The following is a 64,997-nucleotide window of genomic DNA, read 5'->3' as shown; positions in this document are numbered from 1 at the left end:
TCGTGATTTCTCACTCTTCGGGATAGTATTAAATGAATACAAAAAGTATTACTAGATCAGGAATATCTCCATTAATATATATATATTCTTGCGCTCAATATCCTATAATCCATTATCAGATCCATTTATTCATCATTAATATGTATGTACAAAGTGTATATACAATGTGCCCTCCCGCTATCACCATATTAAAGGTGACTCCTGCACTGGGGACACAGGACGTACGGTATATATATACATATATTATGACAATATTAAGGATTCTCTGGATTTTTATTTTGAAATTTTTATTAAGCTTTCAACTCGGTGCTTAGAGCCTTCGTCAGAATGTAAGAATATATTATTTATAAAGATTTTGTAGGCATTTGGAGCGTCTGATTGGTTGGTTAGTAGTTGAGTTGATATTATTGCATAGTATAAGATGCGTTGTCATGGTTTCGGGTGTATGGATTGCGTTAATGAAATTCGAGTGTTTTATTTTAGTCGTTGTGTTATTAGTTTGTTGTTTTGGTTTTGTCTTTAGTTGTGAATAGATGATGGGGATGTCAATAGGTCTGTTTATTGTGTTGTTGTCTTTGCATTACCATGCCTCTTTGAATTCTCGTGCGTGTTTTGTCTGTGAAGAAGTTGTGTTTTTGTCCAGTCAAATGTGTGGTTGGTATCGCAGGTATGTTCTGCTGGTAGTGATTTTGGGTCGCGTCGTTTGATGGCATTCTTGTGTTCAGTGAGTCTTGTTTCAATTTTCTTGGATGTTTGTCCTGTGTACTGTTTGGGGCAATCTTTACATGGTATCATGTAGATCGCGTTGGTTGTATCAAATGTCATTGTTCGGTCTTTATGTTTAGTGAAGTATGATTTGAGTTTGTTTGTTGGTTTATGTGCGATGTTTATTTTGAATGATCGGAGTAGTCTTGATGTCATTTCTGATGTTCCGTTTATATATGGTAATGTCACTATTTTACTGGTTCGTCTTTATCTTCGTTAGGTTTTTCAGTTTGTGGTTTGTTGTGTTTTTGTTTACTACTTTGTTGATAAAGTTTCGTGGTAATGTTGTTTATGAATGTAGAGTATAAGTAGTTGCGTTCATTCTTCTTGGCTTCTTCTGTATTGCAGTGTGTTTTAATCCTGTTAAAGAGAGTTCGTATGCAACTAATTTGTGTTGTGTTTGGGTGATTGCTATTAAAGTTGAGTATTTGGTTTGTGCGTGTATTTTGCGGAATACTTGTGTTTTAATGTGCCGTCATGTGATCTGGTAGTAGAATATCTAGGAAGGTAAAATGAATATCTTCTGATCTTTGTCCATGGTGAAGGTTTGTTCTGTGTAGTGTTGTTTATTGTGTGTAGAATGTGTTCTGTGTTGTCTTTTCGACGATAGCAAAGATGTCGTCAACAAATCTTCACATAGTCTGATGTGTGTGTTGCTGGTGACTGACTGCTTTCAAGGTGTTGCATAACAGCTTCTGCAAGGAAGGTGGATAAGGAGAACCCATTGGTGTTCCTGAGTTGTCGGTAATATGAATTTGGAAGGAGAATTCAGTGGAGAGGCATAGGTCGAGCAGGTCAATGATATCGTCTTGGTCTAGTTCGGTTGTGATTTTCCACGAGTTGTTGTTAGTAAGTAGTTCGTTTGTGACTTGTTTGGCTATGTTTAGCGGTATGGATATGAAAAGTGACACTACATCGTAAGATATCATGATTTCGTTTTGTTTTAGTCTTACATTATTAATATTGGTGAGGAAAGTTGTGGCATTTTTGATAGTATGATGTGATAATGTAAAACAACGACAACGACATTTGACACACAGCCGGTGAATGGGAGACAGACTTACACTATTTTCTTTGGGACACTAAGGACAGGTGGTTTCTGTTCAATTTTTATTGTCGAAACGACCATTCACCGGCTGTCACTCGTTTACAAAATCCGTACACAATCAATCATCTCTATGCTTTCCCTCATCTCAATGTCAGATTCGTCTTCCGTACCCACACGAATCTCTTCATTTTTTCCGTTAAGGACAAAATTCCCATGTCTCTAAAGGATCTGGTGTTGTATATTTATACGTGTCGTGCTGTTCCACGTCGTATGTGGGTCAAACCACACGCCACTTACCAGAATCTCGGAACATGAGGATCTCCATTAGACTGGAAAACGTTATACGAACTTTATTAAGTATTGTACCTCATAGTAACTCCTCCAACCACCTGCTTCGCCGAACGATTTTAAAATCATCTCATCCTGCTCCCACACATTTGACCTCATGATCCACGAAAGCCTCCTCATCTCAAACTAAAACCTTCATTAACACCCAAAGGCAGCTACATCTCTTAAAGGACATTGGCAACGAAAATTTTATGGCATATTTTTTGAACCTTTGATGTCTAACAACTAAAATAGAAAAATTTTCTCAAAAATATTTTTTTGCTGAGAAATTTGCAGCAAAAGTTTTATAAATTGCGCCATCTTGGATAAAATTTTGATAAAATTATTCCGAGCGGTAGTGACGTCATTGGCTGGTGAGCAGTCAAAACAACAATACAATATACTTTGTGATTGATTGCGTTGAAACACATTTAAGGACATTGGCAACGAAAATTTTTTCATACGTTTATCATAGATAGCTATGGAATACTTAATTTCGTGTCTCTTTTGAGTTTTGCTGTTGAGAAAATTTGACATAAAGTTGAATCCTTATCCGCCATTTTGAAAAAGCCTTATGCTAAATTATGCCGGAATACATTACTGACGTCATTGGCTGGTATCCACTGAATGACACAATATAAAATAATAGTATTATAATAATATATAGCACAATTTTAAAACAAAACAACAGTCGGCGGTTGTTAAGATTAACAAAAGTTGTGTAGTGTATCACGCTTATATACTTTTCCAATATTTAGTCGGTATAAGACGTAGAAACGTTTATTTTAGCAGATCTTACAACTAGGCTTTCGCGACATACGAAGTGTAAGCCCAAACAACAATAAGCGTGTTTTGTACACTGAACATTTCGTGCAATAGAAATATTTCATTTTCCCATAATACAAACCTGTGACCAACAAATGAGTTATACGTTTAATTTATTATTTGTATACATAAGAGTCTTTGAAAGATTATGTAGTTTTATATAGGTGATAAGCTCTAAGCCGCTATGTTTTGTTCTTGACTGTAGAGTTTCGTTTATCCGTAATGTTTTACGTGCGTGTTTGCGTGCACAATGTACAAGTACACTTTTCGATTAACTTTATAACTTATGAATGAATACAAGTCTTGGGTGGATCACTCATGCATTTTGCTTTTGCGCAGTTCGTGACAATCCTTTGACAATGATATGGCATCGCAATTGCAGATCATAACAAAGAACATCAAAGAGCGTCTGTCTAAGACTAAATTTACGGTCTTTCGTGATAACATGCGTATTTAAAATGTGTATAAAGTCCGTCTGGTGACGCGAAGCGTTTTCGTATGCTACCATAAACACAAGCAGGAAATGGTCTTCGATGTTTCTTCCCCAAAATTTGAAAAATCCACCTAGAACATCTTTCATAGGCAACTAATCGATACAGCTTGTGTATTCCCTCTAGATCCTCATCAGACAGGGGCCAGTTTTCTTCAAGATGCCGACACACGTCTATCTGAGACGTCACACTTTCTGAGAGCATATTGTCCCTAAATTCCTGGTGTGTTGTCAAGCAATTTAGTCCTTGAGTTTCTGTTTGGCCTAGCAAAGCCTAATACTCATCGTATTCAAGCGCTTTTTCGTGGCAACAAAAACACTCGATTGCCTTTTTTGACAAAGTACAATGTCCACACTTACACCAACTAAGAGTTTGAAGGCGCTAAGCATTTGCTTTCTCAAATTCAGCATGTATTTCATCCTCCGACGAGGACAAGTCGTTCTGCTCACTCTCCTGTTCGGAACTGCTTTCTTCACTAGTTTCGGCCTTCACTTCAGGTTCATATTGATAGGGCAGAACCTAACTCGGTTGATTTTCAAAAAAAAAACCCGTAAAATACGCTTTAAATGTGTTGTAACGCAGTCAATCACAAAGTGTATTGTATTGTTGTTTTGACTGCTCACCAGCCAATGACGTCACTACCGCTCGAGATAATTTTATCAAAATTTTATCCAAGATGGCGCATTTTATAAAACTTTTGCTGCAAGTTTCTCAGCAACAAAATATTTTTGAGAAAAATTTTTTCTATTTTAGTTGTTAGACATCACAAAGGTTCAAAAATATGCCATAAAAATTTTCGTTGCCAATGTCCTTTAAAGCGTATTTTACGGGTTTTTTTTGCTGTAATGGATGACATACACGAAAATCAACCGGGTGAAGTTCTGCCCTATCAATATGAACCTGAAGTGAAGGCCGAAACTAGTGAAGAAAGCGGTTCCGAACAGGAGAGTGAGCAGAGCGACTTGTCCTCGTCGGAGGATGAAATACATGCTGAATTTGAGAAAGCAAATGCTTAGCGCCTACGAACTCTTAGTTGGTGTACACCCGTTTCGCTCATTCTAAATGGGTATTACTCAGAGTTCTAAATTTTAGAATGCGGAAGATAGCCAATTTAGATTGCTTTCTGTGCTATCTAATAATGGATGCGGTGTGATGTTGTTGTACACTATTCTACACATAAGGATAATAATATCTGTGATCGTCGCCATTTTTGTTTCCAAACATACACTAATAATCTATACCAAAGATTATTTAAAAATACAATGAACAACAGACCTGAAAAGTATAACAAACTTTCAAGAGAGCAAATTAATGCTCCTAATTACTATTTTGAGAATGGCATAAAATCTACTCTGTGCTTTGAGCTGATAAAAACAGCCGCCGAAGAAACGTCGTTGTCTGTGGACAAGGTCAAGGTGAGAACGATCTCTTCTTTAGTCGTCCACCGTCTTTTAAATTTTTTTCTGTATACAGTAAACCAACTACAAAACCAGCGCCATCAAATCAAAGCCATACGTATCTCAATAACATCCCTAAATTTGTATTTCTACTCCACAGTAATTTGTATGAAGTTCTACTTTAAACTTTCCTTTTTCAAAAAGCACACTCTTATAATGTATTGTGATATACAATGGACATTCTTTATGTACAGAGTTATAGGCTGTGAAACACAGTAAGTGGTGAAGCTTTATTGTAACACTTGATGTTATAATGTCAGTAAAAATTTCACAAAATTTGTTTGATACTGCATGTTTTGAAATTATTCAAAAGCTTCTTCACTACTGACATTATGCTTTTTTCAGAAATGGATTGGCAACAAAGTTGCTTCTGTCAAAAGAAAATGTCAATCTAATAATTGAGTCACCCTACCCTCATGTAATCCACCAAAGTCCCAAACCACCACCCAGATTACGGGGTCAAGCGGATATAATCTATTTTGCTCCGAATTTTTTAAATCAGGTGAATGAAATATTAAATCACTTTAGTATAATCAATTAGGGTTTAAGGAATGTTACCCATCAAGAATTCACTATGATGAAAGCCTTGACAAATTTATCCATTATTGCAGATGAAGTAAAGGGTTGTCTCACCTGAGTGAAAAAATAAATTGGCTTCTGTCAAATGGATTGGTTTAGGAGAATCGAGCAAAATAAATACATACAGAAAGCTAATTACATGAAAAACAACCCAGTGACATTAGATGATGCTCAAAGAACAAAATTGGTTGATCAGCATATGAAACTTTTAGCTGAGGAGGTAACAGTCGTTTTAATAATTTAATTTTGCAATGAATAGCAGAGGTAGCATTAAGTAATTAGAATAAATTAGAATAGGCTATTGATTGGGGAGACTTTAGTCTCTGGAAATGTACATAATTCATGGTATTCTGATAAAGGAAGTTTATATTGCCTTAACATTGGATGCATTTCTAATAGTGTTATGTTGAGTAAAACTCTTTGTTTTGAGCATGTATTTTTTGTGCAAACATGGTTGCAGTGATTACCAGATAGAAAGTTATTTCTTATTGCAAACTTGTTTTCTTTTGGCATGAAATTTGACTTGAACGTCATCTGGCATGAAAATCTTTTTTGTATTCTGGTTGTGTGGAATGTATCAGTTGAACTGTTTCATAAGACTATGAAAGAATTAATAAAGAAATGATTTAATAATAATAAACTATATTTAATGGTAGTATGAAGATTAAAGTTTGTGTGAAATTGAAAATTTATACAGTTACTCAATGCTGTGAAAAGTGATTGTAAAATTCTTTTGATTCCAAGAAGATTAATCACTGAAGAGATGATTGTTGTTGCTATTGTTTCTGATATTTTATGACAATATTTATACTTCACTGTCTTAATCACAGATGTAATGCAGACATATATGTCATATAATTTGGGATATGTAGAATAGTGTTTTGACAACAAAAGATTCTGTTTAATTCTCCATCAATAATGATGATCATTACAATAGCATTGATGGTATAGCATTACATTTGTAGAAATAATAATTATCATAGCAATACCAACAACAACAGAAACTATGTATAGTAAATAAAAAATAGTGGCAATAATAATAAAAACAAATGTCATCTCATGCCATTTGTTAAAGTCCATATTGTTGCAAACTATACATAGCTTTTTGCAGTACTTATGCCTAATGTAACCATTATCAGTTATTTTACTTTCCTTTTAGTTCAGTTACTTGGAGTATCTTGGTTGCCAGGCCAGCTGCTTACTGGTGAATGGAAAAAAGAACTTTATGTCCTTGGTTCATCAGGAGGAAAAAGATTTGTTCACAATGAACCAGCAGTTTTGTGCAAGTTTCAAGCAATGTTTGGTAAAGAGTAAAAATTTTGCAAAGATCACAAATTTAATAGGCATAAAGTTTAACTTCTATTGATATGTCAGCACCAGTTTCATGGATACCAGTTACTGGATGGTAGTCAAGTACATACATATGACTAAGTTTCAGAGCTTTACTATAATGTCATGTTACGTATGGTTGCAAAATGTTCATCCCATCTCAAAATAGCATATTTCTAACGGTAAATATTAAAGTATTTTTGGCATCCGATTAAGTGGTGTATGTATATAATATCATGAAACCATTTGCTACACTGTGCTTCACGCCTTTTGGCAATCACCAGGTGAATGACAGTTTAGTTGATGCTTTATTTTACTTTTATGAATTTATATTTTGCTCAATCTATAAAGATATTGAGCACACTTTTATAACGAAAATTCACAAACTATAATTTTATATTGACAAGCCTGCTTCGTTATTTCTCGCTAAAAAGAGTGAAAAATCACGAAGCAAGCTTTTTGGGATAAAATTGTAGTTTGTATAGCTAAAAAAAAATTTGTATGCTATATTTGGTAGATGTAGACCGAGAAAAACAGAAATGGACTCATGAGGATGTAAGAATGCTCTATAACAAGAAGTATAGTAAGTTAATTTTTTATTTATTCTTGTACGCAGGTCTTCACCATTGAGAGTGACGTGATCATACAGGTGTAATTTTAACCACCACAGGCCTGGATAAAGTATTTCACTCTATGGCTGCAAGTTTAAAAAAAATCTTTTTTGAATAAACTTTTCATTAAATACTTTTTAAAACAGTATAATGTTGTTAATAACAGTTATGTACAAAGGTTGCCTGTATATTCCTGAATGGTAGTGTTTACCTTACAGTGATAGTTTAATTTTACCTTTTGATACACCTGCATAAAGAAATCTTCTCTGTTTTTTAATAAAAGTATATGGAAGATACAAAATTTTTCCTGTGAGTAATTTTGTAAAATTACCCTTTTACAGTCATGTTGTTAAGTCATTATGTTTGTTAGTTCTTGTCAGTGAGCATTTTTCTTAAAGGTGAAGCAAAAAGTGTGACTGGTTCTCGCGTTCCATATCTTTCTGTTCGTTTTCATGTAGAAGGACTACCAGATAACATTCGCCTAAAGAAGCCACGACAATATGGCACAATGGAAATACAGAAAATCATGGACTGCCAGGACAGTATTTCCTTCATTCTTGAAATGTCAGAAGATGCACCTTTGCAAGATTTTGGTGAAGACTGCAAGGAATTGCTTAGTAATGTATTAGGAAAATGTGACTTTAAAGTATCAAAAGAAGATGTGGAGGTATTGGATGTTAATGAGACACATAGCATTTCTGAAATCAAAGAAATAATATCAACACACTGGAAAGTGTTATGTCCAGAAGCTTTGACAGAGTTAAAAAAATTGAATGCATACGTGTCTCAGGCAAATCATTTCGTTTTGCCTGTGTACTGTGCTGATGAGGAAAGTCAGTTCTGGCTTTTTTCATTTACGGGATCTCTACAAGCTCTGCACCAGATAAGCGCAAGAGGTAAATTGACAGGATGTTGGCTAAATCATGAGTCAGGCAATGCTTTCCATCTTATTAAAAAAAAACAATCTTTGGAAAAATATTATTAAGGACAATGGCAATGTAATTTTTGAGACTCATAGGTTTACTGATTATACCCAAACCTTCATATTGAACAAGGCCTTTGAAAGGAAAGTTACTCAAATTTTATCAAAACAGGGATACATATAGTTTTCAATTTCACACCAATGAAATTGTTTACAATGGTAACAGGTAGCACTGCAATATGTGCATTGAAATCAACTCAGTTTTCAGTTTTAGTTGGATTGTAAATAAGCCAGTTTTAGTTGGACTGAACATGTTTTTTTAAAAGGTAATATTCTACTATTCACATATAAGCCATGCAGAATGTCTAATTCTATAATTAAAATTTCGAAGATTAAAGCCCAAAGGTAAAAACTACATTATATAGAAAAATTATTTTTTTTTGAGGTTCTACCTTTCACCTACACAAAGACATGCACAATTCAATGGATGGGCAAATAAGATATCATATTTGTAGAAATAACTGTAATAATTGAGATACTTATGCATCAGTAAAAAATATTTATGTTTGTGCAATATGTTTTAAACGTCTTGCTATTGACAATGCATTGCAACCAGAAGAAATAGCTTTGGACAATTGAGTTAATTTGTCTTGCTGGCGTAATGCACATGTTTCTTTTATTGCAGGGAGAGTAGTTACTTTATGTAGCAAGATGCCAAAGTCTAAGCAGTCTTGTTGACTTAAGTTGTTGTCAATGTCAATACTTCCACATAAAGCTTTGACTTCATTAAGATTCAGAAATACTGAATGTTTTAAGCAGTGCGGTGTTTTTAAATTAAATGAGATATGATCTTCGCACGTAGCTGGACAATTTAAGCAATCGTCTCAGGACCTGAAAAAATCAGGTGACTCAACGGGATTCGAACCCATGACCTCTGCGGTGCCGGTGCAGTGCTCTGTTTTTTTAAATTAAAACACCGCACTGCTTAAAACATTCATATGACATTCATTTCACGAGAAAACATGATGACCTGCTCACCCTGTGACTTCATAGCTCAGTGGTCAGAACACTGCACCGCAGAGGTCATGGGTTCGAATCCCGTTGATCACCTGATTTTTTCAGGTCCTGAGACGATTGCTTAAATTGTCCAGCTAAGTGCGAAGATCATATCTCATTTAATTTAAAAACACCGCACTGCTTAAAACATTCATATGACATTCATTTCACGAGAAAACATAGCCCAACAATATTGACCTGCTCACCACTGTGTGACTTCATAGCTCAGTGGTCAGAGCACTGCACCGGCACCGCAGAGGTCATGGGTTCGAATCCCGTTGAGTCACCTGATTTTTTCAGGTCCTGAGACGATTGCTTAAATTGTCCAGCTAAGTGCGAAGATCATATCTCATTTAATTCAGAATTACTGGCACCCAAACTTTTTTCTTTTCTTTTTGTTTCACAACAATAATGTTTTGAACTCCAAGACCTCCATGAGCAAATCCACAAGAATGCAACAACTCTATGCCTTCCCATATCTTAATTAATAAAGATATTCACTCGGCAAAAGTGATTCCATGAGTATAGCACAATCCTTCCAAGGACATGTAGACTCCAGTTCCTACATGACCATAAAATTTTGTTATTAAAATGAATGGCTTTTCATCCCGACAAATACCAATTAAGATTGGAAAACATGGATGAGATGGTAAGCTAAGAATAGTTCTTGCTTCATCAATGACATCAAACTCAGATTTCCTCACTGCAACTGCCATTCCTCTAAACCAACATAACTCCATGCTATCAAAATTCCCATTTGGGAATGAATATGTAGGCTTCTTTGATGAGGAACGTAGCAATTCCGACCGATTGATACTCATGCAATCAGGTAATCCACATAGCATTTTATTCTCAGTTGAGCAATCTATGAAATGAGACAAGAAAATAAAGTTTGCTCCATGTCCAAGGTAGTTCTTCTCAAGATGGAAAATCATTCCCCACCACCAAAAAAAGGTTCTCAATATTATATACAATTAACACCAAAATTAAGCCCTTCCTCAAATTATTCTTATCGTGTGCCTCTGAAATTTATGTTAATTAGGGACTGCGCTAGCTATTTTAAACCATACCATTTTCCGTATGACATTGGTTAACATTTTCAATGGCGTCGATGTGGCTAATGCCAGAATAAAAGTAGACATGATTGCTATGAATTCGCTTCACCGTAGGAAAACACTTTCGTACAATGAACCCACACTCTCGAACAGATATACTCTTATATTTATTTCTCAACACTTTTAGAACATCTGAGCATTTTACGCGACATAAGGAATCTTGATGAAACAGAGTTGACAACCTATAATAAAGTCATATATAACGATTAAGGACACAAGCGACTGCGTTCACGGATCACCGGTTGACAAAAAACACCACAAGTGGAGACATTCTCACCAATTTGCACGAGCTTCTCGAAAGTGAGACGGTTTATGTTTTCTTCTTGATGCATCTTTTTTCGGCATTGCTTCAACTCAAATGACATAAATGGGCTTTAATATGGACGGGCAGTACAGTTTATAAGAGTATGCAACATATGTGAGTAATGTCCATTGTCCATATATAAAATAAAAACAATAGTACCCGCTCGGTGATTGGTCTATAGCCGTGTGTGCATTAACCTGTGCAAACCGACTTCAACTCAACCAATCAAATCAATCTATTAACCAAAAAATTTGCATATCGATGTAAATTTATCTGTTTCGAATTATTGTTTCGTATCATTGTATACAAGAGGTAAAACTGTTTTCGTGTTTGCACCATTGCACTGGCTTATGCAAACCTTGAAGCCGTTTGTGGGAACTCGAGCAGATGCAATCGTGCAACCAAGACCTTCGGTCTCCTGCTTGCACTGATCTGCTCTCAAGTTTTCCCAAAGGTCTCATTGGTTTGCATAAGGCAAATTGTATTTCTCAGATGATATATGGGCATATGTGACGAAAAGATCTAATAAATGCCTATATTAAATTAACACCTTATACATATTAAACGCCCCTCCTTGCAACGCTACTTACTAATAAAGTCCCGTCCTCGATAGACACCCACCACCTTCACAACATTACCTTTATGATATATTAATTATAGTGGGTTCACAATTTGGCTTATAAGAAGTTTAGTTTGTCTTAGTTTTGTTTTATTTGTTCACACAAACAACTAATATACACGTCTCTCTTTTCATTTCGCTGCACCACAACATCTAGAATTGATTAAACGCCCTGGCCGTTGATAAATTCATTTACGGTACCAACGAACACTCAAAATAAAGCAACATATATATCATAAATGAATTCCACTTTTAACATTTCGAAATTCGAATTCCGCTGCGTCGACATTTTCACTTTACGGTGCTTTTTGTGAAATAAACAGCACCGCATAATCCAATATCATCGAGCATATGTGATTGATACACAAAAGTATGCAGTAGCCAGTAGCAATGTTTTGTTACAGCAAATAGTTGACAGTTGTGGCTTTAAACTTTTTTAACAAATTATGTTTCAAATAAAATATTGATTTTTTTAGTTAGTACAACGACCCTTATAGCATGGACCTTATTAGTAGCAGAGTATATAGCATCTTATAATAAAAACAACCCCAAAAATTCCGATCACGTTCTTTTCTTAACATCAGAATGTTACTTTAGAATGTGATTGTAGGGAGGGTTGGTATTGCGTAGGGAGTATTTGAAGCTCACGGCAAGAATGCGTGATAGTAATACGTGCAATGATTACCGTAGGCGTGCAACGTGACAAGAGTGTTCGATCTGTAAAATGGCCTACGTGTTCTGTGAAATGGCAACAGTGCTCAGTAACGCAGATTAATAATTTTGAGTTTTATATTATTTCAATCCAAACACGTATTCGGATTCATTTCTCATTTACCTTTTACAGCGGCAGTGCCATCAAGGGTGCCGAACCAGACCGCACTCTCTCGTCAGCATCGTTTCGTTAGCTTGAACATCGGTAAAGTTAGTCATCTGTTTGGAGTTAATCTCGAGCAAAATATGAAACATGGGAAGGCTTGTAACGTTAAAAGACAAATTGGATGATTTAGACGGACAAATCATGAAATTCGGTGTTTTCAAAAACTCGCCCCAGACCCCGTTGATCAACTGACAAAGCTTTGGATACGTCTCGGCTATTTTATATATGATATGAATGCTCACAATTTTAGATGAATTGGGTTGGGCAGACAGAGCTAATTGGTTGGGATATATGTCGCATATAAACTATTACTTGTAAGACATTGATAAATAATAAAGAACATAGTTCTCTCACAATTCAACGACAGGTCAAAACTTCCGGTGTTGTACAGAAGAAGAGAAAATGACTGTGCACTAACATGACGTCACAAAACCACAAATGTTTGCGTGATATCAGTTATACTAGATACGTGAACAACTAAATTACATAATAAGTACATAAAAAGTAGCTATTAGTTTACGAATAGTAGCTATGTCGTCTATTCTATGTCACTGTCCACTTCTGAGAGCTCTTCGATGTTTTCATCTTCAGTATCGGATTCCTCATACGTTGAGCTTTCAGATTCATTGGGAATGTTGACATCATTGGTTAAGTTGACAATCTCAGCCTGGAGAAGAAAAGTTTCTCCAAGTGGAAGCTCAAAACTTTTCTTCAAGCTGAACAACTCATTCCGCAATTTGGTTTTAAATCTTATCAGTTCATGCTTTGAACCAAGCATGAATTCATCGCTGCTCAAATCACCAAGATCAGCAAGTGCTTCATCAATTTTTGAGCTAAGATTGGTGTAATACAATAGAAGCCTTTCTCTTTCCAAGTTTAAAAGTTTCTCTTTCTCGTCACATCGTTTTAGGATTAAGTACATTTCAATAGCCTTCCTCTTTGTGTATACTGGGACCGAGGCTTCCCCTAGAATGTCATCCTCACCATACTCAATTCGCTCATAAAGGTCTGATGTAGGATCTTTCGCTTTGTCAAATGTCAGACGATCGGGTAAACTGTTTATAAAATCACGAAGAGAATCAATGGCAGCATTGTGTTTCTCAATTGTTAATTTCATCTTGTTCGTGATCTTGGTGATTTGCCTGGACAAGCGAGTGGCAATTTTCTGACCATCTAAACAAGTAAAAGGAATACAAGATTAACATTTACAAGAACAACAAAAGACAGATATGGTAACATAGTTTAGGTTACAAGTATTCGAAATTTACAGTGCATTACAGTACCTGCATACTTCTTTTTCAATGTTATTAAGAAATGCCTTTCTATGGAAAGTCCATGTAAAGCTCCGATAGTATCTTTTCGTTTTCTTTGTATGACTTGCAATGCAACGACGTCAAAATTAGGATGACCAGGTTTTCATCTTTCTTTTACAGAATGCTTTTGTTCAATATCTTTTAAAATCTTTCGAAACCTGTTTACATAAATTTTGCGCGTATGTAAAAAAAAACTTTAAAGCAAAATATTGCTTTCACACATTTATACATACTGGTATAGTTTTTTCGACATCTGATGAATTGAGTAATCTTCAGATGTTATCTCCTGGTTTTCATCAAAACATCCGAATAATGTAGCACTAAGAATTTAATAATTCACCAATTAGGCTCAAAAGAAATATTAAAACGTCTATAGGCATATATTATAGAGAAACAGCCAGTTTAGTACATTAAAAAACCTACCTTAGTTGTTTAAAATGCAGTAGCTTTTGAACGTACGTCACTTTCCAGTTTTCCGTGATTTCTTTATGTTCTGTATTTAAAAAGTATGTCGTTATATCCTACAGACTGAATTGTTAAGAATGAAACTATTTGCCATGAATAACATTATATACCTGGGTAGACTCTTGACATAATTTCCTTCTCTCTGGCCTCCCACTGACAAACAATTTCAGGATCGTACGTCACTAACAAACAAAATAAATTCGTATTTCCTTGGATGCAAATTGAATTGAGAGTTTGGTTAGGCAAAAAGAAATCTTAAATACTTTTCGGCCACAGAAAACATAAGAAATTTCTAACCTACCAGAACTACTTACCAGGTAGTTCGCTAAATAAATCCTTCATTTCTTGTTGCGTTTTAATTTTAAGTTGTAAACATTTTTTAAGCTTCGACGTTAACGATTTTCCTGAAACAAATCATATACAAAAAATTAAAACAATTAAGGGGCAACAAACAAATAAAAACATTTTCATTGTGTCAACGCATAAAGCAATGACAATATTCAAGCACCTGCATTGCTAAAATTTCTTCGAGATAAGTGAAGAAGAGCGTCTGTCAAAAGATCTACTCTTCTACTGGCAGACATCTCCTTAGTAATGGCTGAGAACCCACGAAGGTAAGCCCAGAGCCTTTCAATAGCCTCACCATCTGTAAGACCAAAACCATCGAGCCTTCTAGGACTGAACTTGACCTGTTTTTTTGAAGACATTAAAAAATAATATTTTACCTACGGGGGCTTTTTATCAAGGAAGAAACCAGAGCAGAAAAGATTGTCTTTCTTCAATCGCTACATCATTACCCAGGGATGTACTTTTCTGGAGGGAGGGTGCTCTAGTTTGGATAAGATTCTAGTGGCTGCTTGTTGCCGTAATATGCAAGACATTTTTCGTTAAATTTTGTTACTTATATACAATGATTGGAGATTTTGAAATTGTGCTCCATAAACCCCAATTACGATCGCTTGATGGTTTGATATACATAAATTTCTTAGGGAAAATGCCACTCCTCATCCATCTCCACTAATCAAGGTTGGAGGCACATTCCTCCGCTATCCCGCCTCTTAATCCATCCTTGTCATTACCAGGTACAAAGCTTTATTCATTACCTGGCATGAAGCCTTGTGTCCATAACAATGAAATATCGGCACCGAAATTGACACTTTTGACAAAATGTCATGCCTCTTGTTTGCCTAGAACGGTACCAATTTATTCAAAGTTTAGTTGGTGAATGAACTTGTCCCACATCATACATGCCAACATTAAAATACCTTTAAATGTGATGATAATACACATCCAATATCATACATTATTTTTAAATCAACACCAGGACTTTGGTCAGCATCTTTTAAAATGCTTTGGATTAGGAACAGCGAATACGATATTCTGAATATTAATAATAAGACACTAAATATTATTAAAGGGTAATAATAGATCTCGTTAGCACAGAATCGTTTTGTCCTTTGTCCCTTTATTTCAAAATTGACACAGGAAAAGAAATTATAACTCGACGATTTGTTCTCCATACCACCTCATCAAAGATCAACAATATTGATAATTATGTGCAAACCAAGGCTAAGACACTAACCTTTCCCCATATTTAGTGCTGAAAAATCGTCCAGGGTGTGAATGCCGACTGCAACAACTACCAAACACTCCTTTTTCATCAAACAGTTGATTTTTTCCTTTGGAGTGAAGTGCTTCTGTAAATTCTCCTGCCTTAAATATCTGACAACTCTAAAATAAGTTGGAGCACATTACAGATTAGCGCATACATAACAATTGTTTTATTACTATAAAAATAAACATGGCAGTTTACACAATCAAGTCATAGACCATGCATAGACATGATAAATTAAAGGAAAAGAAAAAAATTGGCTGTTTGTAATTTTGATTTTAAATCCACGTAGCTACTTACGTATGTATGAGGGCTCATGGACCTGCATGAAGCATAGAACCACTTTTCTCAGGGGCGAAGCCTGCCCAATCTTTTACTCTTACAATGCAAATTTGTCAGCAAAATTGCTAATAATTTCTTTAGAAAATCAAATCCATTCATTGTTTTTCCAATGATTGAATACAAAAATATTTGCAATGTAAAAGTAAAAAAGTGCTGGCTTTGCCATTGCTTTTCATTGGACTACATATAAAGTTTGTTTTCAAACTATTCCCTCCCCTTCACAGAATACTTTTGAATAGGCTACAAAGTCCTTCATCATGCAATAATTACCTCTCCTACTTTGTTATTAGACTTGCTATAATGATCAACAAAATCATCTACTTCATCCTGATCAGCAAACTTAAGGCAGCCATGGTTTGGGACGGCAAAACTATTCCCTGCCAACTTTTGCGAGAGTTAGACCAAAGCAAGCATCCATGGAATGAATGGCCACACTTAACTCACCAGTCTAAAGCAAACAAAGCTCTTTAATAAAATGAAACGAATTTTATGGTAAACATGTAACACTTCATATTTCACAACAACTTTAAATGTTCTGATAATATATGTGACAAAAACATATAATTTAAAATAGTTCACAAAGCAAATAGTAGAAAAAAGAAATCAAATACTGACTTGTGGGCAAAGAGGGCAATTTCTATAATCAATCAGGTCTTTCTGTATGAACTTTAATGATCTGACTTGGTGTTTGAAATATCTGACAAAAAAATCAAATTCTTAAATGATATAATATATACAGTCAAACCTCTTGTATCAAATGACCCTGTACTAAGCAGATACTGTGTAAAATCCAAAACTTAATCTCATATAGCTAATAATAATGGAAGTATAATGATGAAACCTCAATCAAGCTGACACTTTCATTAAGCTGACACTAGTCTGTTGTCCAATGGTGTGTACTTAAAACAGGTTAGACTGTACTACTCTACACATATAATCTAACTATTAGGTCTACAATAACTGTAAATAGACTTTTGTTTTATAACATATAACATACCTGTATTCATCGAATGATCCATTGTTTAACACATTATATATGTTTTTGACCTTAACAAGAATAAAATGAACACCTAGTAAACTTGTGCATTTGTTTCAAAAATAAAATAAGGTTGAATACACAAAGTCATAACAGCAAAGGAAACTTCATGTACAATTTGAATGTGCTCTTACCTTATTTGAGGCAAATACACATTATTTATGTTGTTTGTAAATAACAGTGATTCAATAAAAATTTTTTGCAAAGTACAACCCATCTATTTCCACTATTTGATGGGTAGACTATCATATGGGTGCACAATTCAGGTTTATGAGAAATACATACCAGTCTAGGTAGCATTTCAGGATATTCAACTTCAACAGTGCTGCAAAATTTGTGCAAGGATACATGGCTCTCGAGCAAGAATTTTTCAGCAAAATCCATGAAGTCAAAGTGAAATGCAATTTTGGGTTTAGAAGATGAGCCTGGCCACAGCTGGAGTTTAATTAGTTTTTCAGCATCCTTAATACACTGACAGAATTCAACAATTTTTAAATGCTGCCGACCTAAATTTTGTATAAGATTAAACATTGGATTAATTGATATGCAAATAATTAACATAGAAATTATTGGCCTGAATGAAGCTAATGCTTAACAGTATTACTAACATATACACATTTACATGTAGTCAAAGTCAAAATACTGTCATTGTTGCCATACTGTACCTTTTCCATCCACACATATTATAGTACGTGATTCTGTTGAAGAGCAGTTAGCATGTTGACTGTCACATAATATACCACCAATAAGTAATGGAACAAACATTTCAAAATCAGTCTAAAGTGTAGTTATTTCAGCATCAGAACATGTATACATTACATAAGGCACCATGCACAGCATATAGCAGCATATCCTTCTTGAAAATGATTGATAGTTTTAACAAAATACTACAGATTAAGTTACTTTAGAGTTACGACATGGTTGTAAAAAATTGCCAGCATTTGATGAATACTAGAGCTTAACAAGCCAAATTCCAAATGTAAAAAGCAAAAATATTTCATCTGACGAATTGACTTTTGGAAATAATCACCTAGAATTGCCTTCTAATAGACAGGCTGGCAGGCAAATTTTATACTCAGAAAGAATTAAACTTACCTTCCATACTTCAACCAAATGGAAAACATTCCTCGTTCGATGAAGGGATTCCGCACACTCAAAACAGTAGAACTGTCCGTGACCGCAATCACGACATCTAATTTCTGCTTTCTTTGCTGGTATCCCATCTTCTAAACATTTTACGCAGAGTTGTCCTGGTAACATGGCACAATTTTCGATGTACGACTTTATTAATTATCTTGCAAACACTTCCAGGATTCGCTTTCATTCACTCTCCTCCTTTCATATCGAGATCCAGTTCCACGTAAATTATTTGTACCTTCGTTAAGGTTTTCTTGAAAGCCTTTAAATGCATCGATCGTGCGAATGGGAAGAACAACATTAGGAAGAACAACATTAGGAGAGAGAGAAATATTTTTCCTACTAAGTTTCCCAGCCGCAGAGTATGTCTTCACAGTCAAAGAGTATGGTTTTACCCTGCGATTGCCGCTCCTACTAAGCGCCATCTTTTCTGTCTGTCTCACACTGTCCAGAGATATTGAGGTCAGGAGAGACAAACATAGCCTTTAGATAGCACAGAAAGCAATCTAAATTGGCTATCTTCCGCATTCTAAAATTTAGAACTCTGAGTAATACCCATTTAGAATGAGCGAAACGGGTGTGGTGTAAGTGTGGACATTGTACTTTGTCGAAAAAGGCAATCGAGTGTTTTTGTTGCCTCGAAAAAGCGCTTGAATACGATGAGTATGAGGCTTTGCTAGGCCAAACAGAAACTCAAGGAGTAAATTGCTTGACAACACACCAAGAATTTAGGGACAATATGCTCTCAGAAAGTGTGTTAAAGATAGACGTGTGTCGGCATCTTGAAGAAAACTGGCCCCTGTCTGATGAGGATCTAGAGAGAATACACAAGCTGTATCGATTAGTTGCCTATGAAAGATGTTCTAGGTGGATTTTTCAAATTTTGGGGAAGAAACATCGAAGACCATTTCCTGCTTGTGTTTATACGAAAACGCTTCGCGTCACCAGACGGACTTCATACACATTTTAAATACGCATGTTATCACGAAAGACCGTAAATTTAGTCTTAGACAGACGCTCTTTGATGTTCTTTGTTATGATCTGCAATAGCGATGCCATATCATTGTCAAAGGATTGTCACTAACTGCGCAAAAGCAAAATGCATGAGTGATCCACCCAAAACTTGTATTCATTCATAAGTTATAAAGTTAATAGAAAAGTGTACTTGTACATTGTGCACGCAAACACGCGCGTAAAACATTACGGATAAACGAAACTCTACAGTCAAGAACAAAACATAGCGGCTTAGAGCTTATCACCTATATAAAACTACATAATTTTTCAAAGACTCTTATGTATACAAATAATAAATTAAACGTATAACTCATTTGTTGGTCACAGGTTTGTAATATGGGAAAATGAAATATTTCTGTTGCACGAAATGTTCACTGTATCAAACGCGCTTGTTGTTGTCTGGGCTTACACTTGGTTTGTCGGCAAAACCTAGTTGTAAGATCTGCTAAAATAAACGTTTCTACGTCTTATAACGACTAAATATTGGAAAAGTATATAAGCGTGATAAACTACACAACTTTTGTTAATCTTAACAACCGCCGACTGTTGTTTTTGTTTTAAAATTCCAGTGAACAAATGTGCTATATATTATTATAATACTATTATTTTATATTGTGTCATTCAGTGGATACCAGCCAATGACGTCAGTAATGTTTCCGGCATATTTTAACATAAGGCTTTTTTTTCAAAATGGCGGATAAGGATTCAACTTTATGTCAAATTTTCTCAACAGCAAAATTCAAAAGAGACACGAAAACACGAAATTAAGTATTCCATAGCTATCTATGATAAACGTATGAAAAAAAAATTTTCGTTGCCAATGTCCTTTAAGCTTTTCTAGTCTCAACACCTCACCCTAACAATACATCACAGCTACCAGTAATCAAACTATGTAAATAGCTCTATATATATCTATATTCTTGTTAACTTCCTAATTAGTTATATGTTTGTAAATGATGATCGTCCAGGTTAATAAAGTCCTGAGAAGGACTGTTTTTGTTGTTGTTGAATGACGTTTCGACGACCTTAGCGGTAGTCATCTTCAGAGTGAAATGAGGAGTAAACGTCAGGTTAGCCGTATTTGTTATCTGGTTCTTACGTCATTGTATTGTGTGTACTGGAAATGTGTATTGTCATTGTGAATTAGTGTGAAGTGAAATATTTTATTTTTAGTTGTGATGTGTGATTTAGGTGTGATGTGCGAGATAATGCAAAATCTATTCAAGCAGTAGAAAAGTTAATTTTATTCAATTTATTATTAAGTTACCCTAAAATATAATTGTACTTCAGTAGCACCTAAATTGAACGACGAGCAATATAGTTAATGATGAGAAATTGAGTTTTACAAGGAAATGCATGATGTTATCGTACGTCCTAAGTGCGGCCATTTTAAATATTTAATGTGGTCAGATTTTGTTTCTGTATGTTTTAAATAGAATGTTGCTTTGGAAAATACATTCCTCACTTGCAGAGAGCTTTTGATCAAGCAAACGAAAAACTTACAGAAGTCTTTCAACAAACCATCGATTAATGCACGTGAATACTTTCAGATATGACTTTCTGAAGAGACGATATTTCTTAACATCTCAAAACTAGCAGCTCCCTTTAAAGTGGTACTATGACGAAAATTTTGCCTCTCGTTTTTTTTCATAGATTAATAGTGTATGTAAAAAAATCTCTTCTGGCGAAATTTTAGCGCAATGTATTTCATGCTGCTCGAGTTACGTAGCGATAAAACTTGAACTTTAAGAGCCGCTATTAAAATGCGCCATATTTGAATTTTCAAGTAGGAAGGTGCTTGTGACGTCATAGTCTTAACTCGCGGCTGTTTACAATATAACACTATATACAAATAGAGATTTAAAAGGTTGTATAACTCAATTTTTTTAACATGCCTTCAACACGCTGTGTCGTGCAAGATTGCAGTAACAAGTCTGATAGAATTACAGGCATTTCATTACATAAAAGCCAAAACGACGAGTCTTTGAGAAGAATTTGAGTTAAATTTGTTCAGACGAAGCGCGCAAACTTTAATCCGAGTTCGCGCGAAATTCGATTTATGATTTGTTCGAATCACTTCTCGGATGATTGTTTTGAGCGTTTATTCCATTTGGGTGGTATGACTAGACGGCTCAAACCTGGTGCCGTACCTACTATTTGGAAGAAATCACAAACACCAACAACGTCAAGAGAGCGGCGTCAGGTTAGCACAAGTTGCAATTATTATATACTTACACATATTGCAGATGATAAATTTTCACAATTTGAGAACCAATAATACATCCAGGCAAACTTTCAATTTATAATATACATTTATACTAAGGTTTTAAAGGAAATACAAAATGAAGTGTCTGTATCATGCGATGACCTTTGGTCTTTAAACCTAACGAAGCTGCTTGAAGAACAAATTCGTTCAGGCAAACTTCGTTAAAGCCAGGGTGATCCAAATGCATTTCCTTTCATCGATTTCGAACTGATACATTTTACCACGGCATTGCTCTATTTCCATGCAGCATCGGCACTCTTGAGGGTTGACAACAAGATCCAACGAACAATGGCCACATTCACACCTTTAATATTGGCCAAATTGTATGTTTCCATAAAGTTATCATAGCTAACGGCAGACGATTCAGATCAAAGTAAAACACTAAGAATGACATCTTACCATGAAGTAACATCAACACGGGCATCAAAACGATCTTGCAGCATGTCTTCAACCCGCCGTTCTTCTGCGACTGCAGCTTCGTACTCAGCAATTTCATCGGGCGAAGCAAGCGGTTCAATACTATCGGCAAATGGCAAAATTTCCGAATTAGATTCGTCCGAATTTGCCGTCATGAATTCCGATGAAGAAATCGATGCGTTTGTCTCAATCGAAGACTCAGAAAGCGAGCTAGATCTCGATGAATTTGACATTTTTTTGCTCTATTTATGTATTACTTTGTATACTTTCCAATGTGCGCTTCTTGCTGTGTTAAGACTATGACGTCACAGACCTTTGCTGATTGCAAATATTCAAAATGGCCGATTTTAATGGCGGACATGAAAATTAGACATTTCAAATGTTCATAACTCCCTCGTTATACTATTATTTTTGCTTAAATTTTACGAAAGCAATAATTGATATGTGTTTAAACTATTGAATGCTAAAATCGATGATTTTTTAACGTTCAGTTTTCGTCATAGTACCACTTTAAGGCAACCACTATTCTAGAATTCTAAAATCAACTCCTCCGCCCTATTGTAAACTCAACTCCAAATCGAATTGACGATATGACGTCAAATAATTTCCGCTGACGCATCTGTGCCCACGCTGCCAAACCTCAAAACAGCTCAAGTAGCGCACTTGAAGACGCGATTTTGTCAAAAATAAAATAACTAATGTAAAAATTTCAAAATATAGTAGCCTTTGCATAAAAATGGAACTTTTAAGACCAACATTATGTGAGGGTGGAGTTTGCCTTAAGGCAACCACTACTCTAGAATTCTAAATTAACCACACCCGCCCTCTTGAGACGGACTCTATGCATATTTTTTTTAAAAGTACTACAAAAAAAGAGCACACTCGAACTAATATCAAACTGGGCAAAACATTGATCACAACTAAACGCTTATATACTTTACTTTGCTCTATCCTTAAAATAACAATGAGAGATGCTGCGATTTTTGCTGTCGTGATTTGTCTATTTGGCATCGTTGGAAATACTCTTGTGATCATTTCAATTTTAAAACGGAAGTTTCTGTTCACGAAGAACTACTACGTTGTTGTTTTCCATCTTGCGATATGTGACATGCTGGCATTGCTATGTTTATTTTTCATTCAGTTAGACAGTGTCCCAATTTTGCTAAACTGCTCATATCTTAGTGGCATAGATACTGTGTTTCAAATAAGCGGAGTTTCTATGATGTTGATCATTTCAGTTCTACGTTATCGCGCGACAGTTCATCCATTGAAAATTTCCTTCAGTCGAGGAAAGATAAAAATTGTTTGTTGTTTAGCGTACATCATTGGTTTGGTTACGACAGTTGTAATGACAATTCAAGAGTGCATCGTGGATCCTCAAGGTCGTTATTACATTTACGAATGGTGTACATTTTTCGTTTGTTTTTACATTATCCCAATAATATTCATGACTGTCACTTACTCCATAATCGCTCAAGCATTGATCAAGCAAAGAAAAGCACTAAGAACATTCTCAAATCCAACACGACCTAATCTACAATCCTCAGGAAACTCTAGTCCTCAAAGATATACTAGGAATAGTAAAACATTTCTAATTTGCGTTTGCACAGTCCTTTGTTTTGCAGTGGGTCATGTTTGTTTTTTGGTTGTAAATGCGCGTAGCATAGATATTCCTCTTTCATCAAATTCTTCCACCAATCTATACTTTGCTTTTGCTGTCCGTATTTTTGGCTCACACGCGTTAAATCCTCTTATCTATGGAATATTGGATAGAGAAATGCTGTATTTGTGGAAATGCTGCTCTAAAATAAGACCAGTCTAAGTGAATTGAGACTATAACGCGAAAAACTAGTCATCCAACGGAATGCTTCATTTTGTAGGTTAAAAATTGTCATGTAGTTACTAGCTAAATAGTTTAGCTCGGAATTGTTTTATAACATTTTTTCGTCATTTTTTACAATCTCCAAACAAACTTCACTATTTCTGTGTCTATAGCAGCTCAATTATATCCGCCAAACATTTTCTCATTGCAGTTTATCGACCATCTATATTGGAATAATTTAGCTTAGTATAATCTAAATTAAGAGTCAAAGATCGCTTTTCTTCGTTTGTGATGCAGCGATATGCCAGCATTAACTTTCATTCGTTGTAAAATTTACTTTGTGATTAAACTTACGGAAATAGAATAAGTTTCGTTGATGTTTGGTTACGTTGTAACGACGTACAATATGTGGGTACATAAAGCAGTACAAAAGCATCTACTTAGATCATAGGAAATGAATGTGCAATTAAAGCTCATGCACTTAACATTAGTTTTATAGAACCTCATTAACTCTCAAGGGCAACAAAAAACTGTTCGAGTCATCGGGGGTTCAAGTTCTCGAGGATATTGTTAAATTTCGTATATTAGGTGAACATGCGAAAGCATTTGCAGTTTCGCTGTTCATGTGCAATTGTGAGCTATACAAAACATTATGCAGATATTCCAAGTGTGGTTAAATCCTTAAAAACCAGTACTATATATGATTCATGAATACGAACTGCATAAGCTAGATCAATAGCATGAAACTTGTCAGGCAAATTTTTCATATAGATTGGATATATCAATGATAATGGGGGTAGGGAGAGTCCTCCATCTTTATCGCACTTCTCAATATTTTTCAAGGTGGGGGATTGCTCGCACTGTATCGCACTGAAAGAAAAGCAGAGTCTGTTGCACTTTATGGCACTGTCAATGTTTCTTTTCACGGAGAGGGGGATTACTTTATTCCTTTCGGCAACACAACATAAGGATTTTGTTACCGAGCGAAATCTTTATGGCATTGCCGTTTAGATGACGCTGTTTCCTAAATATAGAAATTTTTCACCGCGAAAAACCAAAAAATCATATGAGTCAGAACTCATCCTTACCTTCACCTTTCTATACACTACTATTGATCACGCTCTTGGTCACGTGGTGTAATATCCTGCTGGAAATTGCCTCGTGTTATAGGACAGGTAGACACTTGATACTGTTTTGAACTAGTGAAAAAATGACGAAGAAAAAAATCAAACTCTAGATAAGATTGCCAGCACTACCATTGCTTCTCCCTAATACCAAAGTTTTTGCTCAATTTTTTTTGGCAATTAATTGTTATTTTGATATGCCAACGTAGGGGAAAGATAAAAACGCTGAACAACCAATTGTTGTCGTGAAAGACGGCTCATTTACAGTATATTAGAATGTGCAACGGAAAACGATATTCTAATGCCATGTTTGTTGTTCAATATTGTATTTGTAAAAAATAACAAAAATGTTTCCATGGTGACTGCGCCTTATGCTATTCCACTCTGTTTAATTCCCAGTTGCTTCTATTTCCAAAAAAGGAAAGGTCTTTGGCACCGAGGTTGACAACATGTATTTTGCGCTGTGACAAAAAGCAAACCTTGGGAGAAGAGCGATTGAATTACCACAACCATTATCATGCATATTTAATTCACGACCGATATGCTTGTCGGACAGGCATTCGTAAAATGTACTGAGAGAAATTAATCCGTCAATCTAAAAAATCGGATGGAAATAGAACTTGCTCAATTTTTACCCGACATGATCAAAGGAGGCCGACTAGTCAAATTACATAAATTTGAAAAAGACTTGGAAACAAGAACAAAAATACGAAAAATACATCGATAAATGTACTGGATGGCGAAAATGCCTGCTCACACGACTTTAAATATTTAAACGAATGTAAATATCAAAAAAATTATCGGATCGTCTGAGCAAGCAACCAAATGTCGAAACGGAAACCATCAGACCTTTGATCATTGATCATTCATACAGATCAGCTTTAACTTCATGTAATTGAAATATTTTTATTTCTAGTGGTCGAATTGACCTTATCGTTAAATTAAGAAAACTTTGAATTGGTCAAGGTTGCTAAAATCCCTGACCAAATCTAAGTGATTTAAGCAACTTGAAAGGGAATAATCACATTGGACAATTTATATCGTAGACGCAGAAGCCTGCTTAATTTCTCTGCGCAAACCGAAAGTGAATTTTAACACTAAAGAACTAGTTCTTTTCTTCACAACACGCGTAAGACCATGCATTCGTTCCATACGCAAAGTCCTATATCTCTTTCAAAATAGCACGACTAAATATCTCAGTCACGATTTCAAGTGGAATAAAAGAGAATATAAAAGTATTACAAATAACTTCACCTTTGGTTTCATATAAAAAGACTTTATAATCAATTGGTGTTCAGCAACTCAATCATGGAAGACATAGATGTTCTCTCAGATAAACTATGACTGATGATGTAGCAACAAGCTTTCTATATTTCTTCATTTATTCGACGAATCATTTAGTACGAATCGTTGATCTAGCAATAGATTATGATATATGCGCGTGTAGCTGACAATAGTCTAGTGAATCCAATGACAGTGAACTACATTCCAAACTTTCCATATCCTTTTTTGATTTTTTCACATTTGATCTATATTTTCTTTTTAAAGGTATAAATAAAACAGCATAATTAAGTAAAATTACCTTTACATATAAACTTGACCACTTGTATGATACTCAAGCCACAATGGTCGCACAACATGAAGTGCAATTAATTAATGAATGAATATATCAACCTTGTGTTATCAACATTAATGAACAATAAAGATTTTGAGACAAATTTGAAATCTTCTTTAATTATTTAAAGAAGATTAAAGAAGATTTAATTAAAGAAGAATGGCCAACCCTGATGTTTGTTGATGTTTTCAATCTCCTGATCTTTTGGATTTACTGCGGATTCTCAAAAAGGTTTGTAAAGACTATGGCATCTTTGTTTTATTTACGTAGAGCATAAATTGTTAGTGTGATTAGTGATACCTATTGTTTAATTTGAGTCAACAACTCAACATCGACAATATGATGGTTAAGTGTTTTCCTAACATATTCACGTTATCACCGTTATATTTAATTAATTTATAGGCTATTTAAGAGTTTACTCACATATATATGTGCTGATAAACCATTATACTTTAACGCAGACTTCTGTTTTATTATATTGTTTGAGTATGAAAGTAATACAGTATCACTGAAATTCACTATTACCTCTTATAATGCAATTATCAAGGCTGAAAGGCTTACTTTTAAAATCTTGAAATGGCTTATTCAAAGCAGCCAAATAATATAAAGAAAATTAATTTGTTTTCTTTACAGTGTCTGTCAATACCTTTATACCTCCAACTCCCAGAATAGTCAGAAATTGCGGAAATATATATATGGATTAAATTCCATGATATGTGGTTAAGATTGTCTTCCTTTGATGCAAGAAATAGTATGTGTTAAAACACCAATGAATGTAAGGTAGTGTGTGTAGAGGGGCTATGTTGACAGAGGTGTGCTCTGTTCTTTAAAGTAAATTTTGATGGTGATTTTTGCAGTGTTATTGCACCTTGTTTTAATAAATTCTTTTTCTTATATGCCATGATTGACTGATGCATTTGGAAGTTTACTGAATATGAAAAATCACTTGCTTTTGCTTTGAACATTGTTTGTCATAGGTAACGTATAAATATTTTGCAGTGCAACTACTTGGTTCCTCTCCTTCACCCACTAAAACCAGGCAAAGTGCACACTCCTTTAAACCACAGCTTTAAATCTTACCACAAGATGTTCGTTCAAATAAGTAATTTTTTAAAGTCTATGCAATATTTATTTCATGCTTGTTTGCTCACTTAAGGCAAATTTATGTATATGTGTTTTTGATAATTTCTGACTCATGTAGAACAAGTATTGCAATGAACATGAATGACTAAAGTGACAAAATTGCTTAAGGAAGGACAACTAAGCTTCATCTTATCTTACAGGTTTGTGACAAATTTAATTTTCATTGCTTTCATATAACTGCTAATGTATTCATGTAATACCTATGAATACAGTCGACAAGGGATAAAGCATAAATTAATTACGTATATGTCAATATTGATCCCTCCTCCCAAATTGTTTATATTCATGTTTACTCTCAAAAAACCTCAATTGAATCATTCTTCGTTTTGTGTAATATGTAGTTTTCAAGAACTTAAAAAATATTTATCATAAATGGAAAGCGTTGTTTGGCCATAGACCAACATGATGTTTCTAAAGGTAAGTTTCTATTTCTTTAATGCATGAAGAAGTATGCACTAAAACAGCAATGGATGTATGATGATTATGTAGAATGGCTTTGTGGGAAGGGGTGTGCTGTATTTTGAAATAAATTTTATTGGTGATTTTGGGTGTGTTGCCCCAAATGGTTATTTTGCTTCTGAGGCAATTACTTGGTAAATTAGCTAGTTGTAACATGAGAATTTATTGTTGAATTTACCTTGTGCTGATTTTAAAGATGCTATGCAATACTATATGCAAACTTGGCTGACCATCAATCAAGTTATTTTAGTCTCATAAACGTCACTTGTTTTGCAAAACTTTCACCAATCCTTCATACTTGGCCTTGTGGTGTAGATTCATCAAGCATCTTTTATGAACTGGGATAGAATAGAACAAAATCCTTAAAAAGTGCATTATGTTAATTCAAATTGAGCGAGATAGTAATTTCAGTTTTATCTTAGGACAATTTTATTGTTGTTTTTACAGAAACAGCTTTCAAAAGACACCGCGAGAGAACTGGCTAATATATCTGGCATGCCCTCGACTTCTCAAATATAAAGTAAACCAGGTAGAAGGCTTAGATTGAAAGTCAAGTTCGTAAAATACACATTCTAAAACACGAATTCAACCCATCGGTATGAAGGATATTTCATTAAATTGTTTTACCGTTTGATCATCGCCATGCATGCGCATACTATGTTAATAATGCATGGTTAAGCCAATGAGATTTTAATAAACAAACGTGAGAAATATTCTGCGTGTTTGACAATTGTTGGGAAATAATTAAACTATAGATTTGCCAGAGGGAGAACGAAGTTTTAATATAAATGTTATTGCCCAACATAAAACTTTCCGTTTTATGAAGAAAAAAAAAGAAGAAAAAAACGAAGAAAAGAATGTTGAATAGAAAAATCCCACTTCTTTGTCTAATAGTCTTTGTAAACCTCAAGAACAAAAAAAAAACAAACATTCATGATTCAAGCTTGTTTTACTGTTGCAAAACAGGCTCGCTAGAATATATTTTAGCTTTGAATGGTTTTATAGCATTGTTACTCATAGATCATCATTTTCAGCAGCATCAAGTAGCTAATTGCCTAAATAAAAATATTTTTTCAATATACAACAGCGGTTTGTAAAGCAATTGAGCTTTTTTATAAACACATCATATTTGACACTGAAACAATTCCCAAAATTTGACTGCCAAACCAGATGCTTTTCTTTTTTAGCACAGTTATTTGGAAAATTCAAAATTGATGAAGTCAAGGTTTGCAAATATCACGCGTACATGATCTATAGGACTAAAGAAATGCTATTGGCTAGCTTTAATCAAGTGCAAAATGTGATTGGCTCTCGGAATAAACAAGCAATGGTTGATCAATTTTGTTAAAATTTTGTTGTAGACGACGAAGAATAAATCAACGTTTGCAAACCTTTTTTATCTTTTCATTTTGCTAAAATACGCTTACTGTCTCCCCTCATGTTAAATGCAAAACACGTTTTCTTTTAATGTTATTGCTCTTTAGGGATAAACTATTCCTGAATCGAGGAAATTCTAATTGTCGAATAATTTCAAATACAAGCAGTTTTTTTGCGACAGCCTCTATTTACAAACCAACTATTCTATAGTGTGGCTATAACTTATGATTGACTTCTTTGCTTGCAGAATGGTTGCCAAACCAGGTACAAGATTATTGAGCGAGTTATAGTGGATGCTGAAAAATAAAACAAACTAAGAAGACAGTACCATTTTAATTCGTTATATGAGAGGAGACAACCGTTGTATTTTGAACTTATTACTATTTCGTCACCACAAAGTTGATCTCAAAGAAAAGGAAATGTTATAAAGAAGAACTGTTGGCCAAATTGTTAACTTTAACCGCTAAGAATTTTTGGCGATGTAGACGTATGATTCTAAGGCTCATGATGGTAAGTCAAATAATAATTCATATTTTAAAACAGTGATCGTTTATATCGTGTGATTGGCTTCAAATCTTCTTTCGGTTGAAGATAATGTCTGTTGCATGTAGTTTAGAATATGTCGTTACGCTGCATACAAATGCTCCCAACACGTACGTACAAAATGCGCTCAACATTGTTTTGCGTTTGTTGAATGATGTTTAAACGATGCGCGCAATCGCTGAAAGCATGCTCATCCTTAAATGATAACACGTAGGATCATGGGATACAATGTTGAAGCCTAGCAACTGCATGTATATATATATACACCTACATATACGGTTCAGTGACCAGGTAAATTACTACAATATACGCTGTAAAGAGCGAATACTTTATCTCGACATTGTTGAGTGTTCTGTTCAAACGCTCTAAACAGTGTTGAGATACGGTTTGGTGACCACACATGAGAACTCAATAGTTGAACGACTCTTTTAATGTTTGCATTTATTGCAATTTGGTCAACAATCATATGGAAAATTGGTCATTTAGAAATTGCCAATTACGATGGTCAATACAACCATATGCAAAACTGGTCACTTAGAAATGACAAATAAAGATGGTTCAAACAAACATTTTTAACGGTTGTAACAAACATGCAATTTCGTCATAACCATCGTGTTGAAAATTGGTCAATTAGTAATGACTAAATAAGATTTTAATTGAGCAATAAACAATAGGTCACCTTTCTTTATTTGTTTATATTTGTTTTTTAGTAGGCTTGTTATAGTTTTGACCACGTGACATACTATCAAAAGAAATAATCAAAATAGATAATAATAAATAAATAAATAAAAAAATATAAAAGAAATCAAGTTGAATGCCACAGGATCATTTAAATGTCATTTAGAATGAAAATTTCAATTAGTTGCTCTTATTCTTTACAATATGACTTTAGCAATTAAAGCATGTTATTTCCAGAACAGAAACAAATTGATTCCAATTTATTGAAATGACACTTCTGTGACTTCAGTAGCTACGCAATACGCATTGCTGGCAAAAACGGGCGACTAACCTCGATATAAATTGTTATTTGCATTATGCTAAAAGTAGAGTTGGCTTAAGAACACGATTTGTGAGACTTCTTTGAATTATCTACATTAACGGCGTTGATTCAAAGGGAATACTATTGGATTATGTACTTCAATGGTTGGTAATGACAGTTGGAATGACAGTTAAAGAGTAGTTACTTTGTAGATCATTTTTCATACCTGCTCTTACATATTCTCAATAATATTCAAGATTGAGACTTACTCCATAATCACCCGAGCATTGATCAAACAAAGAAAAGCACTGAGAACATTCTGGATTCCAACGTAACGTCATCTTAAGTTCATCACACATACTCAAAATAGTAATACATTTTTCATCTGCGTAAACACAGTTCTCTACTTAAAAACGGGTCATATTTATTATTTTGCTGTAAAGATGCGCTAAAATTGAGATAATGCTCTTTCTCTAATGATTCAGTCATATATTCTTCGTTTATTGAATGCCTCTACAAATATGTACACTGCATTTGCTGTCCGTGTTTTTAGGTCACATTTGTTGAATCCTCTGATCTATAAAATGCTGGATAGAAAAATACTGCACTGTATTACTACTGAAATAGCTGCTCAAAAAATTGATAAAATTCAAGTAATTATCACTCCACTTTGTTTTCGAATTTTTTGCCCGAAATTTTTATGCATTTAAGTAGCTAAAACAGTATTACAATTGTCGAACAAAGTTAAACAGGAACAGGTTGAAAACCATTAACACTCAGAGATAAACACATGCAAACCGAGATCTGTGTAAATATTTTTATATAAAAAAAACTTTGTGATGGTAGTCATTGTTACAGGCATCTAATGTAAGATGTTTTAATTTTTAATCATGTGTACAAGGAGAAAATATTATCATGTGATACCCAACAAACAACTGATGTTCTTTTGGAGATTCACATGAGGCAGAAATATGAACAAATTCAAATTAAAAACATGTTCATTTAGTAGATAACTGGCCATATAACTGATTAAATTTCTATAAGATCATATCGTTACAATGTCATTTAAAAATACTTTCAAGTTCGATAATATCGTTCTCCACAAACGTTTGAAATTATTATTAACACTACTGTGTTCAATTGCATTTGTCATTTGATTTATTAAAATTTATGTTTAATAACCATTTTCTAAGTTGTACATGCAGAAATATCTCAATGGTGTCCATGTATGCATGTCGTACAACGGACTCCAAATAGATTTTATTATTCTAAAATATTTGAACTTAAATTCCTGCAAAAGTTATATCTCAGTCTGTCAGCAGATGGCATGATGACTTCAACAATCGTTTGACTTCGCAAAAAATGAGATCAATATGTTATCGGCAATTCATTATATCTTCACATGGTCAACCAATTTAGTCCAATAAAGTTTGTCTAAGAGATCATATTACACATCCAATAAAACAACGCAAACTTGATTAGTTTTTTACACGTTTCGTTTTAAGAACGCCCCCATTAAACACAGCTGTGAATGATGAGGTGCAGCATTCAATATTTACGGAAAACACATTTTATCATCACATTTGAACAGGGAAATAGAAGAAAGTGGGGCACTCCAAAGTTGGCCAGACAAATCATTAATAATGAAAGATATTGTTGTGGCAATATGTGTTCTTGGCATTGCTGGAAATACTCTCGTGATCGCTTCAATTTTAAAACAAAAGATTCTGTTAAAGAAGAACTACTACTTTCTTGTCTTGCATCTTGCAATATGTGACGCATTTGTACTATTGAGTATATTTCTCTTTGAAATCTTTGAACACCGTTTGAAAAGCAATCCAATTATGTTAAACTGCTCATATATAAGTGGCATAGATACTTTTTTTCAAATAAGTGGAGTATCTATGATGTTGATCATTTCAGTTCTACGTTATCGTGCGATAGTTCATCCATTGAAACCTTCCTTCAGTCGACAAAAGATAAAAATCGTTTGTGGCTTAGCGTACATCATTGGCTTAGTTACGACAGTTGGAATGACATTTGAAGAGTGCATTGTGGATCCTCAAGCTCGTTATTTTATTTACGAATTGTTTGCGTTTTATTCATGCTTCTACATTTTCCCAATAATCTTCATGACTGTGACTTACTCCATAATTGCTCAAGCATTGATTAAACAAAGAAAAGCACTACGAACACTCTCCAATCCGACACATTCTCATCTACAATCCTCCACCAGCTCAAGTCTTCAAAGATATAATCGGCATAGTAAGACATTTATTGTTTGTGTCAGCACAGTTCTCTGCTTCACAGTGGGTCACGCTTGTTTTTTGGTTGTAGACGTGCTCTATATAAACAACACTGTTTTATCAAATTCACCCACTAATCTTTACGTTGTTTATGTTCTCCGTCTTTTTGGCTCACACGGGTTAAATCCTCTGATCTATGGAATATTGGATAGAAAAATGTTGTTTTTATGGAAATGCTGCCCAAAAATAAGACCAATCTAAGTTGTTTTCAAAATCAAAAAGTAGAGATTTTTAATATAGGGGCTCTTTTGTGTGTTTCGAACATTATAAGTAGCTAGAATATAATTAAGTTCTGAATTGCTTTGTGAGCGTTTATATGATTCTAAGAAATGCATTTTTGTTGATTTCCAACAATACCTAATTTCATAATGGTATTGTAAATCAGGTCAGCATGTTTTCCATCTCTTTATTTACTTTACAAATAAAATAAATAAATGTGTTCGACATGATGATCTCAAAATTAATTTTGCAGAGTTCTTTCTGTGAACAAAATATTTAAAAGTAATCAGTTTCCTGTCAAATTTGTGGTAGATAAATACATTTATTCAATCTACAACAGCATTTTACAAAACAATTCAGCGTCTTTGTAAACATCGCATATTTTGCTTTATACTGAACCAATAAATACTAAAATGAGATAAAAGAATTTTGACTGCATACACGTAGTGACGTATACAAATGCAGTAGGCTAAGTAGGCTGAAGCCTACAGGCCCGCCTTTTCAAGACGCTCGTTGTATTTACCTTTCGCCTTTTTGTTCTAAAGTTCGACCATATATGCTGCTGGAAACTTTACGATCTACTGTTTTAATGCTTAACGCACAAAACTCATAAAGTGCAAGGGACTTACTCAGTTTGAATTTTAAATTTGTTCCTTAATGTTTACACTATATGAGTTACAAAAAGAAGACAGGAAATGCAAAAGCAATGGAACGCAAAAAACGCAAACGTCATCAAAACACTGAACTTATTTGGAGGAACAAATATTACTTAAAGACCCACAGCTTTGTCGTAGCCTACAGGCCTTGTAATTAGTTATCCGCCACTGATATTATTGGGGTAGGACAAACTACACGTTTCTTTTCATCCAAGATTTCATGTAAAGGAGAAGCAAATTCACTGTGCGTCTGTTCTGCCCATCCAAGCAAAGTTTTTTTTTGTTTTACCACTCTTTGTATACATACGTACATCTGTAAACGAACTCGATGTTATTGAACATCATATTTTGGGCGTCCACGCGTAGGCAAAGACGCCATTTCATATCACAAGTTTTCAAATTTACTTAAAAACTCTAGTTTACAGTAATTACGTATTATCGTTTGTTCTAAGTTGCATTTGTACAACAACAAAATCCTCCATTTTCTTGACCCAAAAAATGGCTGCCAGACTTTGATTGACGCACAATATGTTGACATGCATTCTATTACGTAAGTCCGTAGAGATAGCTAACTAGTTTCCAGTCTTCGTAAGTTACTCCTCAAATCAATGACTTATTTTAACAAACTCAAGTTTATTTCTTTTGCAATGCTCGAGCTGATTATTATTTTCGCCGATCTAAGTATCCTGACCAAATATGCAATGCGCATCGTTTTGTTGATCTTGCCACGCATCTTTGTCGACCAGTGATATTCTACATTTAAATTCAAATATTCTCAAACTTTCACAATCACGTAGCTCTCATATTAATCATTATAGAATAAATACAATAAAACGCGTACGCTGATTGGTGTAGAAGTGAATTTCCATTTGCCTATGCAAACCGATCTGAGCTTAATCAACTAAATGCATCAAAGAAAATTTACAAATCAATCATAATACGTGTTAGAGGAAAGGTCAAAGCGTTTGTTTCAAATTTGTCTTTTTCGCATTATTGTTATTTTATAAAAAAATAAACGATGTTTTACGTGTTTGCACTGGCTTATGCAAACCTTTGAGGAGTAGGAGAACTCTCGAGCTGGAGAAAACTCTCGACTTTCGATCTCGGTTTTGCACTGATCTGTTATAATTAAAATATGTAGTTACACAATAAGTGAACAAAACAGTTCTCTCAGATTTCGTTGGTCATCAATAATACTTGGCACTGACCTCTTTGATGATACTGGATGGTTTTTTCTTTAGAGAAGTTCAATATGTCGTTCTTAGCAATATAGCAACATTATCATCGACAAGGAAGGTGATTTTCATTTGATTTCCAAGTCTTTCGTTGCATTGGTTGCATGTGCCTAAATTGTTTTAATTTCTGTCGTTTAAAGCAAATTCCTTATTTGTAAATCTTCTAGGGAATGTTTGAAGCGCATCTGAAAAGTTTCTTCGTTCATTCCAACGACTCAAAACATATCAAAACATTTAAGGTAAGCAGGTGACGATTGACTATATGTCTATATCAGACTTTATGTATTTTACTTCTCATCTCTGATGTACATTAACTTGATCTGCTTAAGTGCCCTTGACACAATTTTTTCTTGTCTTTGAACAATCAATCTTCCGCATTTGTCTTTGTTTTTAACGCTAATCTTAAAATGCTTACTTGTGGAGTTATTTAAGTTTTGGCGATGTGTACACACATTGAAGAATTTTTGTTTGGCCGTTTTCTGATTTACTTTTTTTGAATCATGTTTTATTTGGTTGTTGTACCGCAAACCTGCTTATACTGTGTTAAAACTATTGTATTGTTTAGTAAAATGATCACCTACTTAGGGGCTGTTTACATGAGCCCTGCGGAAAGGTTTAGCCTTCTTTCTAGGGTTGTATTCTACCTTTCTTTTACATGCAAATTCTAGCCATACATCAAGAGCTCTGTTTGAACTGCGAATTTCGGCGCTAAAATACAAAATAGCTGAAAACAAACCAATATAGTGGTCGCCTTTTGATTTTTTACGCTGTCTAAGTTTGTTTGCTCATGTTGATGTCTTTTGTTGTCGCCATTGCTGAAAAGCGATGCCTTATCGCAGGCATGAAAATCCTTTGAATTTTCAGCCCTACAGGAAGGGCTAGTCCTGCTGAATGCGTTTACATTGGACATTCTCAGCCCTACATGGCGAGATTTCGTGTAAACAATAGCAAGATCTCGGCTGTTAAGGCTGGCCTTCCTCTCATGTAAACGAAGAGTGATTTTATGTGGAAATTTAACTGCACGCGAGATCTCGCTTGGAAGAGCCAACCTTCCCTGTAGGGCTCATGTAAACGGCCCCTTAAAGGAAGTTTTTATTTTTAGTGAAAATAAATGGAAATTACGAATTATGCTCATTAGGAAACGATTGAACGTACATTCCCTTGTTTATCTACCGCAAAAAGTTCAATGAATCCAAAACTAAGCATGCAGACATTTATGTTAAAAAGAGAGTCCATGACAGTTGTTGTAGACGATAAAAAATTTATGTAATATACACGTGTATCTGTGTTTAACATGAGAATTATCTTGAATATTCAACCGTATTTTGTATTTTTTTAGCTTGAAATAATGACGAACATCGCTTCGGAAAGTAATATAACGTTGCTATTGCGGGAATTTCAGGTAATATTTTTTGTTGAGATGTTTCAAGAAATTGTCCATTTTGAAATTTTAAATATTCTGTCATATTGAAGATATTTGTGTATTTTCTGAACGTTACTTTGTATAGTTGCAGTTATAGTTTGAAGAGCTACAATATTTGTCGTCAATAACCTCTTGTTTCTGCGTCACCTCCCACAGAGTTCCTTTACCTTAAAAACTTTTCCTCTCTTTAAAATTGATCCTAGTCATATATAGTTGTTAATCTCTTCGCACACAGTTACCCTTAATTGTACGAACATACATAGCTGCCCTTTATCCTTTAAAATACATAGTTACCCTTATTTGAACATACATAGCTGCCCTTTATCCTTTAAAATACATAGTTACCCTTAATTGCACGAACATACATAGCTGCCCTTTATCCTTTAAAATACATAGTTACCCTTAATTGCACGAACATACATAGCTGCCCTTTATCCTTCAAAATACATACTTACCCTTATCAGGTGAGAGCACCTGACAGTACTAATGACACCATCAATGACAAAAAGACAAAAAATAAAACATGCAACTTCCGACAGAAACAAAACTGCCCACTTAACGAAAACTACCTACAATCATCTGTCATCTACCAAGCAACTGTTAAACGTTTGGACACTAACACAACTGAGACCTACATCGGACTTACAGAAAGAATTTAAAACTCGACACAGGAACCCAACTGCCTCTTTCCGCCACAAAAAACTAAGAAACTTAACCAAACTCAGTAAACACATATGGACACTTAAAGACAACAACATCGCTCACGATATCTCATGGAACATCATTACTCACAGCAAACCGTACAACAGCGCCAACAAAAGATGCAACCTATGCCTGAAAGAAAAATTCTTCATCACCTACCAACCACAACTATCATCTCTCAACAAACGTAACGAACTTGTCTCCTCTTGTCGCCATAGACTCAAGGCACTTTAATGTAATTTGTAATCGTACACCTAGCTTGTATGTAGTTCTACCTATATATAGTTAGACACATGCATTTGTATTCATTTATTATTATCCCCTGAAGAGTGAGAAATCACGAAACAGGCTTGTCGAGATGAAATTGTAGTTTTGTGAATTTTCTTCTTAACAATATAATTATGCTCCGCTGTAACGCATCGAGCACTGTAATTACGGAAGATCAAATAAACAAAACTTCCTACTTACTCTTATCATATATACTTTTATCCTCTTCATACGTAGTTGCCCCATTTTGGCCTTTTTTACATCTCATCGTTCTCGTTGCAGAATTACATCAACAATTCGGACAAAGAGTTCGTTGCGTCGACGATACAAGCCATTGGCCGTTGTGCATCGAACATTCCCGAAGTTACAGATACCTGTTTAACCGGTCTAGTTAGACTGCTATCCAATAGGAATGGTAAGTTGCAGATACCTGTTTAACCGGTCGAGTTAGATTGCTATCCAATAGGAAGGATAAGTTATAACAATACCTGTTTAACTGGTCTGGTTAACTGCTATCTATGCAATAGGAATAGTAAGTTACAAATAGCTTTTTAACCGATCTTGGGAATTGCTGTTAAATATTCTTCAAAGCAGGCTTTGTTCACAAAAACTATAATCACCCTGAAGCAAAATTGGTATTGTAATGTACGCACAGGCCAACGCGAGATCTTTAAAACTTGGATTTTTCGCTTTTTTTCATTTTATACCAAGTGTTTTTTACACTATTTTTACGTTTGGCAATGGGCTTGTTGATTTCATAATGAAATTTACGGATGCAAATCTCCAACAATGCATAATAACGTTATTATTATTAAAAGCATTGTTGTATGGCAAAATGGCGCGCTTTGATTGGCTCAGAAACATTTTTGCTGGTCCATTATTTTCCCGTAATGGACCAAGGTCCATAAACGCGTAATTTTACAGTCAAGTGTAAACAAACTTCGTAATGCAAACAGCAAAACGCAAAATAAACGAAACAAAATCATTTAGGAATGAGATTCGAGGGAAAAATACTTGGAAACAGTTTAAATATCCAGACGATACAATTTGAAACAATTTATTTTTTATGGACGAAAACTAGAAAAGTGAAAGCGGACGGGTAAAAACAGCAAGGACGAGAAAGAAAGCAAGCTTCGTTTCAGGTCAAATAATGCCATGTAATAATCCTTTTCATAACCTCTCTTTCTCGGTCTTTACTGAGAAATATCGAACCTCAGTCTTTTTGTACAAACTTCGCCCTACGGGCTCGGTCTGTACAAAAAGACCTCGGTCCGTTATTTCTCCGTAAAGACCTCGCGCTCGGTCATTAAAGGCCTAGTAATAAAAATGAAACGGAAGTTGATACCGTAATCAAATAAATGTGCAAAACATGTTATGGTTAATTGAAATTACGAGTCAAAATGTAGTGTGTTTTTTTAAACTCTGCACTATCCTTGGATCCTCATTTAGATTTACAAATGAATGAAAATTTATCTTGTTGAAGTTGATGTATACATGTCAGACGTCAATTTCTTTACTTTAGAAACGGTGGTGGCTGAAAGCGTTGTAATGATAAAAAAATTATTACAATTAAAGGTAATTTTGTCGTTGTCTTTATCTTGATTGCGATAAACGTACGTATTATGATGGATGGCTGTTATTCATTTCTTTTAGCATAAAGATAAATCTCAAATAATCATACAAATGACGAAAATACTGAATAAAATTACGGTATGTAATCTTTATAATTTGCATAACTCCCTTTGTTCCAATCATTACTCCCTATCTTCCAATCATTAGTCCCTATCTTCCAAGCATTATTCCCAATCTTCCAAGCATTACTCCCTATCTTCCAAGCATGACTCCTATCTTCCAAGCATTATTCCCAATCTTCCAAGCAATATTCCCAATCTTCCAAGCATTACTCCCGATCTTCCAAGCATTACTCTTTATCTTCCAAGCAATACTCCCTATCTTCCAAGCATTATTCCCAATCTTCCAAGCATTACTCCTTATCTTCCAAGTATTACTCTCTATCTTCCAAGCATTCTCCCTATCTTCCAAGCTTTACTCTCTATCTTCCAAGCATTATTCCCAATCTTCAAGACATTACTCCCCATGTTCCACGCAGGTTCCCATGGCTCGTGCCAGTATCATTTGGCTCGTCGGTAAATATGCGGAACGTGTTCCAAAAGTTGCCCCGGATGTACTGCGAATAGCCGCGAAGTCATTCACAAAGGAGGTTTGTGAGTTATGGATTTCAACATTTCGGCATAACTTGTCTCGAAATTTCTTCATGTTTTTCGACAAATGTTTTTTTAAAAGAGTGTTTTAATGTTTTTTCCGTTGTTTTCAGGAGGATATTGTGAAATTACAAATCATCAATCTTGGTGCGAAATTAATTCTAATCAATCCAAACCAGGTTTGCCACTTGAAGAAAATACTTTATAATTATGAATTAGGGTGATAAATTTATATATTGGCAGCAACTCAGGAATACATCCATGATGGTGAGATCTATTCCTGGGTTGGGTGAGGAGGAAGGGGAGGGGTTCTAGTCTGGATTCGTACAATACGGCCACCGTTTAATACGGCGCGCTTAATACAGGTTGGACTGTGTTTTCTTGAAACTTTCCAAACTTAGAATTTTCTTAAATTTCAAGTTTTTACCAACTGATTTCTGAACACGTTTATACTTATTAATAAATCGTTTGTAAGGTGCACAATACAAACAAACGATCAACTAAAAACATTAAACTTCACACTAATCCACATTGGGTTATACACAATTGACACCCACACATTTCCTGTACACACAATACAATGACGTAAGAACCAGATAACAAATACGGCTAACCTGACGTTTACTCCTCATTTGACTCTGAAGATGACTACCGCTAAGGTTGTCGAAACGTCAGTCAACAACAACAAGAACAGTCCTTCTCAGGACTATACTAACCTGGATGATCTACATTTATAAACATGTAACGATACTCCCGGGTTCAAACCATTTACTTTTTTACTTAATATACTGTTTATATTTTTTATTTTTTTCACACTTCTAGTCGTAGCTTGACTTACTAAGCTGCGTACCACTTCTATTTCTGTAGACTCAGCAGTTGTGTCAATATGTATTAAATCTCGCCAAATATGACCAGAGCTACGATATAAGGGATCGAGCGCGATTTTTACGTCCCATTGTGTTTCCCGGAGAGAAGGTTTAATTTTAGAACTTTTTTATTGTATATTTTATCGAAAACATTGAATTATTGGATAGATTATATTTCATCTCAAACGTTCACTCATTGGCTAGGCTGTGTTTTATCTAAAACATTCACTCATTGGCTAGGTCATATTTTGTCTAAAACATTCACTCATTGGCTAGGTTGTGTTTTATCTAAAACATTCACTCATTGGCTAGGTCATATTTTGTCTAAAACATTCACTCATTGGCTAGGTTGTGTTTTATCTAAAGCATTCACTCATTAGCTAGGGTGTGTTTTATCTAAAGCATTCACTCATTGGCTAGGTCATATTTTGTCTAAAACATTCACTCATTGGCTAGGTTGTGTTTTATCTAAAGCATTCACTCATTAGCTAGGTCATATTTTGTCTAAAACATTCACTCATTGGCTAGGTTGTGTTTTATCTAAAGCATTCACTCATTAGCTAGGTCATATTTTGTCTAAAACATTCACTCATTGGCTATGTTGTGTTTTATCTAAGACATTCACTCATTGGCTAGGTTGTGTTTTATCTAAGACATTCACTCATTGGCTAGGTTGTGTTTTATCTCAAATATTCAATCATTGGCTGGGTTGTATTTTATCTAATATAATTTATCTAAGGCATTCACTTATTAGATAAGAAACATATCTATATTTCCTGTTTGTTTTTATTGCGTTGAAGAAATTTTAATGAACCAATCGAGATTTGAACTTCGTCGTCCAAAGTTTCGAAATTAAATTATTTACCATTATTATAACGTATACCATATTTACCAAGTATGAACTTCCTTACTACACTGGTTTTGAGCTATAAATTTAAACTATTATAATATCGAAAGTTTGATTTTAGCATCTTCAAACCAATAGTAAATGGAGAAACTTTTGCCATTAGAATGTGATTTACAGTTATTAACTTCGGTTTGTTTTGGACAGCGGTTCTTTTTTTTACGAATACTTTGTTTAATGTATAATATAGCACTCGAATGACATGTTCCAATGGCGTCGATTTATTTGTTCTCGTGTGTATTTCAGGTGGGACAGATTGTTAAACACTCCAAGAAGATATTGCTGGCTTCCAAACCACCTCCCGTGTTAGAGTCATCTTTCAAAGGTGAAGGAAGGTCTTCAGTCAAGGCTGTTAAATGCTTGAGTCCAGTGTCTTCATCTGGAGTCATCTGATGTTATAACTTGAGTCCTTGTGCACTCCAGTCTAGTGTCTTCATTAGTAGTGATCTGATGTTAAAACCTGAGTCCTTATGCACTCCAGTCTAGTGTCTTCATCTGGAGTCATCTGATGTTAAAACTTGAGTCCTTGTGCACTCCAGTCTTGTGCCTTCATTAGTAGTGATCTGATGTTAAAACTTGAGTCCTTGTGCACTCCAGTCTAGTGTCTTCATTAGTAGTGATCTGATGTTAAAACTTAAGTCCTTATGCACTCCAGTCTAGTGTCTTCATTAGTAGTGATCTGATGTTAAAACTTGAGTCCTTATGCACTCCAGTCTAGTGTCTTCATTAGTAGTGATCTGATGTTAAAACTTGAGTCCTTGTGCACTCCAGTCTAGTGTCTTCATTAGTAGTGATCTGATGTTAAAACTTGAGTCCTTATGCACTCCAGTCTAGTGTCTTCATTAGTAGTGATCTGATGTTAAAACTTGAGTCCTTGTGCACTCCAGTCTAGTGTCTTCATTAGTAGTGATCTGATGTTAAAACTTGAGTCCTTATGCACTCCAGTCTAGTGTCTTCATTAGTAGTGATCTGATGTTAAAACTTGAGTCCTTGTGCACTCCAGTCTAGTGTCTTCATCAGGAGTCATCTGATGTTACGACTTCACTCCAATATATTCTTCAGTGTAGTGTTTTTATTAGGAGTGATTTGATTTTGAATTTTGAGTCCTACATTCTAGTCTAGTATCCTCACCAGGAAGGATATGATGTTGAAACCTGAGTCTTTATGTATCTCAGTTTAGTCTCTTCATTAGTAGTGATGTTGAAACTTGAGTTGTCTAGTATCTTTATTAGGAAAGATCAAGCATTGCCTCTTAGGTCTCTGTATATGCTGTAGTATCTAGTGTCAATCCATGCAGCTAATGTTCTTCTCTATAAGGTCATGGTGAGTTCATCGTCGGCTCTCTCTCTCATCTCATAAACGCACGAGCGTCTGGCTATCAAGAACTTCCCGAATACCCCGAGGTCCCTCCCGATCCCTCTGTTAGAAACGTCGAGGTTTGTGATCGTTCATATCCCATGATTATGTTTTGATTGTGTGATTCAACATTTTATCGATATGTTTATGTAGGTCGAGCCGTTGTGGGAGAAATCTAAATCGAAGTCAAGATCAAAGAAAAAGTCTACATTTTACTCGAGTGAATCTGAATCAGGTGCGTTCTTCCCCCAAGTCTTTTCCTACTGGACGCGTAATTAAGTTTATTTAATTTCAACAATAATGCTTGGTTACCAATCTTCAAGCTTATATATATACATATGTAACCAAATATGCACAGTTTGGCTGAATAAATCATTTGTGTTAAGCAAGGCTACCCTTTTGTACGCACTGCGTGCCTATTTTTGCATCGTGTTCCCACAGGCTCCGGTTCAAGTGGAAGCAGCGGAAGTGAAAGTGAGAGCGATGAAGGCAGCGAGAGCGTCAGTAAATCTAGCATGGAGTCTTTACCTGGATCGGAAACAGGTAAGAGATCAAGTGGTATGCTGTTAAAACTGATATCTATGGTACCGTTATATTCACAGTCATAGAAAATATAGATCGCTACCAGCACAATATTTGCCTACAAATACCGGGGTTTTCGCGATGGTGTATTGCTGCATGGCTCTTCAGGCAATATGCGTTCTGACAGAAAACAATCCTCCCTTCCCAACGAATGGTGGGGTACATTAATGGTGTATTGCTGCATGGCTCCTCAGGCAATATACGTATTGACAGAAAACAATCCTCCCTTCCCTACGAATGGTGGGGTACATTAATGGTGTATTGCTGCATGGCTCCTCAGGCAATATACGTATTGACAGAAAACAATCCTCCCTTCCCTACGAATGGTGGGGTACATTAATGGTGTATTGCTGCATGGCTCCTCGGGCAATATACGTATTGACAGAAAACAATCCTCCCTTCCCTACGAATGGTGGGGTACATTAATGGTGTATTGCTGTATGGCTCCTCTGATTAAATATTTACTTTAAGCAATGTTTCCGCCTCAAGTTTTCGTAGTTTGACCTTGTCTTTGGCATGTATGGTCACATAGTTTACTCATGACAAGACCTCATTTTGTTTTTACATGATGGTGCAGTGTGGAAATGTACCAGAATGTACCCTATTGTACTTATTTCACACCAGAATTTGAAATGGCTACTATAATATCGTGCGCTTGAAAATGACAAACAGTTAGACTTAGTATAAGGGTTTAACTTATTTACAACTTCACAATGCAAAGCCCCGGGCTCCGGGAAACCTTTGCCAGCACATTAATGCAACCCCCCAGGGAAAATCTGTTTGCTTCCTGTCGGATAAACATAAGTCTACTCCATAGTATGTGATATAGACTTATTAAGGAATAAATAAATAAAAAAATCTCTTGCAAAACGTCATGCGTTTAAAAGCGTCCGCGCCATTCATTTTCCTCTGATACCTCCCCCCTCCTCAGTTTTTGTCATTCAATTTCGCTTTTCAGAAAGCCAAGAGAGCGACGTCGAAGGGGAAAGGAATGAAAGAGCAAAGAGTCGAAAAAAATCAGAAAGTCAGAGCAGCATCGAGTCGAAAACGAGTGAAGAGTCTTCGGATAGCGACGCCGAGTCCTCGGAAAGCGATTCGTCACAGGAGAGTGACGATGCTAAACAAGAAACGCCAGCGAAAAAAGTGAGATAAATTACTGTGCACACTTTCAAAGGATATGTATACCACTGTTTGAAAAACGAGAAATAATTCAGCTTTTCACATATGAACTGCAATTAATTAATCACAATATTTTGTATATTGAGGTCGAAACGAAGAAATCCGATGATGCTCCGAAGAATAAACGAGTTTCTAAGCCACCAACAACTGATCAATTGCTTTCGTTTGATGAAGATAGTAAGCTCACTCTTTAACGGCTTAACTTGTGGCACTGAAATCACCAATCCGATTGATTTTTTTCCTCTATACGAAATACTTTAATATTTTTTATAGTTCCTGTGGCTCCTGTTGTAAATGGTCCTGCACATAAGAACATTCTTTCTCCCTCGCTGGTGGACGATATGAAAACACTTTCCCTTGGGGTCGTACAGAATGGAGTTGCTGCGGTTGTGCAAAAGGTACATCGATGAGTTAAGTATTCAATGCGCATGCTCTAGATTAAGGACGAGGTCCTTTTCAACTGATAACAATGAAAGGCTACAGATGAATAGCAACACAGTCAATCGCCTACTTGAATTGCGCATGACATGACACGTGATCAAATCAGGCTCAAGCCGACTTTCTCATGTAGGTCGTAACGGACTTCTCTCAATTGAGGACTTATGAACTGCTCAATAAGGTGGCTGGTCGTGGATTGCAGGCTCAATACAAGTTCCCCCGGAGTCCGTGTCTGTATTCGACTACGATGGTCGCCGTTGAAATAACTTTTACTAACAGCGGCAGTTCATGTGTTGAAAACATTCACGTTGGCGAGAAGGTAAATTGCATTCTAAGTCATAGTCGTTAGTAGAAATGTGCTTACTGAGACTCTGTTTGTTTTCTCGTCTTAGAAAGTGGGACTCGGCTTGAAAATAGCCGATTTTCCTAAGATTGGTGAGTTGTCTGCTTAGAAAAAATATTAACCTGCAAATCACCTGTGAATAATTGGGATGGGGTTGCTTTGCTCTTGTTTAGAATCGATCGGTATTGGTTCTACAGTCACCGTGAGCATGGGGATAGATTTTAAGGATACTATACAACCAGTTAGTTTTGAGATATGGTATGTCGCGTTACTGTTTTATCAATTATTAATTATCTTTTATCATCAAAATATTTCCGTTAAAGTCATTGGATTTAGCATAAGAAACAAGTCAATGTGTATATCTCGACTCGATTGGAGTATATAAACTCTAGTTTCAACATTACGTCACTCTTGATGAGGACACTAGACTGGAGTTTATAAGAACTCAAGTTTCAACATTACGTCACTCCTGATGAGAACACTAGACTGGAGTTTATAAGAACTCAAGTTTCAACATTACGTCACTCCTGATGAGAACACTAGACTGGAGTTTATAAGAACTCAAGTTTCAACATTACGTCACTCCTGATGAGAACACTAGACTGGAGTTTGTAAGAACTCAAGTTTCAACATTACGTCACTCCTGATGAGAACACTAGACTGAAGTTTATAAGAACTCAAGTTTCAACATTGCGTCACTCCTGATGAGGACACTAGACTGGAGTTTATAAAACTCAAGTTTCAACATTACGTCACTCCTGATGAGGACACTAGACTGGAGTTTATAAGAACTCAAGTTTCAACATCAGATAACTCATAAGGACTCAACATATCTCTCCAAATGAAGACACTAGACTGGTGTATATAAGGACCCAAGCTTTAACATAAGAGGATAATTTAGAATACCTAGCAGCAAAACTTTATCATGCGTTCAAATTGATCTCGCTTTTTCACCAGCACGAAGTCCGATAAGTTTACTGTCAAGTTGAAATGCCCGATGGGAGAACAGCTTCACGCGAGGCCGATAACTGAAAATGACTTTCTTACTTTGCAAAGTAAGTATCGCGGTTATAAATTTTTATCTTGCTTATACAAATGCATGTAAAATGAAATTATTACAGAAATATTGACTTACCTTAAATTATCTTCGTTCACAGAGAAGTTGTCGGGTATGAATGAAAGCTCTCTGACTGTGGATATCCCGCAGGAGAACTGCGAGGAACGCGTGCTCGCGTCGAAAATCCTGGGTTGTGCGAGTGTAGCGGCATTACCCAGAAATAGCAGCTTAAATTATTATAGGTTTTCTGGGTCGGCTACTTCATCCGGGGTCCCCGTATTGATAACTGTCGAACTTAAGGAGTATGGAAAGAGAGTAGGATTACGGTGAATTGCGAAAAATGACAATCAATTCAATTTTGGCGAAAGAACTGGTCGCCGCTGTGGGAAAAGTATGATAAGTAAGTTCCCCAGATGTAAGCTGAAGGAGGGAAAAAATTCAATTATCCTTGTTGGGTAATACAATCCACGTGTGTGGGTTGTGAAGGGGGTATAAAACGCACGTGCTTCGCACATGGCCTAAGTATTCTTATGATTTTGTAACTTGCCCAAAAACTTGTAAGCTCGCTCAGACTATTTTGCATTAGAAATCTGCTGTTTCGAAATTTCTTCGAAATGGCCAAATAATATAATGAATGCTAGGAGAGGTGGTAACAGTTCCGAACCTGGAAAGGTCGAAATTTATATTACTGTTAGTATTTTTTTCCAATCAAAAATAATTTACAATGAGTCACGTTGGCATTATCTTTATGTTTAGAAATTTCTAACCAACAACGTCGCTTTCGAAGTATTTTCAATTGTAGATTGGCATAATGTGTTGATCTACCCTAGATTCGCCACTGAATGATAACTCTGTATAATCATTAGCTGCTTTATCAAACCAAGAATGATTTAATATGTATATAAAAAAAATCATGAAGGACTCTACTTTTTAGTGAAATATCAATTCCTTGTTTAATTTATTTGAAACTGAAACTTATTCTGTTTACAACCTTCTGTTGTAGCGTCCGTTGTCTTACGGAGAAAGGGATTGGTGAGTGGGGAATCGTCCACCATCATGAATCCATGATAGTTTGATATTGCTTTGGGGGCGTGGTGGGAGGGGTTCTTTAAAGCTTTTGTCATTACCACGTTGAAATGCTTTTTGTTAGAAAATGTTTTCGAGTTGATCTTTTAGAATGCGTGGAAATTACATTCAAAGAAATTTTTTGCACAACCGTGTAGGACAAATAAAATCAGTCAGCTGTTGTCCTCTATTTCTCTTTCTAATCCACAACTCTTGACGACGGTCTTAGTCACGCGGTACACTAACCTGCGCGAATTTTTGCTCATGACTTAGGACTTTGGCTTTGTGGCTTTGAATGTCAGATCAATTTTAACGAACAGTTTTGTTACTGGTCTTCATACCCAATTCCTGCTAGCCATTAATTGTAATGCTTACATAGTGGGTGTGATTGAAAACCATTGAAAACTCTGTAAAAGAACCATTGCTTCAATAACAACGATGCAAGTAGATGTCCAATTCAAGGACACGTTTTAAAAAATTCAAAATGGCGGCAAATGTGCTGTGCTCCGTGTTGTCTCCGAAAATCTTTGTAAAAGTCAAGGTTCTTGTAGTTCTCAAAGTTTAAATGCTGCCAAAATCGGCATTTTTCGTTTTTCCAAACCGAAATTAATGACTAATAATTCCACTGAACTTCGTTGTCGATTTCCAAAGTCGTAGTTTTTATTTTCATGTATTTTTAGACACGTAAAATTATCTTATAACTATTTTATTCTTTTGTAAATCTTCGACACAATCAGCGAGACAATATTTAGTATGAGGAACGCAAACAGGAGGTTAGATGTCCTGTGGGGCAGCAAGTGAAATGCGCCGATCAAATATATGAATATGGTCGTCAAAATTTTCGGCGAATTACAGCCGTCTCAGAAGAACTGCTTATCTTTAAAATCAAGCCAACATTTAGAATTTGCATGATTCAGTAGCTAATTTTTTAATCCCCAAAGAGGCGTAGATGCTATTGAAATGAATTTCGTGCTTGAAACTTGCAATAAACAGTTGTCGCAATTCGTATGTAATATTGTTTTCAAATACCTTTGAAGATATTTTGGAGATCAATTACTGCTAAATCATGCTAATTGTAAAACGCCGGCTGCATGAGCAGTTTTTGAGACACCCTGTAGAGACGGAATACCTTAAATATAAGATATTCGAAAATCTCTACATATGGAGACATTTTCGTGAGCGATAAATTCTTCATTGAATTAAATTGTTGCAAAAGTCATTTGCCGCAAATTTGTCAATTTCAACGTTTGATTCGTTAGATCATCGACAGTTTTAAATACTTTAATTTAGTCCAAATTAGTAGTGCAATTATGACTTCTCGTCCTATAAAATGGCAAACCTAATTGGTTTTGCGTTTGTTTTTTTTGAAAATGTGCTTGACACAGCTGCGATGCGGCGTTTATTCGCTGGAAAAGGAATTACTGCGAAAAGCGATAACGCTCTTTGTCGCTGGCTTATATAAATTTATAACGAGCTTTTGTGAATTTTAATAGGTCCATGTTAACGCACATTTCAAGCACAATTACAATATACGGACGTATAATGCAGATGTAGTTGGAAACAAAATGCAACAAGGTAAAATTTTTATCGAGTTTTGAGACTCACTGAAAAGCTTGAACACACAGCTCTGTATTGCATTTGCAAAGTGGAATATATAGGAGAGAAGAGCACTTCATAGAAAGTAGCTCAGATATATCAATCTTATCGCTATGGAAACTTTTATATTTTTCATTGTCGCAATATCTTCATTTGGCATCGTTGGAAATACCCTTGTGATCGCTTCGATATTAAAAAGAAAGAGTTTGTTAAAGAAGAACTACTACTTTCTTGTCTTACATCTTGCGATATGTGACGTATTTACAATGTTGAGCATATTTCTCCATTTGATATTGAATAACTTTCTTAAAAGCGCTTTAATATTGTTTAACTGCTTAAGTATAAATGACATTTATGTTTTCTTTCAAGTAAGCGGAGTTTGTATCATGATGCTCATTTCCGTTCTACGTTATCGTGCGATAGTTTGCCCATTGAAACTTTCTCTTAGTCAACTGAAGATAAAAATCGTTTGTGGTTTAGCGTACATCATTGGTTTGGTTACGACTGTTGGAATGACAATGCGAGAGTGCATCCTCGAGAGTATGGATCCTAAACGCCTTCGTTATATTTACGAATTGTCTGCGTTTTATGCCTGTTTCTACATTTTTCCAATAATATTCATGTCTGTGACTTACTCCATAATCGCTAGAACATTGAGCAAACAAAGAAAAGTACTAAGAACATTTGCGAATGCATCACAGTCTCGTCTAAAATCCTTCACCAGCTCAAGTCTTCGAAGACACAATCAGGATCGTAAGACATTTTTCGTTTGCGTCTGCACGGTTCTCTGCTTTGCAGTGGGTCATATTTATTATTTGGCTGCAAACGAATTTAAAAACCACAACGCTTTTTCACCAAATGCCTCAACTAATTTAAAAATTGCTTTTTCCGTCCGTATTATTGGCTCACACTCGTTAAATCCTCTGATTTATGGATTATTGGATAGAAAAATAATGTGTATATTGGTGAGAATGCTGAACAAAAATAGGAGAAATTCAAGTGATTCGAGATACCAAAAAGTATTTGTTCAGTAGAGTATTTGATTTTGTGATTCACACGAGTGAAATAAGCATAAGCAAAGACAAAACGATAAGGCAAGAAACATATGCATCATTAGCACTGAGATAAACACAAGGATATGACTTAAATAAGCTGAAAGAAGAACAAATGAAGATTGCATAGAATAATCTGACTTTTTTGTCTTCGTAACGTCAAGAACAAAAAAACAAACTTTCAAGCAAGCTTGTTTTACTGTTGTAAACAGGCTCTACGAAATAACTAGAATGTATTTTATCTTTGATTGTTTTTTAGCATTTTTGCTTATGGAATTCGCTAAAATATGTCAAACGCTTCGACTAGGTCTTTTTAACAGTTTTCAATTGCTAATTCAGGGAAATATTTAAATAATTTCGCCATTTAAACTAGACATTTTCTGTGACGTTAATATGTCATATAAAACTTTATATTATACAAGTAAATACTAAGATGAGATAAGAAGATTGCATACGTAGTAGTGCAATAGCATTGATAATCATAATATAATCTTGTGATCTCCAACATGGCGGAATCAAAACTCAAGAATTGTTGGTTTCAATTTCAATCAATCAAAGGGGCAATAAAAAACAATAACGTTCGCTCAACGGTTGTATTCTTTTGTATTTCACCTCCAACATGGCGGCATCGTAACTGAAGAATATATTAATGATCGAAATTTATTGAGATTGGCGTGTAACTTAAATATTAATTAGAAGTTTTTCTTTCCGAATTGCAATTCAGTTTCGAGGGTCTGATTACATGAGCACGGTAGCCGGGATTCTGCGAAGCGTTAAATCATTTTGGCAAATGGAAAAGATTAAATACTTCACAACGAGAAACTTGTTTAAGGAAATTCTCTATGCTCTGAATCTACAAATTCACAAAACCTTTAAAATGAAAACAAATAATTTAGCCTGATTTAAAAATTAAAACTAAAATGACTTATGACGCTTAAGAAATGGTTGTAAGTTTTGCGCTTTAAGTTTTTGCTCTTTTTAATGACTTCAAATTCATTTAACGCCTCGCCTAATCCCGATTACCGGGCTCATGTAAACAGCCCCTGAGGTAATTTTATTTACTAATTAAACATGGGCTGAAGCATAACATGTTTTTCTCAGCTAACCTTCATCTCAAATACAAAAATACACGTTTTTTTACAATTTTATTGCTCCTTGGGGATATATTATTTCTGAATGAGTTTCGGCTAATTTCGAAGATGAGCGGTTTTTTGAGAGAGCCCGTATAAATATTAAATCTACAACTGTAGGAAGGTGTGGTTAACTTATCATTGACTCCATTGCTTGCAGAATGGCTGCTAATCTCGATGCAAGATTATTGAGCCAGTTGTAGTGGAAGCTAATATACAATATGCTAAGTTTAAACAAAATCGGAAGACAGTCCATCTTTAATTCATTGTATGTGAAGAGGCAATAATACAGTTTTGTATTTTGAGCATATAACTAATTCATCATCATCAATTTGATCTTAAACAAAAAAACATGGCATAAAGAACAACTGTGGGACGAAATGTTAACCTCAAGAACTAAGAGTTTTCGGAGAGGTGGACGTTTGAAGTTGATTCTAAGGCTCAAATGGTAAATTACGGCATATAATTATACATAATGTTTCAAAATATTGATCTTTTATATCGTGTGATTGGCGGTACAGTTACAATACACAAACGTATATGGCAGAATGCAGATGTAGGTAAAAATAAAATGGGCGAGGACAAAACATTTATCGAACATTTATAAAGAAATGACTTAAGTCATTTATGGATAATGCCCAAAAGACGAAGAAAAGAATGTTAAATAGAAAAATCCCACTTCTTTGTCTAATAGTCTTTGTGAACCTCAAGAACAAAAAAAAAACATTCATGATTCAAGCTTGCTTAACTGCTGCAAAACAGGCTCGCTAGAATATATTTTAGCTTTGAATGGTTTTATATCATTTTTACTCGTAGATCATCACTTTCAACTGCACCAAGTAGCTAATTGCCTAAATAAAAATATTTTTTCAATATGCAACAGCAGTTTGTAAAGCAATTGAGCTTTTTTCCATGGAAAACAATTATTATCGCCCACGCTTGCTAGAGCTCACAAAATAGCAATGACGATATTTTCTTTTGTATCAGACCTCCAACATGACGTAATGTAAACTCAAGAATATATTAATAGATGATGACACAATTTTTTTGCATCTGACCTCTAATTAACATGGCGGAATGAAAACTGAAGAATATATTAATAGTATGATTAATAGTAGATGGCAAAACTTATTGAAACCGACGTATAACGTAAATATTAATGAGAGGTTTTTCTTTCTGAATTACCATTCAGTTTTGAGGTTGCTTTATTTACTAATTGACCATGGGCTGAAGCATGGCATTTTAGTTACGAATTGTTTGCGTCTTATTCATGTTTCTACATTTTCCTAATAATCTTCATGACTGTGACTTACTCCATAATTGCTCAAGCATTGATTAAACAAAGAAAAGCACTACGAACACTCTCCAATCTGACACTTTCTCATCTACAATCCTCCACCAGCTCAAGTCTTCAAAGATATACTCGGCATAGTAAGACATTTATTGTTTGTGTCTGCACAGTTCTCTGCTTCACAGTGGGTCACGCTTGTTTTTTGGTTGTAGACGTGCTCTATATAAACAACACTGTTCCATCAAATTCATCCACTAATCTTTACGTTGTTTATGTTCTCCGTCTTTTTGGCTCACACGCGTTAAATCCTCTGATCTATGGAATATTGGATAGAAAAATGTTGTTTTTATGGAAATGCTGCCCCAAAATAAGACCAATCTAAGTTGTTTTCAGTATCAAAAATTAGAGATTTTTAATATAGGGGCTCCTTATGTATTTCGAACATTATAAAGTAGCTAGAATATAATTAAGTTCTGAATTGCTTTGTGAGCGTTTATATGATTCTGAGAAATGCATTTTTGTTGATTTCCAACAATACATAATTTCATAATAGTATTGTAAATCAGGTCGGCATGTTTTCCATCTCTTTATTTACTTTACTAATAAAATAAATAAATGTGTTCGACATGATGATCTCAAAATTAATTTTGCAGAGTTCTTTCTGTAAACATAATATTTAAAAGTAAAGAGTTTCCTGTCAAATTTGTAGTATATAAAGACATTTATTCAATCTACAACAGCATTTTACAAAACAATTCAGCGTCTTTGTAAACATCGCATATTTTGCTTTATACTGAACAAATAAATACTAAAATGAGATAAAAGAATTTTGACTGCATACACGCAGTGGCTTTTTACTAATGCAGTAGGCTAAGTAGGCTGAAGCCTACAGGCCCGCCTTTTCAAGACGCCCGTTGTATTTAGACATATTTCACCTTTTGGTTCTAAAGTTTGACCATATATGCTGCTGGAAACTTTACGATCTACTGTTTTAATGCTTAATGCACAAAACCCATAAAGTGCAGGGGACTTACTCAATTTGAACTTTAAATTTGTTCCTTAATGCTTACACTATATGAGTTACAAACAAAAGCCAGGAAATGCAAAAGCAATGGAACGCAAGAAACGCAAACGTCATCAAAACAATGAACTTATTTGGAGGAACAAATATCACTTAAAGACCCATAGGATAACAAGAGGACATAGGAGGATAAATATGAGAACAGGATCAGGGATGTAAGAGATTAAGAGCACTATATGAATATGAATATTTAGATCATCTTCAACCGCTGCAAGCAATGATTTCCTCACAACACTGTGATTGGCACTCAGAATAAACAAGCAATGGCTGATCAATTTTTTTTAATTTTGTTGTGGACGACAAAGTATAAATCAACGTTTGCAAACCTTTTTTTATCTTTTCTTTTTGCTAAAATATGTCGACTGCTTCAACTAGGTCCTTTTGAATGTCTTCATTTGCTCGTTCAGGAATAAATTTAGGTAAATATTGAAATAATTTTGCTGTTTGTTTTTTGTTTGAAAACAAGAAATTTTCTGTGACGTTAATATACAATATAAAGCTATATATTGAACAAGTAAATTCTGAGATGAAATAAAAGGATTGGATAAATAGTAGTGCTATTTTTTTAAGTGCAATTAACCATATGGTCCATGGAAAACAATTATTATCGCCAACGCTTGCTAGAGCTCACAAAATAGCAATGACCATATTTTCTTTTGTATCAGAGGTTTTTCTTTCTGAATTACCATTCAGTTTTGAGGTTGCTTTATTTACTAATTGACCATGGGCTAAAGCATGGCATTTTATTTACGAATTGTTTGCGTCTTATTCATGTTTTTACATTTTCCCAATAATCTTCATGACTGTGACTTACTCCATAATCGCTCACACCTTTATTAAACAGAGAAAAGCACTACGAACACTCTCCAATCCGACACATTCTTATCTACAATCCTCCATCAGCTCAAGTCTTCAAAGATATACTCGGCATAGTAAGACATTTATTGTTTGTGTCAGCACAGTTCTCTGCTTCACAGTGGGTCACGCTTGTTTTTTGGTTGTAGACGTGCTCTATATAAACAACACTGTTCCCTCAAATTCATCCACTAATCTTTACGTTGTTTATATTCTCCGTCTTTTTGGCTCACACGCGTTAAATCCTCTGATCTATGAAATATTGGATAGAAAAGTGTTGTTTTTGTGGAAATGCTGCACAAAAATAAGACCAATCTAAGTTGTTTTCATATCAAAAAGTAGAGATTTTTAATATAGGGGCTCCTTTATGTATCTCGAACATTATAAAGTACCTAGAATAAAATTCAGTTCTGAATTGCTTTATGAGCCTAAGAATGATTCTAAGATATGATTCTAAAAATTCATTTTTGTTGATTTTCAACAATACATAATTTCATAATAGTATTGTAAATCAGGTCAGCACGTTTTCCATCTCTTTATTTACTTTACAAATAAAATAAATAAATGTGTTCAACATGATGATCTCAAAATTAATTTTTGCAGAGTTCTTTCTATGAAAAAAATATTTTAAAAGAAATCAGTTTCCTGTCAAATTTGTAGTAGATAAAGACATTTATTCAATCTACAACAGCATTTTACAAAACAATTCAGCGCCTTTGTAAACATCTCATATTTTGCTTTATACTGAACAAATAAATATTAGAATGAAATAAAAGAATTTTGACTGTATACACGCAGTGGCTTTTTACTAATGCAGTAGGCTAAGTAGGCTGAAGCTTACAGGCCCGACTTTTCAAGACGCCCGTTGTATTTAGACATATTTTACCTTTTGCCTTTCGGTTCTAAAGTTCGACCAAATATACTGCTGAAAACGTTATGATCTACTGTTTTAATGCTTAATGCACAAAGCTAATAAAAAGCAGGGGACTTACTCAGTTTGAATTTTAAATTTGTTCCTTAATGTTAACACTATTATGAGTTACAAACAGAAGCCATGAAATGCAAAAGCAATGGAACGCAAAAAACACAAACGTCATCAAAACACTGAACTTATTTGGAGGAACAAATATCACTTAAAAACCCACAGCTTTGTCGTAGCCTACAGGCCCCGTAATTAGTTATCCGCCACTGTATATACGCAGTGCAATAACAGAGAAAACATACAAACTATAACGTCTTTATAACCTCAGTATTAGATACGAAATTCTCTTTCTAAAATGTACTTCAGTTTTTGTGTACTTTGAAAAATCATATTATTCAGGTTTAACCGTTAAATAGTTTTGTCAGCTACTGCTTTGATGCAACACGTAGCATTTCTCTATATTTTAGAACGCTGTAAATATCTTACCTTTTAAAATGTTTACTTTTTGGTTTAAGAATGAGAATTTTTTTGTGCGTTCTGTTCAGGAATGCAAAATTATTGATATGATTTGTGTACGCTAGTTTCTCATAAGCAAAAATTGAATTTTAAAACATTTTAATATGAAGAGGGTTGTCCGGTTTTAAGGGAAGATTTGAGGAAGGCTCTAGGTGATCAAAATAAACTCTCAGATAAATGGATAAATGCAGCAAATATGATCAGGAAGACAAGAAAAACAAATGTCGGTGTAGTAAGAAGATTTTTGAATGAATAGTAAAGGACTTGAAAAACTAGTAAAAAAATGTATAGGATAACAAGAGGACATAGGAGGATAAATATGAGAACAGGATCAGGGATGTAAGAGATTAAGAGCACTATGTGAATATGAATATTTAGATCATCTTCAACCGCTGCAAGCAATGATTTCCTCACAACTTTGAAAGCCTTCTTCACTTATACGGTTTTTAAACATTGTATACAAGAAGTATGATTTTGCACTGCCGAGAGAGTTAGTGAGTGGGGTGTTGGTCGGCAGAAGGGGTCTCGTTGGTAATTATGAAATTGCCATAAAATGTCGTCAACAATAAACGTTAGTTTGATGGCTTGAATTTTCGTTAACACTTTTATGATAGATTACTACACAACACAAGAAAATTCACTGTCTAAACTACCATGTACAAAATGACAAAGTACAAATAGATATTTATCATGTGACAGCTTGGTCACAGTATAGGAATATACAGTAGTGCCACTTCGCTCTGCAGCTGGCTGCGGTATATTTAAATAGTTTACTGGCTGCCGTTTGCCATATCGTCAATCCTATTGGTCATACATTACAATTTACTGGCTGCCAGTAGGGTAATAAGATATGCATGGCACGAAGAAATTCAATGTAGAGGCCCTACTGTATGTTCTCTATACTATCGCTTGGTTGCATTGGTTTTACTTTTCAGAAACAAGCACGGTAAATCCATCACTTGCTTATTGTGTTAGAATTCTGTGGTCGCCCGCTATCTTAGTCACGAAATATAAATTTTCAAGCAATTTACCTACACAAAAGATCTTGAATAACACAATGTTTCCAAGAAATAATGAGAATTGTCTATAGATTGTATTTCAACTTTACATCCACATGGAATATTCGACTATCAACTAGTGTTCTGTAAAACTATCAAGAGAGAAATATTGAGAGGAAAATGTTGTATTTTCTTTATATTCAATTTTGACAAACTGAGACTTGTTCATTTAGAAATTACCTATAGCGATAGTGAGCTAATTATATTTTTTAATGACAAAGTAAAAATGCCATCTTTTTCATGACAAATGCATGCATGAATTTATATTTCCCATTTTTACAGTTGAGTTGCAACGTTTGACGTATCTGCACGCAAATATGATTGTGAATCGTTTAAAAACGAAATATTGCATGTTGTAAGAATACAAATACAGGGCTAAATAATTTGAAACATGACTCCAAGATGTGGGGTATGAAGAATATTTTTTGTTTGTGTTGGCACATTTCCTGTTTCTCATTGAATCATGTTTATTTTGTGGTTGCAGACGTGCTTTATATGAACAACGCTTTTTCATCAAATTCTTCCACAAACATTTCGTTATCAAAAAACCCACATAGAAACAACATGGGTTTCACGAGGGAATTTCATAAGACCCCATTTGTGATTTGCACGTTGATATATGACTCGCATGTGGTTCCAAAAAGATATTATTTACTGTAATAAAAGCTTAAATTAAGCAGAATTAAAAGCATTAAGGTTATTTGATATTTAGTGAAGTATTTTAACAGCATAATCGTTCGTGCTTTCTGATTGGTCTGTTTTATCTCACATTTAGTAAGGTCCGTTTCAAACGTTGCATTATACATGCGCCGAAAGCATTAAAGACAAAAGAAAATGAGATGAAATTCCTCATTATCTTTTGTATTAATTGCATTCGGCTCATGTAAAATGCAACGTTTGAAACAGGCCTAAGCCAGTAAGTCAATTGCTTTTTTTTGACCAGTAGGAGCACTAAGATGGCTAGCCGCAGCCAGTATAATAATTAAATATACAGAACCAAGTTGCACAATGGAGTGAGACTACTGTTTGTTTCTATACGGTGACTTTAACTTACTCCTTAATCGCTCGAACACTAATCAAACAAAGAAAAGCCCCAGACCCGTTTCAAACGTCGAACTTTACATGTGCCGAATGCAATTAAAACAAAAGAGAATGAGGAAGTTCATCTCATTTTCTTTTGTCATTAATGCATTCGGCGCATGTAAAATGCAACGTTTGAAACGAGCATAAGAGCACTCTCCAATGCAAAACCGTCTCATTTTCAATCCTCAAAACAGGGATAAATTGAAAAACACAATTCTTTTGTCGTCAGAGGACGGGATTAGTTAACTATTAAAACAGCCTCCGTGACGCGTAACTGAAAGAATGAACGGCATTTCTCTCCTTTTGAAGATGACGTACACTCTTTCTTTACATTATAAATATAGCTTGGTTTTAAAAATTTCTATTACCAGACGTTAACACCTGAGGATTAGTCTGCCGAAATGCATTGTTTCGGTTAGTTCTTTTAGAACTATTGGGTTAGTGTTGTTTACATAAAACAGTTCTTTTAAGAACTATTAAATTTTTACTTTACTATTTCGTTAATTCTAAAATATTTGAAATTCAATTGTTGCATAAAAGTCATTTTCTTTGTCCAGCAGCAGGCATTATTACTTCAAAGATCGTTTCACCTGGGCAAAAAATTAGATGATTTGTCATCGGCAATTCATGATATCTTGACATGGTCGAACAATTTAGTTCATTAAAGTTTGTCTAAGTGACCAAATTATGGTTTCACATACAGCAAAACAACGCAAACTTGATTAGTTTTGCATTCGTATTGTTTAAGAACGCACCCTCATTAAACGCAGCTGTGCATGATGCGATGCGGTGTTGAATATTTACTCAAAAACTGATACTTTCACTTCATAAGAAATTATGTATATTCAGATGCTCTATAAACTGCTGGGAAAAACCATTTCCTTACCTCTTCGGACTTCGGTAGCCCTTTTCACTTCTATGAGATATAAATTTTGCAGTTCACTTTCTTGACGCACATTTTGGTCATTTATTCGTGACTTTATTTCAGTATTCTAGCAAATTTTGGCTGTTTTCGCGTTAGAGACGACCTTACGCTGTAATGACGTCTTTTTATTCTCCTGTAAAGAGAGAAAAGACGACATTAAAGCATCTGAAAGACTGGCTTATTGGAAAAATTTGCTGAAAAAATTCACTTTTACATTGGTAGAAAGCGAAGATGTTGGTCTGTAGAAGATGTCTCGTTGGTAATTATCAAACTGCAATAAACATAACGTGAACAATTGGCGTTGGTTTGATGACTTCGATTTTCACGAACTCTTTTATGATTGATTGTTACGCGAAACAAGAAAATTTAATATCTAAGCTGTCAAACACAATAGGGAAACAAAAATTTTATCTAAACAATAATGTTTGTCAGGTGTCCCCAAATACTACCCTAACCCACACACCTTCATTAACAAAGGAGATGTTTAGTCACGTCTTAATTTACTGACATATAGTTTAGACATTAAAACAAAATTTTCATCAATATAGTGAAATCTCAGGAGCAACTTTTTTCGTCAAGCCTTTTGGATTAACTATAAAACACAATTTTGTCATAATATGGTCATCTTCAATGCTACAGTTCTTCAATTTTCATTTCTATAACTGCCAATTTGTTGTAAAGAAAAGACCAACAGCTGTATTTCATACCCACAACATATAATTGATGCTAATTTCAAATATCACAAAATTTAAAATAAGCATCATTCATATGCAAAGTGAAATAAAGGAAAATAAGGCACTCAGTAAGTCAGACATATCAGTAATATCTTTATGGAACCTCAAAAAATTTCCATTGTTGCAATATTTGTATTTGGTATTGTTGGAAATACTCTTGTGATTGCTTCAATATTGAAACAAAAGATTTTGTTAAAAAAGAACTACTACTTTCTTGTCTTGCATCTCGCGTTATGTGACGCATGTGTATTGATAAACTATTTTTTTTGGTATCTTTACTATCAAATCAAAAATTATCTCATTTCGGTTGGCTTGCTCAATAGACAGCATAGAGCCTTTTTTTGAAATAAGTGGATTATATATGATGTTGATCATTTCAGTTCATGTCGCATTCTGAAAAAAGCAAATTAAAATAAATTAGTGTCCATTTCCACTTTTAAAAACAATGCTTGTCTCCAATAAAATGACCACTGTTTGAAATATCTCGGATAAAATATAAAAGAGTTCAACAATAATGTCGAAAAAAAGATGAACATAAAGGTACACGTAAAGATAGAAAAAAGGTAGATATGAGTGTGATAGAGACAAGTTAGAATATTTACAATTAGAAAATGGTGTTAAAATGTTTAATTTGTTTGTTAAGATCGGTTTTTGTTTGCATATGTGTAAGGCTTCATTAAGTTTGAGAGAAAATTGAGTGTTGGCGGTGTCTAGGAAAGTGAAACATGAGCGAGTGTATTTGGAGTGTTTAAAACAATAAGATAGAACTAATAAGAAAGAGCTGATGCGTAAAATTCTACTGCTATATTTTAAAACAATTTACTTGAACAACTTCGGAACTAATAAACAGTTTTTCATGGCATTTGGAAAGTGAAATATAGAAAAATGAAAAAGGTAGAAATTCCCGTAGAAAAGTCATTTTTCGTTTCCGTCAGTTTATGCTTGTTTCCATGACCTTAAATATTGACAAGCATTTGATCATTGAGGTTATTGATACTTTATGGAATTTCATGTAATGATTTTGCCTAAAACAGTCATAATTTATTGTTCAATATGGCTTTTCGTCGAATAAATTGTGGTAAATTTGGATACTTTTGAATGCGCTTTGTCTTAAGGAACGTGCCTATTCACATTTGCAGCTGTAATGAGACGTTACGAGCGTTTGTTTTTGTTGAACTGTAATAAGATTTTAAAATTAAAATTATAAAAAGCATTAAGTTTTTGTTGATGATTGGTTATGTAATTACTCATTATAAACTTTCATGAATTCTGATTGGTTATTATAGCTAACATAGAAGGAAGAACAAGTTATATAACACATTTGTTGAGTATTTCACTTACAGAGCACCAAAAAACCAAATTCGTTTTGGTATTTGCAAAGCGAAATACAGAAATATACAGACCACTTCAAAACGTATAGTAAGTCAATCATATCTATCATATTTTTATCAATGAAATTTTCTTCGTGTTGAATATTGCAATATGCACATTTGGTATTTTTGGAAACACTCTTGTTATCGCTTCAATATTAAAACAAAAGATTCTGTTAAAGAAGAACTATTACTTTCTCGTCTTATATCTATCGATATGTGACGTATTTGCATTGATCTTACATTTGTCATATATCTTGCTTATCATATTAAAAATTAACTCATTTCGGTTGGCTTGCTCAAGAGACAGCTTAGAAAATTTTTTTCAAATAAATGGAGTATCTATGATGTTGATCATTTCAGTTCTACGTTATTGTGCCATAGTTCATCCATTGAAACCTTCCTTCAGTCGACGAAAGATAAAAATCGTTTGTGGCTTAGCTTACATCATTGGTTTGGTTGCAACAGTTGGAATGATATTTTCCAAGTGCGTTGTGGATCCTGAACGTCTGGACTGTGACTTACTCCCTAATCGCTCGAGCATTGATGAAACAAAGAAAAGCACTACGAAAACTCTCCAATCCTTCAAATTCTCAAGTATAATCCTCCACCAGCTCAAGTGTTAGAAGATATATTTGAAGTTTGAAAACATTTTTTGTTTGTGCACTAACGGTTCTTTGTTTTTCAGTTGGTCATATTTATTTTATGACAGCTTGGTTGCAGCTGTACTATAGTGGAGAAACTAAAGTGATACATGTATTTGTTGGTTATTGTCTTAGAATTCTGAGGTCACACGCTGTCAATGCATCAATCTATGGAATATTTGACAGAAAAGTACTGTACTTTTGGAAGTGTTGTAAAAGAAGATTTTAGCAAATGCAGATAGCAAACGATTTTAATTACTTGCATACTTCCTGTTCTAATCTAGTAGTGGAGATGTTTAAAAATTTTAATGTCTTGAAACAAGAATTATACCTTTTATAAATTTAATAATAGAAATAAGAAGAAGGAAGACCTCGGAAGCGTTCTTTAAAAATTTAATTGCTTTCCATAACGCAACAAGGAAACTAACCAAAATAACTCAAAGTTATCTGCAAAATATCTTAAGCAATATATACGTGCACACTAGAACCAAAATAAGTAATGACACTCGTCATTATTTTTCTAGAAAGTAATAAAAGTTTTCTTCATTATGATAATATTTTTCAATTTTTTTCTTCTGTGGAATGTTGAAAAAGTGTTGATGCATGTTCTCTTCGCATTCAGAAAAAAAGCAAATTAAAATAAATTAGTGCATGTTCTTTTAAAGATTTAAGATAGAAATATATAACTAGAAAGATATAAGTAAAATATTAATAAATAGAATCTAAAATGTCTTCGCATTCAGAAAAAAGCAAATTAAAATCAATTAGTGTCCTTTCCACTTTTGAAAACAATGCTTGTCTCCTATAAACTGACCACTGTTTGAAATATCTCGGATAAAATATAAAAGAGGTTAACAATAATGTCGAAGAAAAGATGAACATAAAGGTACACGTAAAGATAGAAAAAGGTAGATATGAGTGTGATAGAGACAAGTTAGAATATTTACAATTAGAAAATGGTGTTAAAATGTTTAATTTGTTTGTTAAGATCTTTTTTTTGGCGTATGTGTAAGGCTTCATTAAGTTTTAGAGAAATTAAGTGTTGACGGTGTCTTTGATAGTGAAACATGAGCGAGTGTATTTGGAGTGTTTAAAACAATAAGATAGAACTAATAAGAAAGAGCAGATGCGTAAACTTGTACTGCTATATTTTAAAAAAATTTACTTGAACAACTTCAGAACTAATAAACAGTTTTTCATGGCATTTGGAAAGTGAAATATAGAAAAATGAAAAAGATAGAAATTCCCGTAGAAAAGTCACTTTTCGTTTCTGTCAGTTTATGCTTGTTTCCATGACCTTAAATATTGACAAGCATTTGATCATTGAGGTTATTGATACTTTATGGAATTTCCATTCCGCGTTTTACAACCAATTCTGCGTTTTATCCTAAGCCAGTAGCAACCTAAGAGGCAACCTATATAGCAACGTAAGTAGCAACCTAAGTAGCAACGTAAGTAGCAACGTAAGTAGCAACCTAAGTAGCAACGTAAGTAGCAACGTAAGTAGCAACCTAAGTAGCAACGTAAGTAGCAACCTAAGTAGCAACGGAAGTAGGAACCTAAGTAGCAACGGAAGTAGCAACGTAAGTAGCAACCTAAGTGACAACTTAAGTTGCAACGTTAGTTGCAAAGTAAGTCACAACTTTAAAGGAAAGAAAATGGAGGAACGGTCCCTTATGAGCCAACGTAAAGTACATATATTTTCGAGGTCCAATATTTGAATATTACACTTTATAATCATCAAATACTGGACTTTGATTTGAATACTCAATTTTTCGTCATCGAATTCGACAGAAATATGTTTACTCGTATTTTTGTCGGCAACGAAACGTGATAATACGTTGTCGTGTCAATTAAGCATGACACATTGACTTGATATAATTTCAACCGGAACTCTGAACGCCAAAGATTTTACTAGGAAAAACAATTGCGTAAAACAAAGGAGAGGTTTTGACAAACTACTAGGTATGAATAATAATTTCGTAGTAACAGTTTTGGCATTTCTCTTAATTAATGAAAAGAATATTGTGCATGAAAGTACTGAGCAAATGTTTGATACACGTTAAGTGAAGCAATTTAGTTAAAAAAATCTAATTGTTTTAAGAAAATCTTAAATGATTTAATGCATTTCATTCTTGGGAATTAACCTACTTATTAGCATTTAGTACAGCTGCAGCGCGATCCACAGGTGGAATTAAGGATTTTCTCAGCATAATATTTGATTGTGTCTGATTGGTCCGTTTTCACCTACATTTAGTAGCGACATTTAGTACGTAACTCAGATACATCAATTTTATCGTCATGGAAGCTTATACATTTTCACTTGCCGCGATATGTTCATTTGGCGTTATTGGAAATAGTCTTGTGATCGCTTCGTTATTAAAGCAAAAGATTTTAATAAAGAAGAACTTCTACTTTCTTGTCTTGCATCTCGCGATATGTGACTTAATGGTACTGCTAAAAATATTTCCAATATACATCATAAGAGTCACTACATCGTTCAACTGCGTGCGTATGGATCGCACAATTGTTTGGTTTCAAATAAGTGGAGTTTCTATGATGTTGATCATTTCAGTTCTACGTTATCGTGCGATAGTTCATCCATTGAAACCTTCTTTCAGTCGACGAAAGATAAAAATCATTTGTGGTTTAGCGTACATCATTGGTTTTCTTATGGCAGTTGAAGTAGCAACTCAACCGTGCATTTTAGGTCCTGAAGGTCGTTATTACATTTATACGTTGCTTGCTTTTTACGCCTGTTTCTACATAATCCCAGTAATGTTCATGACTGTGGTTTACTCCATAATCGCTCGAGCATTGATCAAACAAAAAAAAGCACTAAAAGCATTCTCCAATGTCACACAGTCTCATCTACAATCCAACTCAAGTCTTCAAAGACACACTCAGAATCGTAAAACATTTTTCGTTTGC

At 34.7% G+C, this 64,997-nt stretch overlaps 3 protein-coding genes and 2 long non-coding RNA genes across 5 annotated transcripts; 2 read left to right on the top strand and 3 right to left on the bottom strand.

The window, feature by feature from the left end:
* Positions 1-5,617: 5,617 nt before the first annotated feature.
* Positions 5,618-7,875, top strand: LOC124456638. The gene is made up of 4 exons (XR_006952359.1): positions 5,618-5,712; positions 6,652-6,795; positions 7,339-7,404; positions 7,831-7,875. It is a non-coding gene; the product is annotated as an uncharacterized LOC124456638 (long non-coding RNA).
* A 1,937-nt stretch (positions 7,876-9,812) lies between these two features.
* LOC124456636 lies at positions 9,813-11,055 on the bottom strand. The gene is made up of 3 exons (XM_047007031.1): positions 10,803-11,055; positions 10,481-10,707; positions 9,813-10,275 (listed from the first exon to the last, which is right to left on the bottom strand). The coding sequence occupies exons 1-3, from the start codon at positions 10,868-10,870 to the stop codon at positions 9,908-9,910; spliced, it is 663 nt and encodes a 220-aa protein (XP_046862987.1). The 5' UTR covers positions 10,871-11,055; the 3' UTR covers positions 9,813-9,907.
* Positions 11,056-13,330: 2,275 nt separating this feature from the next.
* Positions 13,331-18,798, bottom strand: LOC124456634. Its single transcript, XM_047007029.1, has 15 exons — positions 18,189-18,798; positions 17,759-17,870; positions 17,379-17,599; positions 17,055-17,104; positions 16,673-16,754; positions 15,686-15,834; positions 15,369-15,483; positions 15,207-15,290; positions 14,612-14,792; positions 14,418-14,507; positions 14,214-14,285; positions 14,062-14,131; positions 13,872-13,958; positions 13,609-13,701; positions 13,331-13,498 (listed from the first exon to the last, which is right to left on the bottom strand). The coding sequence occupies exons 1-15, from the start codon at positions 18,351-18,353 to the stop codon at positions 13,426-13,428; spliced, it is 1,644 nt and encodes a 547-aa protein (XP_046862985.1). The 5' UTR covers positions 18,354-18,798; the 3' UTR covers positions 13,331-13,425.
* Positions 18,799-21,730: 2,932 nt separating this feature from the next.
* LOC124456640 lies at positions 21,731-22,449 on the bottom strand. Its single transcript, XR_006952361.1, has 2 exons — positions 21,910-22,449; positions 21,731-21,814 (listed from the first exon to the last, which is right to left on the bottom strand). It is a non-coding gene; the product is annotated as an uncharacterized LOC124456640 (long non-coding RNA).
* A 4,106-nt stretch (positions 22,450-26,555) lies between these two features.
* Positions 26,556-47,074, top strand: LOC124456624 (AP-3 complex subunit beta-1-like). Its single transcript, XM_047007021.1, has 26 exons — positions 26,556-26,719; positions 27,122-27,239; positions 27,488-27,771; positions 27,973-28,048; positions 28,538-28,619; positions 29,715-29,977; positions 35,573-35,644; positions 36,745-36,807; positions 38,080-38,212; positions 39,320-39,372; positions 39,451-39,507; positions 39,908-40,018; positions 40,133-40,198; positions 40,887-40,994; positions 42,036-42,114; positions 43,107-43,225; positions 43,299-43,380; positions 43,587-43,688; positions 44,686-44,870; positions 44,993-45,083; positions 45,180-45,304; positions 45,478-45,663; positions 45,737-45,779; positions 45,861-45,945; positions 46,645-46,742; positions 46,845-47,074. The coding sequence occupies exons 6-26, from the start codon at positions 29,957-29,959 to the stop codon at positions 47,072-47,074; spliced, it is 2,109 nt and encodes a 702-aa protein (XP_046862977.1). The 5' UTR covers positions 26,556-26,719; positions 27,122-27,239; positions 27,488-27,771; positions 27,973-28,048; positions 28,538-28,619; positions 29,715-29,956.
* Positions 47,075-64,997: the final 17,923 nt, after the last annotated feature.

Source organism: Xenia sp. Carnegie-2017, unplaced genomic scaffold (assembly GCF_021976095.1).
Source record: "Xenia sp. Carnegie-2017 unplaced genomic scaffold, XeniaSp_v1 HiC_scaffold_58, whole genome shotgun sequence".
NCBI classification, from domain to species: Eukaryota; Metazoa; Cnidaria; class Anthozoa; order Malacalcyonacea; family Xeniidae; genus Xenia; species Xenia sp. Carnegie-2017.
This window is presented reverse-complemented; position numbering and strand designations above follow the sequence as displayed.

Bases quoted from the DNA above. Each gene is read 5' to 3' on its own strand.
- LOC124456636 (XM_047007031.1), bottom strand. From the start codon at position 10,870: ATGCCGAAAAAAGATGCATCAAGAAGAAAACATAAACCGTCTCACTTT. The intron at 10,708-10,802 runs GTGAGAATGTCT...ACTTTATTATAG, and splicing joins CGAGAAGCTCGTGCAAATTG to GTTGTCAACTCTGTTTCATC. The intron at 10,276-10,480 runs GTATGGTTTAAA...CTCATTTCATAG, and splicing joins CCAATGTCATACGGAAAATG to ATTGCTCAACTGAGAATAAA.
- LOC124456634 (XM_047007029.1), bottom strand. From the start codon at position 18,353: ATGTTACCAGGACAACTCTGCGTAAAATGTTTAGAAGATGGGATACCA. The intron at 17,871-18,188 runs GTAAGTTTAATT...ACTACACTTTAG, and splicing joins ATTTGGTTGAAGTATGGAAG to ACTGATTTTGAAATGTTTGT. The intron at 13,959-14,061 runs GTAGGTTTTTTA...TTAAATTCTTAG, and splicing joins CTGCATTTTAAACAACTAAG to TGCTACATTATTCGGATGTT.
- LOC124456624 (XM_047007021.1), top strand. From the start codon at position 29,957: ATGATTCTAAGGCTCATGATG. The intron at 38,213-39,319 runs GTAAGTTGCAGA...TCTTTACTTTAG, and splicing joins ACTGCTATCCAATAGGAATG to AAACGGTGGTGGCTGAAAGC. The intron at 40,995-42,035 runs GTTTAATTTTAG...TGTGTATTTCAG, and splicing joins TTGTGTTTCCCGGAGAGAAG to GTGGGACAGATTGTTAAACA.